Genomic DNA, 72089 nt, shown 5'->3' with positions numbered 1-72089 from the left:
TTTTTAAAAATTGGGGTCTAAAAAAAGACTTTTCTATAGAGGAAGTAAGGAAAATATTTTTGGATTTTTTTTGAAAATTATGGGCCGGAACCGATGAGGTTTGCCTACATATCTCACATCCGGTGAGAATCAGACCTGCGTAGTTCGCCCAGTTTTGACGGAACAGGAAAACATGACGCTTGATAATTTTGGCTCATTTTGAAATGACTTTTTTTTCTCTAGAATTTTGGCAGATTTTCAGAATTTTCTAAATACCTAGCTCTCACTTTTTGTTTCTTTTTTCTTCTTTCTCCTCTTTCTTGATTTTCTTTTTTTTTTTCATTTTCTTTCCCTATTGTAGAAGCCAGTCAACATGCAAGCTGAAACAGACAGATACGCAAGTAGCACGTAAGATGAATCAAGATGGTCTTTTGATTTTTGGGTACACCTGTCCTAGACGGACCCAACCCCTGAGTTGAGTCCCCAAAATTAAAATGCACATGATGCAAACTAGTGTTCCTACTAGAGATCGGCATGAGACTATGTTATACTAGGTTTAAAACCTGAGTTTATTTGTTCTAGACCTGGCTTACCCGAGCGGACAGCTCGAGCCGAGGGGAGGCAGCGTACCGGGAATACAGAAGCTTCACCGGCTTTGCAAATTGTCCAAACCTCGTTCTAAAATTTGGTATATGACTCTAACAGAAGAGAAGTCACATGAAGTGCACACTTCTCCATGATTTAGAAGACTCAGAGAGAGGAAGGGTTTCGTAGCAGTTTATATACAGTTCACAGAATATCAAAGCGGTAAAAGCAACAATTAGCCCATTAGGCCCAAACATGTAACAAAATCAGATAATGGATAAAGCCAACTATAACAATTCATCTAAGATCGAATTCTTGAACCCTGAACCAGAGATTCTAGGTTCGGTCCCCAGCAGAGTTGCCAGAGCTTTCACACGTCCTTTTTACTACACTCCCATAAAGGGGTATATAAGGGAGATTTTTCCAATTAAAGTGACAATCGAAACGGGATTATCTATTTTAAATTCAGAGTCGCCACTTAGGATATCAAGTCACCGGTTTTAAATCCCGAATCGAGGAAAGATTGACTCTATTTTACAGTCTGCAAACACAGAAATCCGGGTAAGGAATTCTGTTAACCCAGGAGAAGGTGTTAGGCATTCTTGGATTCCGTGGTTCTAGCACGGTCGCTCAAGTATTATAATTGGTCTATTATCTGATTTTAGTACATTTTTTAGCCTATGGTATAATTTTAAACTTTAAAACCGCTTTTAATTATTTTAAGAAAGATGTCAACGTCATCTAAAACACGTCTTTAGACCACGCCACATGAATGCACCCGCAGTATGAGACACATTTTATTTAACGTTGTTAAGATTTGGATTTTGGTCACATGAAATGCACACCCGAGTTTAAGAAGGTAATTTTAAATTACGCGCCTAAAGCAAGCTACCAAGTTCATAATTTAATTGTTTCTTCCTAAAACTACTTTGGGATTATTGCGAAGTCATCAATTATGAAATTATTTGGAGAAGAAGTGTAAGATTTTAGTTATTATGAATAAGTTACTAAGTATAACTCACTATTCTTTTTCAACATTAAAATTCATTCCTACGGTAGCTAAGAAAACATAAAGAAACGACTAATACACTAACCTAACAATAGTATCTAACACGTAACCTAACCCAATTTATTAATAATACTCTATCCAAAACATTTTAAGTAACATCCATCAAACACAGCAGGCCAATTTCCCAGCAGAAAATGCCAAAAATACTTGGTTCATCAACTTAATAGACCTGGTTACAAATATTAGTACCAATATCTCATACAACTCAATTTGACAGATACAAAAAAAATAATAGGGTTAAAGCAACATAATTCACACCCAAGCAATTGTAACAAACAAAAGGGTATGACAAATTTTACATAACACATTTGAACCAAATTTATGAGTTTACGTAAACCACTGAAGCTTATGTTGGAAAGTTTTAACAAAAGAAGCCATAAAAATTGTCAACTCAGCAGCAACCAAACAAAATCTTATAAACATATAAGCTAATAAAACTTGAAGAAACGAAGAAGCTAAGAATGAACCTCAAAGCGATAAACTTACTTCAATATTGCTAAGGAAAATCTTTTTGTTGAATTTGAGCCAAAGCTACAACCAACTCGAAAATTAGACAACTCGTGACCGAAACATTTTCCAACGACCTCAGCGCCTCAAACGACCTTAGAACCATCTCTCCGACAGCCTCGAAGCTCACCGAAAAACTCGAACCACGCCAAAATGACGAGGCTGAGCTCCGACTGATTTTGAGGTTATTTTCGGCTATTTTTTGAGTTGGTTTTGCTTCCTTTTTTTCAGTTGGATTTTGCTAAGCTTTGGGGCTGAGTTTTAATGGAGTTTAGGGAGTCTTTGGGTAATTAAAGGATGATGCTTCATCTGAGTTTTTCGAGCTACAAGACGCGGAGGAGCATGAGTTTTGGGGCTGAATTGCGGTTGTATTTCTTTTTTTTGGAATTGGGGGTGTCATTCTCCTCTCCTTTTGTTTAGGAATTCAAAGGGGCTACTGTTTTTGTTCTTTCCAAATGAGAAGTCAGAGATCCTTCTTCAAATCAAGGGACATGATTGCTGAAAAGGTCTCAGAAATTAGGTCCAGGTTGTTTCTCTTAGGGAAGAAGACGACGTGGGGGTGGGTGGTCTCCTAAGGTCCGATTTGTTTTGAGTTTCGGCTCCTCCTCCCAGGTGTAGGGGCTAGCTTCTTTTTATATAGGTTTAGGATTTTAGGGTTATCATTAGGTTAGGAGGTATGGGCCTAGGAATTATGAGCTAGGGAATTAGGCCAAAGACTAGAGAAATGGACTATAAGATTTATAAAGACGGGATAAACTAACCTAAAACTAATTTCTCCTTCTAAAATTATGTACAATTATAATATAAAAATATAAAACTAATTTAATTAATTGAACTAAACTATACAACATAAAACTATTTTTTGTGTTTTCAAGATTATATAAAAATAAAGATAAGGTATTATTTTTGTATATATTTTATTTAAATTTATGAAAGATACGTAAACTAAAATATACTTTTGTAATTTTCATTTTTTTGTGACGAAATAAATTAAAAGAGTCAAAATTAGTTGAAATATCGATTTTAGGCCTAAACTAAACATTTTACGCTAAAAATGGGCAAAAGTTCGGGGAGGGTCAAAATCACATGTTTACAATGCTGATAGGAAGGTTCGAGATGTGTCCCACATGGTTGGCGAGAAGGTTCTGCTGAAGGTTTCACCTATGAAGGGTGTTATGAGATTTGAGAAGAAAGGAAAATTGAGTCCTCGGTTCATTGGGCCATTTGAGGTGCTTCGGAGGATTGGGGAGGTGGCTTATGAACTTGCTTTGCCATCCAGCTTGTCGAGTGTGCATCCGGTATTTCATGTTTCTATGCTCCGAAAGTATATTTGGGATCCGTTTCATGTTTTGGACTTCAACACAGTTCAGTTGGATGATGATTTGACCTTTGATGTAGAGCCAGTAGCTATTTTTGGTCATCAGGTTCGGAAGTTGAGGTCAAAGGATATAGCTTCAGTGAAAGTGCAGTGGAGAGGTCGGCCCGTGGAGGAGGCTACCTGGGAGACGGAGCGGGATATGCGGGAATTGTGACTTAGGAGAGCGATCGGAATGAGTTTTGGAGTTGTAGAGAAGATTTAGGCTTGAATTGGCGAAGTTGATAGTTTGGTGATTTCCGGTTGATAGGCGAGATTTTGATATAGGGGTCGGAAAAGAATTCTGAGAGTGGTAGTAGCTTTGTTGTGTCATTTGGGATGTGTGTACAAAATTTCAGGTCATTCGGGTGAGATTTGATAGACTTTTGATCGAAAGCATAATTTAAGAGTTCTTGGAGTTATTAGGCTTGAATCCCATGTTAAATTGGTGATTTGATGTTGTTGTGAGCATCCCGAGGTTTTGAATAAGTTTGAACGATGTCATGGGATATGTTGGTACAATTGGTTTGAAATCCCGAGGATTCGGGCGAGTTTCAGGCAGGTTCTGGGATGTTTTAGGCCAAAAATCATAGCTGTAGCAGGTCCAGAAGGGTTGTAGGCCTCGGAACTCACCAGCGCGGTCCGCAAAAAATGAAGTGCGTCCGCAGTGAGTGTTGTGCGGACCGCACAAAATGGTGTGCGACCGCGATAAAGAACATTCCGCTTGTCCTACTTCGGAAGCTCATATCTTTTGTTCTACAAGGAAATTTGAGATAAGCGAAAAACAAAAGTTGTAGTCATTTGTGTCTAGTTTCCAGAAAGATAAAGATATCCTAATTTGGACATATGTAGCGAAAGTTATGGCCAAAATACTAAAGTCTATCACTACAAAGGAAAGAATGGGCGGCCGCAGTCATTTTTGTGCGGACCGCAATGGTTTTGTGCGGACCATGGTCGATTTTGTATGGCCCGCGGAGGTGGAAATCTGTGGGGTATTCTATAAATACGAGGTTTTGGGTTTTATTTGATATTTTGACCTAGAGAGCTCGGATTTTAACGATTTTTCGAAGGTTTTTCAAGAAATTCATTGGGGTAAGTGATTCTAACTCATATTTGGCTAGAGTACATGAATCTATCATTGAATTCATCATTTAATTCATGATTTGGGATGGAATTTGGGAAGAAAATTGTGAAATCTTTCAAAAATGTAAAAATGATGATTTGAGGGACCAAATGGTATCAGAATTGGATAATTTTTGTATGGATAGACTCGTGAGAGTATAAGGATTCTAGTTTTGTGAATTTTGTTAAATTCCAAGATGTGGGCCCGGGGGTCGGGTTTGACCAATTTCTGGAATTTTGTGGTAATTCAATTGTTCTCGCTTGGGCTTTGTTCCCTTAGCATATTGTGACGTATTCGTTCTGATTTTGGATAGATTCGATGCGCGTGGAGGCCAATTCGAGGGGCAAAGGCGTCGCGAGCTAGAGAATTAGCCAGTTCGAGGTGAGTAACGATTATAAATGATGTCTTGAGGGTTTGAAACCCCAGATTTGCACATCGTAGTGCTATATTGAGGTGAGACACGCGTTTGATGATGAGCGTGGGGTCATTTACTATTAGGGATTGTGATTTGGTTTGTCCCGATTGATGTTTTTACCGCGTATTTGATTGAAACTTGTTTGTTATCATAATGGTTTGGGGTGATTGCCATATTTGAGCTTCCTACCAACTATTTGAACCCTCCGGGGATTTTTATCACTATTTCCTCACTGTTTTGATTTATTACTTGAACTCATCCATGTGGTTTCCTACTGCTTTACAACTCAGCCACTTTTACTTAGTTTTGAGGCTTAAATGATATTTCTAAATGATGTTTTGGGCTGAGAACTACTGTTTTACTAATGCCCGAGGGGCTTGTGATGATTTTTTGGACTGAGTACGGCCGAGGGCCAGAGGTGAGGATACACTGAGTGATATGAGGCTGAGGGCCTGAGATACATTTATACGCCACGAGGTGGCTTGAGTGATGCGAGGCCGAGAGCCGAGAGTTGATGCCACGAGATGGCTTGATATTGCGCTTGGGCCGTAAGGGGCCCTCAGGAGTCTGCACACCCCCAGTGAGCGCGGGTACCCATTGTGATCTGAGAGTGAACACGAGCGGCTGATACTGTTCTGAGAATGAGCCCGAGGGGCTGATACTGTTCTGAGAGTGAGCCCGAGGGGCTAATACTGTTCTGAGAGTGAGCCTGAGGGGCTGATATTATTCTGAGAGTGAGCCTGAGGGGCTGGTACCGTTTTGAGTTGTTGCCTGAGGGGCAGATTTCTATTTGTTAATTACCTGCCAAATTACTTGTTTTACTGGTCGAAAAAGGAAGTTTACTTGATATTTCACTGATTTACTGCTTTAAGTGATTTTACTGCTTCGGTATAGATTGCTTTGTGTTTCCACGTGTTTTCTTGCTTTCAGCCATTATTTATATTTATTACTCACTGAGTTGGAGTACTCACTGTACTCCCTGCACCCCTGTGTTCAGATTCAGGCTTAGTAGGTCCCGCTCCTGAGTGCTGATGCCTCCAGTCCAGGCGGTGTTTCGGAGACTATGAGGTAGTTGTTGGCGTCCGCAGCCCCCGTGTCTCCCTTATCTTATTACTTTTATGTTCTTCAAATAGTTGTACCAAATATTGTATTTAGTAGACTCGTAACAGGATCCTTAGTTGCTCATGACTTGTGACACCCCGAGTTAGGGCTGTGTCAGGTTGTATTTCCGCCTTGTTATCTCTATTTCCGCTAATTGTGCTATTAAATCATGTTTGAATGATTCTTATGCTATTTAACCGCTTAAAAGGACAAATTGGGTTAGACTGGCTAGCCTTGTCTTCACGAGAGGCGCCATCACGACCGGGTTCGAGGTTAGGGTCATGACAGTTCACAAATGCGAACTCGCAACTGCGGCCAAGGCATCGCAATTGCGGAGGAGGTCTGCCCTGTTAACCTCGCAAATGCGAACGACCGTTCCCAAATGCGAACACTGTTGGAGTCACTTTTGTGACTGATGCTTCGCAAATGCGAAGGTCACCCCCTACCCAGTCTTCGCAAATGTGATGGTTAGTCGCAAATGCGAGCTCGCAATTGCGAAGCCTACAAACCTGCAACACACCAGCAGTTTTACTAAGTCAAATTTCACTTCGTGGCCTATCCAAAAATCACCCGCGCCCTCAGGGCTCCAAACCATATATGCACGCAAGTCCAAAAATATCATACGGACTTGCTCGTGCAATCAAATCATCAAAATAACATCAACAACTAGGAATTAAACCTTAAATTCATGAAATCACTCAAGAACATCAAAATTACTATTTTCTCAACTATAGGTCTGTTTTGTACCAAACGAATTTCGATTTTTACCAAATTTTACAGATTCGGCTTAATTATTATTTCAAACTTGTACCGGGCTCCAGAACCAAGATACAGACCCAATACCATCAAGAAAATGCATCAATTCACTTCTAAAAACTTTTATATTTTATAGAAAACAATTTCTTTAAAAAAATCATTTCTCGGGCTTGGGACCTCGGAGTTCGATTCCGGGCATACGCCCAAGTCCCAAATTTTACTGCGGACCCTACGAGACCATCGAATTACGGGTCCGGGTCTATTTACCAAGAATATTGACCAAAGTAAACTTTATTTAATTTTAAAAGCCAATTTCCTTATTTTACTTAGTTTTCACAAAAACGCTTTTCGGAAACGCGCCCAGACTGTGCATGCAAATCGAGGTGCGACAAAAAAAGGTTTTTAAGGCCCCGAAACACAGAATTTACTTTTAAAATGAGTCTCCACCTCTAAAACAATCGTTCATCCTCGAACGAATATAAGAAAAGTACCTAAGTCGGAGAAAAGATGGGGATATCGGCTCCGCATATGGGACTAAGACTCCCAGGTTGTTGCCTCAACAGGCTGACCTCTGCACCGAACACGAATAGAAGGGAAACTCTTCGATATCAACTGACGAACCTGCAAGTCTAGAATAGCTACTGACTCCTCCTCATAGGACAAATCCTTGTCCAACTGGACAGTACTGAAATCTAATACGTGGGCTGGATCGTCGTGATACTTTCGAAGCATGGACACATGAAACACTGGATGGACGACTGATAAACTCGGCGGCAACGCAAGTCTATAAGCCACATCTACCACTCAATCAATAATCTAAAATGCCAATAAATCGAGGGCTTTGCTTTCCCTTCTTTCCAAATCTCATAATGCCCTTTATAGGCGATACTCGAAGCAACACCGGCTCGCCGACCATGAATGCCACATCACGAACCTTACGGTCGGCATAACTCTTTGCCTGGACTAAGTTGTACGAAGCCCATCCTGAATGATCCTGACCTTGTTCAAGTCATCCTGTACTAGATCCGTACCCAAAAATCGAGCCTATTCCGGCTCAAACCATCCAACTGGCGATCGACATCGCCTAGCATTTAAAGCCTCATAAGGAGCCAACTGGATGCTCGACTGGTAGTTGTTGTTGTAGGAAAACTCCGATAAAGGCAAGAACTGATCCCACAAGACTCCAAAGTCAATGACACAAGCTCGGAGCATATCCTCCAAAATCTGAATAACATGCTCGGACTGCCCGTCCATCTAAGGATGAAATATTGTGATCAACTTGACCCGTGTGCCCAACTCACGCTGAACTGCCCTCCAGAAATGTGAGGTAATTTGCGTACCTCGGTCCGAAATGATAGACACGTGCATACCATGAAGACGAACAATCTCCCGGTTATAGATCTCGGCTAACTTCTCAGAAGAATAGAAAACTGCCATAGGAATGAAATGTGTTGACTTGGTCAGCCTATCAACAATAACCCACACTGCATCGAACTTCCTCTGAGTCTATGGGAGTCGAACAACAAAGTCCATAGTGATACGCTCCCACTTCCACTCAGGAATCTCAATCTTCTGGAACAAACCACCAGGTCTCTGATGCTCGTACTTCACCTGCTGACAATTCAAACACTGAGCCATATATGCAACAATATCCTTCTTTATCCCCCTCCACCAATAATGTTGCCGCAAGTCCTGATACATCTTGGCGGCACTCGGATGAATGTAATACCGGGAACTATGGGCCTCCTCTAGAATCAACTCTCAAAGTCCATCCACATTAGGCACACAAATACAACCATGCATACTCAAAACCCCATCATCTTCCAATGTAACCTGCTTGGAACCTCTTTGCTGCACCATGTCCCTAAGGACAGACAAATGAGGATCATCATATTGCCGATCTCGAATACGCTCAAATAATGAAAAACAAGTGACTGTGTAAGCTAACACACGGCTGGGCTCAGAAACATCCAACCTCAAGAACTGATTGGCCAAAGCCTGAACATCCAAAGCAAGTGGTCTCTCACCGACCGGAATATATGCAAGACTGCCTATACTGGCTGACTTTCTACTCAAAGCATCGACCACCACATTGGCCTTCCTTGGATGATATAAGATAGTGATATCATAGTCTTTCAATAGCTCCAACCACCTTCTCTGCCTCAAATTTAGCTTCTTCTGCTTGAACAAATACTGTAGACTCTTGTGATCCGTGAACACCTCACATGACATGTCATACAAATAATACCTCCAAATCTTCAATGCGTGAACAATGGATGTTAACTCCAAGTCATGAACTGGATAATTCTTCTCATGAATCTTCAACTGTCGTGAAGAATATGCAATGACATTGCCATCCTGCATCTACACTGCACCAAGTCTAATACGAGATGCGTCACAATAAATTGTATATGGCCTTGAACTTGTGGGCAAAACCAACACCAGCATCGTAGTCAATGCTGTCTTGAGCTTCTGAAAGCTTGCCTCACACTCGTCTGACCACCTGAACTGGTCACTCTTCTGGGTCAACCTGGTCATCGGGGCTGCAATAGATGAAAACCCCTCCACAAACCAACGGTAATAGCCTGCCAAACCCAAGAAACTCTAGATCTCAGTAGCTGACGTGGGTCTAGGCCAGTTCTTGACTGCCTCAATCTTCTTTGGATCTACCTGAATACCCTCTACTAAGACGACATGACCCAAGAATGCAACTAAACTCAACCAGAACTCACACTTCGAAAACTTAGCATACAACCGACTATCTCTCAAAGTCTGAAGAACAACTCTCAGATGTTGCTCATGCTCTTCCCGGCTGTGGAATAAATAAAAATATCATCAATGAGACTATCACGAATGAGTCCAAGTAAGGCTTCAACACTCGGTTCATCAAATCCATAAAAGCTTTTGGGGCATTTGTCAATCCAATTGACATCACCAAGAACTCATAATGCCAGTACCGAGTGCAGAAAGCTATCTTAGGGACATCGGATGCCCTAATCCTCAACTGATGGTAGCTAGATCTCAAGTCAATCTTCAAAAATACCTCGGCACTCTGAAGCTGATCAAACAAATTATCAATCCTCGGCAATGGATACATATTCTTGATTGTAACTTTGTTCAACTGTCTGTAATCTATACACATCCTCATCGATCCGTCCTTTCTCTTAACAAACAACACTAGCGCACCCTAAGGCGAGACACTAGGTTAATAAAGCCTTTATCAAGCAAGTCATGCAACTGCTCTTTAAATTCTTTCAACTCAGGTGGGGACATATGATACAGTGGGATAGAAATGGGCTGAGTTCCCGAAGCCAAATCAATGCAGAAGTCAATATCCCTGTAGGGTGGTATACCCGGTAGGTCTAAAGGAAATACCCCAGGAAACTCACGAACAACAGGCACAGAATCCATAGAAGGAACCTCGGCACTAGAATCACAAACATATGCCAAATAGGCCAAACACCCCTTCTCGACCATACGCCGAGCCTTCATATATGAGATAACCCTACGGGTAGAATAACCAGGAGTCCCTCTCTACTCTAAACTAGGTAAACCCAGCAATGCTAAGGTCACAGTCTTAGCATGACAGTCCAAGATAGCATGGTAGGGTGATAACCAGTCCATCCCCAATATGACATCAAAATCAACCATATTCAGAAGTAACAAATCTACTCGAGTCTCAAGACCCCCAATCATAACTATACATGAATGATGGACACCATCTAACACAATAGAATCACTCACCAGTGTAGACACATATACAGGAGCACTAAAAGAACCACTAGGCATGACCAGATACGGTGCAAAATAAGATGACACATAGGAGTATGTAGATCCTGGATCAAATAGAACTGAAGCATCTCTACTACAAACCAGAACAGTACTTGTAATAACTGTATCAGAAGCCCCAGCCTTAGGCCTGGCTGGAAGAGCATAACTTTGGAGCTGGGCCCCACCACTCTAAATTACATCTCTCAGACGGACTCCTGTTAGCTGGCCTCCACCTCTAGTGGCCTGACCTCCACCTCTAATACCTCTACCTCCACCTTTATAATCTCTACCTCCACCTCTAGCTGGCTGAGCGGACGGTGGAACACTCGGTGCTTGAACCATAGAACCGGAACCCTAATGATGAGAGCTGCTCGGTGCTCGAGGGCAAAATCTAGCAATATGCCTCGTATTTCCACAAGTATAACAAGCCCTCGGCTACTGAGACTGCTGACCCTGACGGCCTGAATAACCACTCCGAAAACTCTGTAGCGAAGGTGCACTGATAGGAGCTGGCGGTGCACTCTAAGGCAACTAATATGAATATTGTATATGAGAACCACGACCACCTGGAGCACCATGAGAAGCCTGAAGTGCTGAATGAAACAGCCTGGAAGGATGGTCCCTACCAAAAGAATCCTTGCCTCCAGATGAGGCACCACTGAACCTGCCCGAATGACGAGGCCTCTTGCCAGATCCCTGACCACCCCCCTGTGATAGAACCATCTCAACTCTTCTGTCCATATCGGCCGCATCCTGAAAAGAAATCTCGCTCCCTGTCTCCTTAGCCATCTACAATCGAATAGGCTGAATGAGTCCCTCAATCAACCTCCTCACTCTCTCTCTCTCAGTGGGAAGTATAAGAAGAGTATAACGGACCAAGTCAATGAATCTGGTCTCGTACTAAATGACAGTCATAGAACCCTGCTGGAGACGATAAAACTGCCTCTTATAGTTCTCCCTCTAAGTGATCGGAAGAAACTTCTCCAGAAATAGCTGAGAGAACTGATCCCAAGTCAACGCTGGTGACCCAACTGGTCTAGCCAAACAATAATTTCTCCACCAAGTCTTGGGTGATCCAGACAAATGGAAAGTAGCAAAGTCGACCCCATTGGTCTCCACTATCCCCATGTTTCGAAGAACCTCATGACAGCTGTCCAAATAATCCTGGGGATCCTCAAAAGATGTACTACCAAAAGTAGTGGTGAAGAGCTTGGTGAACCTGTCCTACCTCCACAAGGCATCAGTAGACATAGTTGGCCCCTCACCAGCTTGGGCCACAACTCCAGGCTGAACTACCCCAACTAACTGAGCCGATGGGGTTTGAAACTGGGGAGCCATCTGCTCCGGAGTGCGAGTAACATGAGTCTGGGCTCCTCCTCCATAAGGCCCACTAGATGTACCAGAGCATCCTGAAGTACCGGAGTGGCGATGAACCCCTTTGGGACCTGAGTTGGTCCTGCTGGAACTGTCTGCGTTGGAACCCCATCGTCAAACTCAACCTGAGGCTCCGCCACTGGTGCTGCTGCTCGAGCTCTAGGCTGAGCCCTACCTCTACCTCGGGCCCTAGCAAGGACTCGACCTCTGCCCCTCGCAAGAGCTGCTACTAGGGGCTCGGGCTGCTGATCAACTGATGAAGGGGTACGTGTTCTCACCATCTGTGAAAGAATAGAGTGGAAGTTCAATTAGCATTGAGAAATCAAGTTGCACGACAACAAAGAATAGATGTGAAGTTTGTTCCTAACTCTATAGCCTCTGGAGATAAATACAAACGTCTCCGTACCGATCCCTCATACTCTACTAAGCTTGTCCGTGAATTGTGAGACCTAAGCAACCTAGAGCTCTGATACCAACTTGTTACGACCCGAATTTTCCACCCTCGGGAGTCGTGATGGCGCCTACTAGTGAAAGCTAGGAAAGCTAATTATTCCAATTATTTAACCCTTTTCATTTTTAATACCTTAACAATTGTGAGTTAATATTTTATAAATAGCGGAAATAATAAAGTAGAAGAATGAAATGTAATAATTTAAAATAATACCGATACAAATCCATAAACACAAGCTACCCAGAACTACTGTCACAATCTCACAGACTATCTAAGAATACTACAAATAGGGTTCGAACAAAATAGATACATGTCTGTCTCTGAAATAGTAAAGAACAGAAGAAAAACTAGATAGGAAGGGGACGCCAAGGCCTGCGGACGCCTGCAGGACTACCTCGGGTCGCCTGATGAACTGAAGGTAGCAACCTCACTATAGTCCAAAAGCTGCAGCACCGGGATCTACGCACAGTGCAGAGAGTAGTATCAGCACAACCAATCCCATGTGCTGGTAAGTGCCTAGCCTAACCTTGGTGAAGTAGTGATGAGGCTCTGACAAGACTACCAAATAAACCTATGCATGTATATCATATATAGCAAGTAATAATGATAGAAACTAGCAGTTAAAGATGGGAAGGGGAAACATGCTACGGGGAATATCATGTACAAATAAAATCTCAACAAAAAAGTGAAAGGAACATGAAAATTCAACTGTAAGCAAGAATAAGGAAATCAAAGACAAGTGCAAGGCATCACCCTTCGTTCTTTTACTCTCGTCCTCACCATAAGAATCAATATAATCGGCACGGCATCACCCTTCGTGCTTTTACCTCACATAATCATGACACAGAATTATCCTTCGTGCATTATTACTCATATCATGGCACGACATTTTACATCGTGCGACACGCCATCACCCTTTGTGCTTTTGCCTTACAATATCGGCACGCCATCACCCTTCGTGCATTAACACTCTCAAATCATGCACGGTATCACCTTTCGTGCTTCACACTCTTCCCCACCCAAGAAACAATCGCAAAGCAATTTAGGCAAGGGAATCAATATTATCACTATAAAATCCTGGCAAGGGAACAATAGCAAAACAACAATATCCCGGCAAGGGAATCACTATCATGAGTAATAACATCCCGGCAAGGGAGATAATATTAAAAGCAATAACATCCCGGCAAGGGAGACAATATCATAAACCTCTTCTCTTTTTCACATTTACTTCAAAACTCAATTCCCAACTTGATCCAACGCTCTACAATGTTCAATTACCAATAATACTTCCACAAGCCTTGTTCAACAATAGAAATCATCATATAAAGCATGAACAATACGAAACGAAGTCAAATTAATCATAGTATAAGACTCACGGTCATGCTTGACACCGACGTATAGATACTCGTTACCATGTCTATACGTCGTACTCAACAATTAACACATAGCAAATAAGACACAACTCTTAATCCCTCAAGCTAAGGTTAGACCAAACACTTACCTCAATGTCAAGAATACAATTCAAGCCTCAACTATCGCTTTACCTCTTGTTTCCATTACCAATTCATTTGTATCTAGCCACAATTTACTTAACAATATCAATAAATGTTAAATGAATCAATTCTAATGCATAGAAATAAGTTTTCTAAAGATTTCCCCAAAAAGTCAAAAATCGACACCAGGCCCACATGGTCAAAACCCGAGGTTCGAACCCAAACACGATTACCCATTCACCCATGAACTCAAATATATAATTTGTTTTGAAATCGGACCTCAAATCGATGCCCAAATCTCCAAAATTTAGAAATCCTAAGTTCTACCCAAAACACCCAATTTCCCCCATGAAAATCCTTGATTTTGAATTGAAATCATGTAAAAAGATGTTATAGATTAAAGAAAATGAGTTAGAAATGACTTATAATCAATTTGGAGAAGAACTTTTCTTTAGAAAATCGGCCAAGAGAGCTTAGGGTTTGAGGGAGTTTGAAAAATGAAAAAATTTCGGCTAAGTCATAATTTACACAAGCGCAAATATCGCATTTGCGATGATATGTTAACAAATGCGAACTAGCAATTGCGACCAAGGCTTCGCAATTGCAAAGGAAGGCCTGCCCTATTAACCTCGCAAATGAGAACGATTGTTCGCAAATGCGAACACTGTTGCAGTCGCTTTTGCGAGTGGAACTTCGCAAATGCGAAGGTCACCCCCTACCCATTCATCGCAAATGCGATGGTTAGTTGCAAATGCGAGCTCGCAATTGCGAAGCCGGCAGACCTGCAACACACCAGCAGTTTTCCTAGTCAAATTTCATTCCGTGGCCTATCCAAAACTCACCCGAGTCCTCGAAGCTCCAAACTATACATGCACACAAGTCCAAAAACATCATATGGACTTGCTAGTATGGAATTAAACCTCAAATCCATGAAATCACTCAAGAACATCAAAATTACTATTTTCTCAACTATAGGCCCGTTTTATACCAAACCAATTTCAATCTTTACCAAATTTTACAAATTCAACTTAATTATTATTTCAAACTTGTACCGGGCTTCAGAACCAAGATACGGGCCCGATACTATCAAGAAAATGCATCAATTTACGTCTAAAAACCTTTATATTTTCATAAAACAATTTTCTTTAAAAAAAATCATTTCTCGAGCTTGGGACCTCGGAATTCGATTCCGTGCATACGCCCAAGTCCCAAATTTTACTACGGACCCTACGAGACCGTCAGATCACGGGTCCGTTTACCAAGAATGTTGACCAAATTCAACTTTATTCAATTTTAAAAGTCAATTTCCTTATTTTACTTAGTTTTCACATAAAAGCTTACCGGAAATGCGCCCAGACAGAGCATGCAAATCGAGGTGAGATAAAAAGTGGTTTTTAAGGCCTCAAAATACAGAATTTACTTTCAAAATGAGTGATGACCCTTTGAGTCGTCACACCTAATAGTTAGAACTCACGGGACGATGATCAAAAGTTGTAAGTTCGATTTATTCCACTTTTAGTGGACTATTTTGTAGTCCCCTCATGTTGGCCTATTGTGCTGCTGATTTATGGAGTTTAGAGGGATAAAAAAGCATTGATAAATTCCATATGTGGTAGGGTAGTAAGTTGATCGCTCGTCATTGCAGTTTAAGGCTAATTGATAATTTGTTGATTGAGTGTGTTATGGTATATTTGTGGTTTTTGTTGTATTGAAGGTCCCAAGTTGTAATTATAATAATTAAGCTTAAGAGTAAAATCCTGTAAATTAGCTAATATGAAAAATACCTCGACTCATTACACAACTCCCAAAATCCGGATGTTACTGAGTACATGAGCATCTATACAATAACATAGTCTGAAACACTGTCTAGGACAGTAGAACAACAGGTACAATCCAAATACAGAAATAACAGTACAGAGATGTAGACATGCTTTCAAGTTCAACAATTAAAGCTCAAATAGGTAAGATATGTCAAGTGTAACTGAAATGAGAAATGATACCTCTCGATATCTACATTCCAGTTATGTATGCCAACTATAATACAAAACAATGATCAAATCATATGCATACTCTCATAGTATTAATCACTCAGTCCTCCCATTCACTCCATCCTCATAGACACTCATTCCTCACAGTCACTCCATCCTCATAATAACTCAATCCTCCCAATCGCTCGGCACTCGCACTCGCACTTAATAGGTACCTGCGCTCACTGCTGATTAGTCAGACTCCGAAGGGGCGGATCCTGCCCAAGTGCTATAATAAGCTAATCATGGCATGAATTAATAAAGCATGTTGTGGCGTGCATCCCGATCCCATAAACATCCTCACAATCAAGCCCTCGACCCCACTAAGCCATCAATCTCTCCAGTCTCTCGGGCTCACAAGTATAATGATAATCAACCCAAAAATGATGATATGATGTATCAATAAATGGCAACAGAGACTAAGATATGATATGCAAATGATAGTTGTGATTGAGTACATAATTGAAAATTAAAAAAGTAAATTTAAGAGCAATACAACCTCTGTGGATCCCAACAGTACCAGCATATGACATAAGCATGATTTCTAACAAGAATCATATCTCAATTTCTCTATCACATGGAGAATATACGGATAACAACAAGATTATTTAACTACACAGTTCCACGGAATCGACCGAGTCACAATTCTTACGGTGCACACCCATACGCCTGTCACCTAGCATGTGCTTCACCTCAACATCAATCACATAACACGTAATTCAGGGATTTATACCCTCAGAACCAAGTTTAGAAGTGTTACTTACCTCAAATGGTATAAATCTCTACTCCAACAAGCCCTTGCCTCGCGAATCGGCCTTTGAACGCCTCGAATCTAGCCACAAATAATTCGATACAATCAACACGAGCCATACGAATCAATTCCATATGAAAATGTTAAGTTCTTAGTCAAAAGTCAAAAAACCAACTCCAAAAGTCAACCCCCGAGCCCACGTCTTGGAATCCGACAAAATCGAACACACATTCAACCATGAGTCCAACCATACTAAAATTACTCAAATCCGATCATAACTCGACCTTCACATCCTCAAATTAAAGCCTAGGAGGTTTCTATAATTTTTTTTAATTTTTCAATCCAAGTCACTAATTAAATGATAAAATTAATGATATATTCATGTAATTTAACCAAAACCAAGTTAGAAGCACTTACCCAAATCACTCCCTTGAGAATCTCTCCAAGAATCACCTCAATCCGAGCTCCCAAAATCAAATTATGAAATATGGCTCAAACCCTCGTTTTTGGTATATTTATCTACCAAATGTCCCTTCTTCGCGAACGCGGAATGTGCCTCGCGTTTCGAAGCACAAACTTAACTGCCCATAAATTTACTCTATGCAAACACATAAATATCCATGTGAACGCGATGCAGTGACTCATCAGACCTACGCGGTCGCGAACGACTTCACGAGTTCGCGATGAACAAATGTGCGTGAGTCCCAGCCTTCCCTTTTTCCTCTATGCGAACACGACCTTACCCACGTATTCGCGATACATCAAATGCTCAAGCTATGCGATCGCGGACCTCACCAGGCGATCGCATAGAACAATTTTCCATCAGTGATCAACAACCCTTCGTGATCGCGACATCACACTCGCGATCGCATATAAGAAAACCAGTAGCAGAAATCAGCAATTCCTCCAAGGTTCCAAATGCACCGATCATGATCTGAATCACACCCGAGGCCCTCTAGACCTCAACCAAATATACCAACAAATCCTAAAAATATCATACAAACTTGCTTGAAGCGCCAAATCACATCAAACAATACTAAAACCACGAATCGTACATCGATTCAAGCCTAATGAACTTATGAACTTCTAACTTCCATATTCGATGCTGAAACCTATCAAATCAAGTCCGATTGACCTCAAATTTTGCACACAAGTCATAAATGATACAACAAACCTATTCCAACTTTCGAAATCAAATTCCAAGTCCGGTAACGACAAACTCAACTCTCGGTCAAACGTCTCAATTTTCCAAACTTTTATTTTTTCAACTTTCACCATTTCAAGCGAAAATAACCTACGGACCTCCAAATCACTAATCAGACACACTCCTAAGTCAAGAATCACCCAACGGAGCTAACAGAACCATCAAAACGCCATTCCGGAACCATTTACACACAAGTCAACATTCGGTCAACCATTTCAACTTAAGCTTCCAACCTTGAGACTAAGTGTCTCAACTCATACTGAAACCTCTCTGGACCCGAACCAACTACCCCAACAAGTCACATAGCAACTAATAAGAATAAGATGAGCAGTAAAAATAGGAAAATGGGGCGACAACTCTTAAAATAGCCGGCCAGGTCTCTACATCCTCCCCCCTAAACAAATGTTCGTCCTCGAACGTGTCTAGAAACGTACCTGGAGTCTCAAATAGGCGTGGATATATGCTCTAAATCTCCCCTGGTCTCCCAAGTAGCCTCCTCAACTGGATGACTTCTCCGCTGCACCTTCACTGAAGCTATGTCCTTTGACCTCAACTTTTGAACATGCTGACCCAAAATGGCCACCGGCTCCACATCATAAGTCAAATCACCATCCAATTGAACCATGCTGAAATCAAATACATGAGTGATCAACAAACCTTCGTGATTGCGACATCATACTCCCGATTGCATATAAGAATACAGTAGCAGAAATCAGGAGTTTCTCCAAGGTTCCAAATGCTCCGAACATGATCCTAATCACACCTGAGGCCCCCTGGACCTCAACCAAACATACCAACAAGTCCTAAAAATATCATACAAACTCGCTTGAAGCGTCAAATCACATCAAACAACACTAAACCATGAATTGCTCATCGATTCAAGCCTAATAAACTTATGAACTTCTAACTTCTATGTTCGATGTCGAAACCTATCAAATCAAGTTCGATTGACCTCAAATTTTGCACACAAGTCATAAATGACACAAAAAACCAATTCCAACTTTTGGAATCAAATTTTGAGCTGGGTAACAACAAAGTCAACTCTTGTTCAAATCTCTCAACTCTCCAAACTTTTATTTTTCCAACTTTCACCATTTCAAGCCAAAATACCTATGGACCTCCAAATCACTATCCGAACAAACTCCTAAGTCCAAAATTATCATACAGAGTTATTGGAACCATCAAAACTCCATTCCGGAGTCGTTTACACATAAATCAATATCCGCTCAACTCTTTCAAGTTAAGCTTCCAACCTTGGGACTAAGTATCCCAATTTACTCTGAAACATTCTCGGAACCAAATCAACTACCCCGGTAAGTTACATATCAACAATTGATCATTGAATAAGCAGTAAATGGGAAAACGAGGCTATAACACTCAAAATAACCGATCGGGTCATTACATGATTAAATAGTGCAATTCTGTTATTAACTCAGAATGTGCTAGGCTTACCTAGTCTTAGGGACTAGGTGCCATCACGACATCCTAAGGTGAGAACTTGAGATCGTGACAGTTTTAAATTATTTTTATTCTAAAGAAAATTATCATTCAACTACAGGAAATTGAGGATACAACGACATTTATTTAGTGATTATTGAAATAAATGTCGGAAATTTCCTTTTTTGACATTTATGACAAAATATCGTAAAAACTACGACATTTAATATTAATTGCCATAGAAACAATGACATTTGATACTAAATATCGTAAAAAATGATATTTGATAGGAAATATCATTAAAACAACGATATTTGATACAAAATGTCGTCCAACATAATGACATTTTTTAAGAAATGTCGTAAAAAGTGCAACATCTTCTACAAAATATCGTAAAAATTAGACATTTGATACAAAATGGCATAAAAAGGACGACATTTGGTATAAAATGTCATAAAACCAATGACATTTGGTCCAAACTGTAGTAAAAATACGACACTTTAACAAATGTTGTAAAAACTTTTGATACAAATGACAAAAAAAATATGACCTTACTTTAAATGTCATATTATTTGCCGGTAATTACAAACATTAACATCTACGATTGAAAATTTCTCTATAGTTTCTAAATTTTAAATCATTCTTTGTCTTAAAAAAATATCACACCCTTTATATTTAATATTTAATTTGTTCAAATATTATGATAATTACCTACAATATAGACGATTTTGTTTCTTGTTGCATAATAATTTAAAAGGCCCGTCCAAGACTAGCTCCTGGGCGAGTCATTTGCACAATGTCTTGAGGCGGCTCAAGTGTAGGGCTTAATTTGTGAGGCTTATATGCACCCCAAACATAAAATTATGCACCCTACACGTCTATTGCTCGGCGCTCGGGCTCGCTCAATAAGTACTAGGTAAATCATCTGTTAAATTTTCTAATTAATAGTGTTGACCCTCAAAATACATTAACAAATGAATGATCTTAAGTCAAATAATGAGTCATAGTATTGTATATTTACTAAGTGAGAACATCGTGAGGGTTAATGTTATTTGATCATTTTCTCTGAATATATAGATTGTCGAACTGTATATCCTCACTCGCTATTGATTTGTAGTTCTTAGATTTATTTCTACCAAAAGAGACTTTAATACTTTGTATTTATTCCTGAAGGGGTAATATTTTGAATTATAATATTGATAAAGTTTATTGATTATTACTTTTAGGAAGGTAATTAAATGTGTAGTTCGATAATAGTTTAATTTATAACTTCGAGCCTTTTAGGGAAGCAATCAAATATATGTAGTTTGATAACAATTGTAACACTATTTCATTGTTTATACTTGTAAAATATGTTAGATATTTTATTTTTTATGAGTTTCCTTAATCCTATGATTTTCTTAAACTTTTAGTGTACTTTCTATATATATATATATATATATATATATATATATATATATATATAATGCTGGTATCTCACTAGGCGTGCCAATGCGAAAGACAATTAAAGAAAAGAAGACGTGACATAAAGAAAAGAAGATGTAACATAAAGAAGAAAAGAAATAAAGAAAAGAAGATGTGACAAAAGATAGTGTTAGTGGTGCTACAAGACAAGCTGAACTTTTGAGTGGAAGAAAAAGTTACAAGCACCAAGGAAATCTCTGCTCATATATATATAATATTTTAATTAAAAGTTTTAAATCGGCAAAAATTTTGATTTCTTGAACTAAAAAATTTAAAGATCGATGAGGCTTACGCCCCCCCCCCTCCCCCGATATTCAGTGAAATGCCCACGCCATATGCCTCGCCTTTTAATAAATTTTGCCGATTTAAAATTTTTAATTAAAATATCAATGTTTAGTTAAAATATGTATTATTATATTACTACTACTTGTTAGATGTTGGATTTAAAGATGAAATATTTAAAAAACAAAAACAAAAATATATATGAAACCAAGGAACCAAACATTTATTGACCACAATTGAGAAAGCTAATTAATAGCCCGTTTGGCCAAGCTTCCAAAAGCAGTTTATTTTGAGAAGTTCTTTTCTCAAAAGTACTTTTTAAAAAAGTGCTTTTGGTGAGAAAGAGTATGTGTTTGGCTAATTAATTTGAAAAACACTTTTGAGCAGTAATTAGTATTTGACCAAGCTTTTGAAAACTGCTTCTAATTGTATTTTTCTCAAAAGTGTTTCTCAGAAAAGTGCTTTTGGAGAGAAGCTATTTTTTTCTGCTTCTCCAAAACTGCTTCTGCTTCTCCTCAAAAGCATTTTTTTCCTTCCAAAAGCTTGGCCAAACACCTCAATTTTTGGCCAAAAGCAAAAAAAAAAAACACTATTGGCCCAAAAAAAAGGCTTGGCCAAACAGGCTATAAGTCATCCCCTCTCTTATCTCAAAATCAATTTTGGGTCAAAATCTCAAATTGGGTTTGCCAAATTTTCTCAAGTCTGCTCCCTCTTCCCCAAGACTCAAAAGGAGCTATGTATGGAAAGTATCGGAGATTTAGAAGGAAAAGATTTTGGCGATAAGAATTTTGCTTCCCTCCTCCCAATTCTTAAATTTAGTTTTTCTTCCTTAGTTAGAATTCTACGAAAAACCTAATTTAAGAATTGGGAGGAGGGAAGCAAAATTCTTATCGCCAAATCTTTTCCTTATACGAAAAACCTAATCTTTTGCATTTCACTGTACTATAATAGATACTTGGAGATGAAAATCGCTGAGGCTTTTGCTGCTGAGATCCACAAAGCTTGTTTTCTATAAATTCAAGGTACCCAATTTAGTTAACAAATATCTTTATTTTTCTTGGTTGTTCGGATTTGGGTTAACAGATTTCTTTCTTTTTCTTATTTGTTCGAATTTGGGTTAATAATTTTCTCTTTTAGGTATTGATTGGTAGATTGATTTTGATTTTTTTGGTGGTCAAACAGTGTATTTTTGGACGTTTGTTGTTTAGTACATTTATAAAGTTGGATATAAGATTTTCATTATTTAATGGTAGATTATGCTTAGATTAATTAAATTATTGGTTTCTTGGTGATTAAAGGGTTGATTATTGTATAGTAACATATTGGTTATTTATTTTGTTGTCTGCTTTGGTTGAAAAAATTGGATCTTGTATTTTTCTTTTGTGTGTGAGAGAGAGAGAAAAAGTTTGGTGTTAATCTTGTGAGGAGTACCTCATTTTGCTGTTTTTAATAAATATATTAATATTAATTTATCAAGTAAAAGTTTCTGCGGTCTATACAGTTATGTCACTTTATACAAAATATCTTTTAGATATCGATTGTTAGATTGGTTTGAAAATGAAGAGGATATTAAATGGGTTAGAGAAGGTTGCCGGGAATAGAAATTGACCCACTTACTTTGGAAAGTATTGAAACATATGATGAAGAAGATGACATATCTTAGTTACTTTTATTATTTTTGTCACTATTTTAGTAAAGATTGTTATTAAACATAGATCATCGAGTTCGAGAATTCTTATTATGCTTTTTAGTTGTTTAAATCTCACATGCGTATATGTCTTTTTGTTTGACGTGCTAGTTTGATATTATTTTATACGTCTGGATAGTAGAAAATATTTTTTAATTTTACAGGAACTATAGTTTTTGAGCAACTTTGTTGTGATGGCAAGAAAAAAACAGAGAAATTCCAGTCAAGAAATGCTTCTGCCTGATTTTTTGGAGCAACAAGAAGAACAAATGGGCGGTGCGGCAATGCCTCAACCACCTCAAAATTGGCCATAAAATGAAGGACAAGCTATCCGATCTGGTAAATCAAGAAATGATTCATATGAAACAGAAAATTTCCTAGGTACTTATTCTGTATAACTGAGTGTATAACACGCTTATTCTGTGTGTTGCGCTCCACTATTTCTGGTTGTTAATAATTGAAGTGTTGTACTTTACACTATGGATATACTACAATGTAATTTGTCCAGGATTATTTAAATGTTATTTAAGAGTGTCATGTACAATTACTTTTTTTGACCAAAAAAGGAAAAAAGAAATAAGAAAGAGATGTTAGTTGGGTGAAGATTCTAATTGTAAAGACTTTTCAGTAGTTCATTTCTTATCTAGGAAAAAGAAATTGAATGTTTCACTGTTGTTTAATGTTTTGACTATTTTTCAACAGCAAATTGTTAATTGTTTTTGGAAATTAACTTTGGTACTTAAGTATGCAATTAGCCAATTGTGTTCTTTTTCTAAATTTCTTTTGGAGCAAAAAGATCTAGTATGCCATATTTACTATAAGTCATTCTCAAATTATAGATGATATATGCCATATTTACTATAAGCTTTCTGCAATTTATATATCAATACTTATTTTCTTGAATATATTTGCTATAAAATTTTTACTATTTAAACTGATGACAAAGAAGAATGGTGTAAAACCAAGTCGTATCAAGGTATTCAAAGAAACACATATGAGAAAGAATAAACAACCAGTAAATGAGATAGCTAATGAAACTATGGTAAATTCATATTCTTTATGAATATAAACTACTTTTTTTCCAATATAAAATTTTATTAACTTTTCATTGTTTTGCCTTTTCTTTCCAAAAGAAAGAAGAGGGTGAACTTGCTAAGGTGTATCCTGAGTTAAATGTCCCTGAAAGTGCTCCCAATGATGTGTATGCACAGGTTATGGGACCAAACACTCATGAAAATGTTCAAAATTTAGGAAAAGGAGCAGCTCCAAGTTTTGTTTATGGCCCTGCATATAAGCGATCTCAGGCTTAGCAAAGAGATTTTGATAGAAGAGTTGAGATAGAAGTTGAAAAAGCTACCTCCGCTATGAGAATTGCGATGGAAGAAAAATTGGCTGAAGCAAAAGAAGAAATAGAGAAGAGGGAGAAAAAGAAGAAATAAAAGTGATGGGGCAAAAATGTTAGAAGCAACAAAGGATATGGATGCAAAAATAGACGATAAAGTAAAGCTGGGTATAAAGGCATATCTAGAATCTTTGGGTATTATTATTGGCTCAAATAGGAAATTATGTGGTGATAAGCAGGTAAAAAATATTATGCTCTTTAGCAAAAATTTATTGTATTTAAGATAATCTTGTAATTTAGTTTTCTTTTAGTTGTAATAATTTTCCTCTTTTGTGATAGGTTTCTGATAACTCAATGGACGATCACCAACAATCACTATCACCTGTTTCACTTGTTCACACAAAGATGGCGAGTTCGTAAACTCATTTAACTATATATTTTTCTGCATACTTTTGAAGAGTATAGTTTTAGCTATGTCAATTTTCGCTTCAGTTACGTAAAGCTTCAAAATAGCATTTTAAAGTATAGAGGCTATTTTCCAGTAAAAACGATTATGAGTATGTCCTCTCAAAAACGATTATGAGTATTTTCCAGTAAAAATGATTATGAGTATTTCTAATTGAGAGTGAAGCTGTTATGTCCTCTCAAAAACGATTATGAGTATTTTCCAGTAAAAACGATTATGAGTATTTCTAATTGAAAGTGAAGCTGTTTATGAAGAGTTGATCAAGATTCACAAAGTGTACAATAATGAACCAGCAGTTGAGCCAATGAGCAATAATAATGGTTGAAATTTAGTTTTTAGTGCTTTACAAACAATAGTTAGAATGATTATTTTAGCAATAAGTATTGTTGGGTTGATTGAATATTGAAGTATATCGAACCGATGAATCACAATTGAGGAGTCTGTGTGGAGAGTTGCTGAGAAATAATCTGTGTTTTTGTCCTAGTCACAAGCAACTAAATCTTATGAGCTTTCCTTGCCTTTTTTCCATTTTTGGTAGTGAAATTTTGGTGGTAGGTATTGACATACTTCCTGATATCATCTTCCTTGGAAAGGTTGAAGAGCTTTCTCATCTTTGATGCATGTTCTTATGAAAAAGCATCGCAACTCTTGAGGCTCTTCTCCAGCTTACACTTAAGGATGGAGTTCCATTTTTAAACTAATGTTTGACAATGATGGTGGCATTCTTGTTGCAGCTGTGAAGAAGTTAGCTTCTTTTTTTCTTTTTGTTAATTAATAAGATTCCCATCAAGCATGATTTTACCCTCCTACACAAGATATTTAGCCGTTTGTAGAACCTGGAAGAAAGAGTAAGTTGAAAACTCTTACCTAGATGAGGGAAATAAAGATCTATGATTGAAACGCCATCATATTAGGAAATAAAAATTATTATATGACTTTTGTCCTGTTTTTATATATCTTGTATTCACAATTTTCTAAGTTATAAATTTTGTAAACTACAGAGTAACCAATCTAATATTTCTTCTCAGATTAACATAATCAAGAAGACTGGAGTTAGTGAAGTTGGCACAAAGAAAAAGAAGCGGGTAATTTTAAAAAAATTACAAGGTTCTTGTTCCTCCTTTTCAAAGGGAGAAACCCTTCATATTATAGTTTGCAAAACTTATATAACATTCATTAGTTTTCATCTCAATATACCATTTACGGAAACTAATATTTCAGAATTTAACCCTCCCCTCTCCCACCCTGTTTTTGCCTCAGTTTCAAAGAAAATTAAAAATTAAAAGAGTAAGGAATGATTTTCTTAAGTGCAAGATGAATGGAGAATAGCTGAGCATTTGTTTTTTCCTTGGTAAAGGGTGAAATTGTGGTTTTTATTGAACACCATTTTTCTAGTACAAAATCGATGTTGAACTCTGATATGAATGTGCATTATTGACTATTAATATAGCATTTGTTACAGAAAATTCATTATTATCGTAGAGGTAAATAGATTCTCCTAAGTGAGCTATCTCATTTAGATTTTGTTTCAACCTTTCTTGGGAAAGTAGCTTTATGTGTGCTTACTTGTATTTTGCTTTTTAGGCCTGATCGTGTTTATATTTATTTAAATTTTGCAGAACCTCCATCGGGTGGAGTTATATTTTCTCCCTTCCTCTCACATCCCCCCACAACCAAAAAAAATATCATCAACTGCATTATGATATTACTACAACATTTCAATTGTTCGGTTTGGGCGATTTTTTTACTTTCTTGGATTTTTTGATTTATGTTGTATGTTTCTTTTTCTCTTCAGTTGCTAGTATTACATTCATTATCAATTTGTTTCTCTTTTAGAACTTGAATATGTTATTATTTTTTGTATTCCAATTATTTTAGAGAAGGAAAGAATTCACTTTATTATAAAGGGATAATTCTTTTTTTTTCTTGTGACCTCTTCTGCAACATTCTTGAAGGAAGTGATGTCAATTACTGGAAGTGAAAAGCTTGCCGGTGGAGAGTTGGTTTTATAAGATTTAGTCTAGAAGTTGAGGAAAATTAATTCGAATTAGGAGTGATCTTAAAGTACTTACACATTGAAATTACTATCTTTTATTATTTAGTTAGATTTAAGTTTTACATGAGAACAAATCATTTGATTTGACATTATTTATCTTGTACTAAGTACGTTTTATATTGCTACTTTATTCTTTGGTTATTGTGCTAAAAGATATTTGTTTTAAATTTATTTCATATTTGTTATATAAGTTGATATTTGTAAATGTAAATGTGTTCATGATGAAACTAAACAAAGCATTATTATTTACATTCTAAAAAATAGGATACCGATATTAATTTAAGTGTCAAACATTTAATGCGACATTTTGCTATGTTGTAAAAGATATGTCACTAAACTTTTTTAAAGACATTCACATAAAGTGGAAATGACATTTTGTATATGTTGTAAATATTCTTGTGACGACCCAAAGGGGTCATTACCTGTTTTCTTACCCATTTCATGCTTCCAAGGCCTTAAAAATCTCATTTTTAGTTGCCTCGATTTGCGTGTGTAGTCCAGGCGTATAGCCGGAAAGCTTAAATATGAAATTCTATGAAAAATGCTAAAATTTGATATTAAAACGAGTAAATTTGACTCCGGTCAATATTTTGGGTAAACGGACTTGAATCCGTGATTTGACGGTCCCGGAGGGTCCGTAGGAAAATATGGGACTTGGGCGTATGCCCGGAATCGAATTCCGAGGTCCCAAGCCCGAGATATGAATTTTTGAGTAAAATTATTTTTCTGAAATTTATAAAAAAAATTGAAATGAAAATTGGTTAGAACGTGTTGGTATCGGGCCTTTATTTTTGTTGCGGCACCCGGTACAGGTCTTATATGTGGTTTAAGATATTTCTGTGAAGTTTGGTTGAAATTGGACGTCGTTTGACGTGTTTCGGACTTACAACTCTAAATTTGAAAATTTATGAAGTTTGAAGAAAAACTAGTGATTTTGAGGTTTGATTCGTTATTTTGATGTTATTTTGGCTATTTGATCGCACGGTTAAGTTCGTAGAATGTTGTTGAGTTAGTGCATGTGTTTGGCTAGGAGCTCCGAGGGCTTGGGAGTGCTTCGTAGTGGTTTCAAACTTAGAAAAATTGCAGATTTGCTTCAGCTGTTGCAGACCCAGTTTCTTCTACGCGTTTGAATTGTTCCTCTTGCGTTCGCGATGCTCTAATTTCTCCTCCTTCGCGTTCGCGTCCCTACCCTCGCGTTCACGTAGTGTTATTTGACTCTGAGGGCTGAGTCTCCTTTTTTTCATCGCGTTCGCGTAAGCCTACTCGCTTTCGCGTAGCTTTGCAGGATTTCCTCTTCGTGTTTGCGTGCCTCTTTCCGCGTTCGCATAGACCAATTTCAGGGCCTCACCATTTTACTCTCTGCATTCGTGTGCCTCCTTCCGCGAATGCGATAGTCTGTTAAGCCCTACCCTTCGCGAACGCGAAGGGCAATTTTGCCTAGTTATATTTTTAATTTTCAGAAACAGTAGCTACGGGATTTCATTAAATTTTCACGAACTCCTTCTTCTCCAAGGTCCTTAGGCGTCCATTGAAGCTATCCTTCACCAAAGACTTCGTGGGTTAGTAATCCTTGCTTGTTTCCTTCTATTTTCTTCAACATCTCATGAATTCCTAAACCTAAAACATGTAATTTAGGGTAGAAAATTGGGGATTTGGGTAGAGTTAGGGCTTTTTGATTTTTTCTTGATTTAGACCTCATTTTGGGGTCGAATTTGAAAACAAATTATACATTTGGATTCGTGGGAAAATGGGTAATCGGGTTTTGGTCCGAACCTCGGGTTTCGACCACGTGGGTCCAGGGGTGATTTTTGACTTTTTGGGTAAAACTTTGGGAAAACTCATTTGCATGCATTGGGGTTGATTCATTTAGCACTTATTGATGTAATTAAGTAACTTGTGATTAGATTCGAGCAGATTGTGGTGGAATCAAGGGGGTGAAGCTATAATTGAGGCTTGAGTGGTGTTCAAAGCTTCGAGGTAAGTGTTTGGTCTAACATTAGCTTGAGGGATTAGGAGTTGAGTCTTATTTGCTACGTGCTAATTGTCAAGTACGACGTATAGGCATGGTGACGAGTATCTATACGTTGGTTTCTAGCATGACCGTGAGTCTTTATATTGCGGATATTTTGATCTTGTGGTATCTTTCATGCCTAAATGATGATTTCTATATGTTGTAGAAAGCATGTGAAAGAAATTGTGATCTTTGAACTTCGAGAAGCATTGGCTCAAGTGGTAATACGAATTGTGAAAGTATATGAGAAAAATGAAACCCTTTGGAGCATTGGCTCAAGTGGTAAAGTGAGTTATAAAGTAAGAAGTGAAAGAAAGATAAAGAGTTATTGAATTGTTCCCTTGCCGGGATTCTTGTTGCTTTGTTGATTATCTCCCTTGCCGAGGTGTTGAGATTTATTGATATTGTTCCCTTGCCGGTTCTTAGCTGTTTAATTGTATTCCCTTGCCGGGATTTCTATTATTATTATTTGTTTAATCCCTTGCCCCTTGTTTGTGATTGTTGTTTGGATGAGGAAGAGCGATAAAGCACGAAGGGTGATACCGTGCATTGTTTGTTATTGTGAGGAAAAAGTGTAAAGCACGAAAGGTGATGTCATACCGTACGATGTACCATTCCGTACAGATTTATTGATTATTTGGTGAGGAAAGAGTGTAAAGCATGAAGTGTGATGCCGTGCCGCATGATATACCATCCCGTGTCGATTTTATTGATTATATGGTGAGGAAAGAGAGTAAAAGCACGAAGGGTGATGTCGTGCATTTGTTGATTTCTGATTTCCTTGTTGATATCCGAGTTTTGTTGTTTCTTTCATTACCTGCTGTTATTTGATTATTTCGAGGTATTAGATTTCCTTACCCTATTTGCCTTGTGATTGTTGTTTGGGTGAGGAAGAGCGTAAAGCACAAATGGTGATGTCGTGTATTGTTTTGGTGGGAACGAGAGTAAAAGCACGAAGGGTGATGTCGTACAAATTGTTGCTTTTTGCTTTCTTGTTGATATTCTAGTTATGTTGTTTCCTTCCTTACTTGATGCCTTTCTATTCGGAACTATATTCACCCCCACATCATGTTTCCCCTACTCGCATTGACTGGTTATTCCTGTATTTTTTCCCGCTGTATATTTATATATATGAACTGCACAGGTTTATTTGGATTCTAGTCCTAGCCGTCACTACTTCGCCGAGATTAGGCTAGACACTTACCAACACATGGGGTCAGTTGTGCTGATACTACACTCTGTGCTCTTTTGCATAAATCCGGGTCTTGGATAGAAGTAGTAGTGCGGGAGCCAGCCTTCAGTCCAGTGAGACACCGAGGTAGCCTTACAGGTGTCCGCAGGCCCGGCGTCTCCTCTATCTTTTATTTCAGTATGTTATCTCATGTTTCTGAGACAAACAATTTATATTCTTTTTTCAAACGGTTGTATTTAGTACTTTTAGAAGTTCGTGAGTAATGTGACATCAGTTCTTGGGTAGAGGCATATGTTGATTTCCGCATTATTGTTCAGTTTCTTTAATTTATGTCTTCCGCATATTTATTTAATTCCATTGTTTTCATGATATTACTGATAATTGTCAAAAGAAGTAATTTTTTAATGAAGTAACAGTTAAGAATTGGCTTGCCTAGCTCACATTAGTAGGCGCCATCACGACTCCTGAGGGTGGAAAATCCGGGTCGTGACAAGTTGGTATTAGAGCTCTAGGTTACATAGGTATCAGAACTCATAGACAAACTTAGTAGAGTCTGAGGGACCTATACGGAGACCTCTGTATTTATCCCTCAGAGGCTAAGGAGTTAGGAAAACTTCACATTTGTTCTTTCCTGTCGTGCGGTTTTGTTTCTCAAATACTGATTGAATTTCTACTCTATTCTTTCGTAGATGGTAAGAACACGCGCTTTCTCATCTACCGCTCAGCAGCCCGAGCCCCCAGCAGCAGCTTCCATCAGGGGCAGAGGGCGAGCCTGAGGTCGTGCTAGAGGTCGAGGTAGGGGCATAGCTCAGCCCCGAGCAGCATCACCAGTGGCGGAGCCTCAGGTTGATTTTGAGGAGGAGGTTCCGGCCCTAGCAGTTCTGGTAGGCCCAGCTTAGGTCCCAGAGGGGTTCATTGCCACCCCAGTTATTCAGGACGCGCTAGTCTGATTGGTGGGCCTCATGGAGAGTGTCACCCGGGCGGGTTTGCTTCCCGTAACACCAGCCACTTCTCAGGCTGGAGGAGGGGCTCAGACTCCTGCTACGCGCACTCCAGAGCAGGTAGTTCCCCAAGTTCAGGTTCCAGCGGTTCAACCAACTGTGGAAGTTCATCTGGGTGTAGTAGCTCAGACTGGCGATGGAGCGGTTATGTCCGCCGATGCTTTGTAGAGGCTGGATAGGTTCACCAAGCTCTTCACTTCTACATTCAGCGGTGCATCTACTGAGGATCCCCAGGATTATCTGGATACTTGTCACGAGGTTCTTTGGAACATGGGGATCGTTGAGACCAATGTAGTTGATTTTGCTACCTTTCGTCTGTCTAGATCCGCCAAGACTTGGTGGAGGGATATTGCTTAGCTAGACCAGCCGGTTCTCCATCTTTGACTTGGGAGTAGTTCACAACGTTGTTTTTGGAGAAGTTTCTCCCTGTGACTCAAAGAGAGGCCTTTCGGAGGCAGTTTGAGCGCCTCCAGCAGGGTTCCATGATGGTCACCCAGTATGAGACCAGGTTCATCGATCTAGCACGCCATGTTCTTGTCATACTTCCCACCGAGAGAGAGAGGGTGAGGAGGTTTATTAATGGTCTTATTCAGCCGATTCATCTTCAGATGGCCAAGGAGGCCGGGAGCGAGATCACTTTCTAGGAGGCAGCCAATCTGGCCCGTAGAGTTAAGATGCTTCTGTCAAAGGGAGGTGGTCATGGGTCAGATAAGAGGCCCCGTCATTTAGGCAGATTCAGTGGTACCTCGTGTGGAGGTAGAGATTCATATGGTAGAGGCCATCCTCCTAGGCCCTTTAAGTCAGCTCTCCAGGTCTCTCAAGGTACTTCAGGTGGTCGTGGTTCTCAGACGCACTATTCTGATCAGCAACCTTACAGTGCACCACCAGCTCCCATCAGTGCATCGCCGCTTCAGAGTTTCCGAGGTGGTCATTCAGGTCGACAGGGCCAGCAGCTTCAGCAGCCGAGGGCTTGTTACACTTGTGATGATACCGGTCACATTGCCAAGTTTTGCCCTCGAGCACCAGGTAGCTCTCAGCATCAGGGTTCTCGTGCTATGGTATAGGCACCAGGCGTTCCACAGCCCGCCCAGCCAATTAGAGGTGGGGGTAGAGGTCCTAGAGGTGGAGGTAAAGGTCCTAGAGGTGGAGATCAGGCCGCCAAAGATGGAGGCCAGCCAGCAGCAGGCCATCCCAGAGAGGTGGTTCAGGGTGGTGGGGCACAGCCCCGATGTTACGCCCTTCCAGCTAGGCCCGAGGCTGAGGCTTCAGATGCAGTCATGACAGGTACCATTTTGGTTTGTGATAGAGATGCTTCAGTGCTATTTGATCTAGTGTCTACGTATTCGTATGTGTCATCTTATTTTGTACCGTACCTGGTCATGCCTAGTGATTTATTGAGTATTCTTGTTCATGTGTCTACACCGGTGGGTGATTCTATTGTGGTCGATCGAGTTCATCATTCCTGTATTGTGGTGATTGGGGGTCTTGAAACCCGTGTTGATTTGTTGTTGTTAGACATGGTCGACTTTGATGTTATATTAGGGATGGACTGGTTATCCCCGTACCACGCCATCTTGGACTCACACGCCAAGACTGTGACCTTAGCCTTACCGTATTTGCCCCGTTTAGAGTGGAGAGGGACTCCTGGTCATTCTACCCGAAGTATTATCTCATACGTGAAGGCTCGGTGTATGGTCGAGAAGGGGTGTTTGGCCTATTTTGCTTATGTTCGCGATTCTAGTGCTGAGGTTCCCTTTGTTGATTCGGTGCTCGTGGTTCGTGAGTTTCCTGATGTTCTCCCTTCAGACCTTCCAGGTATGCCACCCGATAGGGATATTGATTTCTGCATCGATTTGGTTCCGGGAACTCAGCCCATTTCTATTCCGCCATATCGCATGGCCCCGCCAGAGTTGAAAGAGTTGAAGGAGCAGTTACAAGACTTGCTTGAGAAGGGTTTCATTAGACCCAGCATTTCACCTTGGGGTGTGCCGGTGTTGTTTGTCAAGAAAAAGGATGGTTCAATGAGAATGTGCATTGATTACCGGTAGTTGAACAAGGTCACCGTCAATAATAAGTATATGCAAAGTTCTCGAAGTGTGAGTTCTGGTTGAGTTCAGTTGCATTCCTGGGTCATATCATATCAACAGAGGGTATTCAGGTTGACCTGAAGAAGATTAAGGCAGTCAAGAACTGGCCTAGACCAGCATCAGCTACAGAGATTCGGAGTTTCTTGGGGTTGGCAGGCTACTATCGTCGGTTCGCGGAGGGGTTCTCATCTATTGTAGCCCCAATGACCAGGTTGACCCAGAAGGGTGCCCAGTTCATATGGTCGGACGAGTGTGAGGGGAGCTTTCAGAGGCTCAATATATCTCTGACTACGACATCGGTATTGGCTTTGCCCACAGGTTCAAGGCCTTATACAGTCTATTGTGATGCTTCACGTATTGGGCTTAGTGCAGTGTTGATGCCGGATGGCAAGGTCATTGCTTATGCTTCGAGGCAGTTGAAGATTCATGAGAAGAACTATCCAGTGCATGATTTGGAGTTGGCAGCCATTGTTCACGCATTGAAGATTTTGAGGCACTATCTGTATGGCGTGGCGTGTGAGGTGTTCACTGATCACAAGAGTCTTCAGTACTTGTTCAAGCAAAAGGAGTTGAATTTGAGGCAGAGGAGGTGGTTGGAGTTGTTGAAGGATTATGATATCACTATTTTATATCACCCGGGGAAGGCCAATGTGGTGGTCGATGCTTTGAGTAGGGAGTCAGCTAGTATGGGCAGTCTTGCTTTTATTCCGGTCAGTTAGAGGCCGCTTGCTTTGGATGTTCAGGCCTTAGCCATTCGATTCGTTAGGTTGGATATTTCTGAGCCTAGTCGGGTATTATCTTGCACAGTCACTCGTTCTTCATTATTGGAGCGTATCCATGATCGACAATTTGATGATCTCCATTTGTGTGTCCTTAGAGACACGGTGCAGCGTGGAGGTGCCAAGCAGGTTACCTTAGATGCTGATGGAGTTTTGAGACTGCAGGGGAGAGTTTGTATGCCTAATGTGGATGGGCTTCGAGAGTTGATTTTAGAGGAGGCCCATAGTTCCCGGTACTCTATTCATCCGGGCGCCGCGAAGATGTATTAGGATTTGCGGCAGCATTATTAGTGGTGTAGAATGAAGAAGGATATTGTGGCATATGTGGCACGGTGTTTGAATTGTCAGCAGGTTAAGTACGAGCATCAGAGGCCTGGTTGACTGTTTCAGAGGATTGAGCTTCCCGAGTGGAAGTGGTAGCGGATCACTATGGACTTCGTTACTGGACTTCCGTTGACTCGGAAGAAGTTCTATGCAGTTTGGGTCATTGTTGATAGGCTGACCAAGTCAGCGCATTTCATTCTTGTGGCAGTCTCTTATTCATCCGAGAGGTTAGTTGAGATCTATATCCGGGAGATTGTTCGCCTTCATGGTGTGCCGGTATCCATCATTTCGAACCGACGTACGTAGTTTACTTTGCATTTCTGGAGAGCAATTCAGCGAGAGTTGGGAACCCAAGTTGAGTTGAGTACAACATTTCATCCTCAGACGGACGGGCAGTCCGAGCGGACTATTCAGATATTGGAGGATATGCTCCGAGCTTGTGTTATTGACTTTGGAGGTTCGTGGGATCAGTTCTTGCCTTTAGCAGAGTTTGCCAACAACAACAGCTACCAGTCGAGTATCCAGATGGCTCCTTATGAGGCTTTATATGGTAGGCGGTGTCGATCTTCGGTTGGATGGTTTGAGCCGGGAGAGGCTCGGTTGTTGGGTACAGATTTGGTTCAGGAGGCCTTGGACAAGGTCAGGATCATTCAGGATAGGCTTCGTATAACCCAGTCTAGGCAAAAGAGTTATGCAGACCGCAAGGTTCGAGATGTGGCATTCATGGTTGGTGAGCGGGTATTGCTCCGAGTGTCGCCTATGAAGGGCATGATGAGATTCGGGAAGAAGGGCAAGCTTAACCCTAGGTTCATTGGTCCGTTTGAGATTCTTGATCGAGTGGGAGAGGTGGCTTATAGACTTGCATTGCCGCCTAGCTTATCAGTCGTGCATCCAGTTTTTCATGCGTCCATGCTCCGAAAATATCACGGCGATCCATCCCACGTGTTAGATTTCAGCACTATCCAGTTAGACAAGGATTTGTCTTATGAGGAGGAGCTGGAAGCTATTCTAGGCCGGCATGTTCGTCAGTTGAGATCCAAGAGTTTCCCTTTTGTTCGTGTTCAGTGGAGAGGTCAGTCTCCTAAGGCATCAACCTGAGTGTCTTAGTCCGATATGCGGAGCCGTTATCCCCATCTATTCCTCGCCATGTACTTCTTTCTTTTGTCCGTTCGAGGACAAACGGTTGTTTTAGAGGTGGAGAATGTGACGACCCAAAGGGGTCATCACCTGTTTTCTTACCTATTTTGTGCTTCTGAGGCCTTGAAACCCTCATTTTTAGTCGCCTTGATTTGCGTGCGCAGTCCGGGCGTGTAGCCGGAAAGCTTAAATATGAAATTCTGTGAAAAATGTTAAAATTTAATATTAAAATGAGTAAATTTGACTCCGGTCAACATTTTGGTTAAACTGACTCGGACCTGTGATTTGACGGTCCTAGAGGGTCCATAGGAAAATATGGGACTTGGGCGTATGCCCGGAATCGAATTCCGAGGTCCCAAGCCCGAGAAATGAATTTTTGAGTAAAATTGTTTTTCTGAAATTTATAAAGAAAATTGAAATGAAAATTGGTTAAAACGTGTTGGTATCGGGCCCGTATTTTGGTTCTGGCGCCCGGTACAGGTCTTATATGTGGTTTAAGATATGTCTGTGAAGTTTGGTTGAATTGGACGTCGTTTGACGTGTTTCGGACTTAAAACTCTAAATTTGAAAGTTTATGAAGTTTGAAGATAAACTAGTGATTTTGAGGTTTGATTCATTGTTTTGATGTTATTTTGGTGATTTGATCGCACGGTTAAGTTCGTAGAATATTGTTGAGTTAGTGCATGTATTTGGCTAGGAGCCCCGAGGGCTCGGGAGTGTTTCAGAGTGATTTCAAACTTTGAAAAATTGCAGATTTGCTGCAGTTGTTGCAAACCCAGTTTCTTCTACGCGTTCGCATTGTTCCTCTCGCGTTCGCGATGCTCTAATTTTTCCTCCTTCGCGTTCGCGTCCCTACCCTCGCGTTCGCGTAGGGTTATTTAACTCTGAGAGCTGAGTCTCCTTTTCTTCATCGTGTTCGGGTAAGCCTACTCGTGTTCGTATAGCTTTGCAGGATTTCCTCTTCGCGTTCACGTGCCTCTTTCCGCGTTCGCATAGACCAATTTCAGGGCCTCACCATTTTGCTCTCCGTGTTCACGTGCCTTCTTCCGCGAACGCGATGTTCTTTTAAGCCCTACCCTTCGCGAACGCAACCAGCCTAGCACGAACGCGAAGGGCAATTTCGCCAAGTTATATTTTAATTTTCAGAAACAGTAGCTACGGGATTTCATTAAGTTTTCAAGAACTCCTTCTTCTCCAAGGTCCTTAGGTGTCCATTGAAGCTATCTTTCACCAAAGACTTCGTTGGTTAGTAATCCTTGCTTGTTTCCTTCCATTTCCTTCAGCATCTCATGAATTCCTAATCCTAAAACATGTAATTTAGGGTAGAAAATTGGGGATTTGGGTAGAGTTAGAGCTTTTTGATTTTTTTCTTGATTTAGACCTCATTTTGGGGTCGAATTTGAAAACAAATTATACATTTGGATTCGTGGGGAAATGAGTAATCGGATTTTGGTCCGAACCTCGGGTTTCGACCACGTGGGCCCGGGGGTGATTTTTGACTTTTTGGGTAAAACTTTGGGAAAACTCATTTGCATGCATTGGGGTTGATTCATTTAGCACTTATTGATGTAATTAAGTAACTTTTGACTAGATTCGAGCAGATTTGTGGTGGAATCAAGGGGGTAAAGCTATAATTGAGGCTTGAGTGGTGTTCAAAGCTTCGAGGTAAGTGTTTGGTCTAACCTTAGATTGAGGGATTGAGAGTTGAGTCTTATTTGCTATGTGCTAATTGTCGAGTACGACGTATAGGTATGGTGACGAGTATCTATACGTTGGTGTCTAGCATGACCGTGAGTCTTTATATTGCGAATATTGTGATCTTGTGGTATCTTTCTTGCCTAAATGATGATTTCTATATGTTTTAGAAAGCATGTGAAAGAAATTGTGATCTTTGAACTTCGAGAAGCATTGGCTCAAGTGGTAATACGAATTGTGAAAGTATATGAGAAAAATGAAACCCTTTGGAGCATTGGCTCAAGTGGTAAAGTGAGTTATAAAGTAAGAAGTGAAAGAAAGAGAAAGAGTTATTGAATTGTTCTCTTGCCGGGATGTTTGTTGCTTTGTTGATTATCTCCCTTGCCGGGGTGTTAGAGATTTATTGATATTGTTCCAGTGCCGGGACTTAGCTGTTTAATTGTATTCCCTTGCCGGAATTTCTATTATTATTATTTGTTTAATCCCTTGCCCCTTGTTTGTGATTGTTGTTTGGGTGAGGAAGAGCGATAAAGCACGGAGGGTGATACTGTGCATTGTTTGTTATTGTGAGGAAAGAGTGTAAAGCACGAAAGGTGATGTCGTACCGTACGATGTACCATTCCGTATAGATATTTAATGATTATTTGGTGAGGAAAGAGTGTAAAGCACTAAGTTTGATGTCATGCCGCACGATATACCATTCCGTGCCGATTTTATTGATTATATGGTGAGGAAAGAGAGTAAAAGCACGAAGGGTGATGCCGTGGATTTGTTGATTTCTGATTTCCTTGTTGATATCCGAGTTATGTTGTTTCTTTCATTACCTGCTGTTATTTGAATATTTCGAGGTATTAGATTTCCTTACCCTATTTGCCTTGTGATTATTGTTTGGGTGAGGAAGAGCGTAAAACACGAAGGGTGATGCCGTGTATTGTTTTGGTGAGAACGAGAGTAAAAGCACGAAGGGTGATGCCGTGCAAATTGTTGATTTCTGCTTCCTTGTTGATATTCTAATTATGTTATTTCCTTACTTACTTGATGCCTTTCTATTCGGAACTATATTCACCCCCACAGCATGTTTCCCCTACCCGCATTGATTGGTTATTCCTGTATCTTTTCCCGCTGTATATATATATATATATATATATATATATATATATGAACTACACAGGTTTATTTGGAGTCTGGTCCTAGCCTCGTCACTACTTCGCCGAGGTTAGGTTGGACACTTACCAGCACATGGGGTCGGTTGTGCTGATACTACACTTTGTGCTCTTTTGCACAGATCCAGGTCTTGGATAGCAGCAGTAGCGCGGGAGCCAACCTTCAGTCCAGTGAGACACCGAGGTAGCCTTGCAGGCGTCCGCAGGCCCGACGTCTCCTCTATCTTTTATTTCAGTCTGTTATCTCATGTTTCCGAGACAAACAGTTTATATTCTTCTTTTAAACGGTTGTATTTAGTACTCTTAGAAGTTCGTGAGTAATGTGACACCAGTTCTTGGGTAGAGACATATGTTGATTTCCGCATTATTGTTCAGTTTCTTTAATTTACGTCTTCCGCATATTTATTTAATTCCGTTGTTTTCATGATATTACTGATAATTGTCAAAAGAAGTAATTTGTTAATGAAGTAGCAGTTAAAAATTGGCTTGCCTAGCTCACATTAGTAGGCGCCATCACGACTCCCGAGGGTGGGAAATCCGGGTCGTGACAATTCTTAGTGACATTTACCAAAATGTTAGAAATTTCAATACGACATTTTGTAAAGATCATACGTAAATGTCGTATTTTTTTAGTAACATTAATCTAATTGTCGAAAATTTTAAGTGACATTTCTTATATGTTGTAAACTAAATATCGTAACATTCTTACTGATATTTACCTAAATGTCATAAATTAATTGTCATAAATTTCTTATTGACATTTACATAAATGTTGCAAAGTAAGTGTCGTAAATTTCTTATCAACATTTACCTAAATGTTATAAAATAAGTGTCATAATTTCTTACCGATATTTACCTAAATGTTGGAAAATTACCGACATTGAAATTAACGACATTCGATCTAAATATAAATTAAATATCGGTAAATAAATTTGTGACATTTAAACAGCTTAATACGACATTTATTAAATGTCGTCATATCTCCACTTTCTTGTAGTGTTCTGTTTTGTATAAAGTAAATAAAAAAGAGTATGACATAAAAGGGAATGTGAGTAAACTTTTTCAGTTTTTTGGTATGCTTAATTTGGATTGAGCTTTGCTTCAACACAATTAACATGGAAATTTATTATATGGGGGAGTATTTTGATGTTGTCTTGTATTCTTATCAAACATATAAATTAGATATCTTACCAAAATAAACGCTTAATAAAATAAAATATGTAAGTAAAGAAATTTGTGTCAAAACATATTATATATATACATATTTGTGTGGATATAAATAATCATATTAAAGTTAAATTGAGAAGTTTAAAATTAGTTTTTTTTTTCTAAAGAAAAATGCCATTTTATTTGGTACAAAGTAAATAAAAAAAGAGTATCGCATAAAAAGAAGACCTGAGAAACTTTTTCAATTCATTGGTATTCAATTTTGAATAAATATCTACAAACATTAGTATAGAATTCCTCATTATTCTATTTTATATAATGTCGTTAATTACGAGAATCTTTATGTCTTATACTATAATACAGGTGTAGCCAATATGATATAATTGAAATTTCTTAATAGTTTTTTTCTTTTAAATAAAGGTGGCCTGGAAAAGACAAAGATACGCTACTAAGTTAAATTTTGTCTTTGCACTTCTAACTAACTTATTTATCTATGATCATGGATTCATATTTTAGGTAATTTAATTTAAGGGTCTTAAAAGATGACATTGCGTGGCCGTAAATGTTCGACGAAAAGACCATTAAAGTCACATTTTAAATACATTACAATAAAGTTTATTTATGAAATGAAAATATTGTTGCAATGTGCAAAGATCTATCCAATACCATTTACCTAATATAATTGCTCGGTAAAGTTTTATATATTTACGTTTTTGTTTGTGCGTTAGTCACCTCGTTAATAAAAGTAAAATAGAAGTCAGAAGTAAGAAATAATTATTTCGTCGAGTTTCAAATACTCTTGCAACCTTCAATTTCTGGAATTGGGTCTAGCTTTGCACGGACTAAAAATGACAAGTATACGTATAGAGAGCGAAACAGTAAATAAGCGGTTAACAGAAAAGGCACACAAATTACTACATTCATAGAGTAGAAGTGTATATGTAAAACACCCACAAGCATACAAATATGATGATACAGACACATTTTTGAGCTAAAAGCTCCTAAAAACAAGACTTCTAGAAAACAAGACACTGTACACTTCCGAAAGTACAAGTAGATCAGCAGCCACCGAGCGCGCGCCCTCTGTTATTTAACCAGAGATGTCAATGGCCTTCACCTCAGGTTTCTTTTCCTCCATTTTTGGGACAGTCACAGTGAGCACCCCATTCTCCATAGTTGCCTTAATCTCTTCCATTTTGATATTCTCCGGCAACCTAAACCTCCTAAGGAACTTTCCGCTGCTCCTCTCCATGCTGTGCCATTTATCGTTCTTCTCCTCTTGCTCTCTGCTTCTCTCGCCACTAATTTGTAGAACTCTTCCTTCTTCTACCTCCACCTTCACCTCCTCTTTCTTAATTCCAGGAAGATCCACCTTAAAGACATGGGATTCTGGGGTCTCTTTCCAATCAATTCGAGCACTCGCGAAAGCAGCGGTTTCACGAGTAGAGGTTGGAATGTTGGCGACCGTGCCGGAGAAAGGGAAGCCCTCGAAAGGATCCCATATGTTGAGGGAGAATGGATCGAAGATGTTGCTCCTGCGGCCATCAAAGAAGCTTGGAATCAGAGACATTTTTTTATCTGAACGAGGACTTGACTGATGATAATCGGATGATGCTTAAGGCTGGAAATTATAAGGTACTTGATTGTTGTATTCGAATTGTTTGACGACAACCAAAACGTTGCCCAGTGTTATTTATAGGTGGGAGTTTTGGAAGGAAAAAGAAATGGACCAAGGAACTTATCGAGTTTCGAGCGCAATCTAGGATATTCTCGATATAACTATTGATATTGGAACAAGTGAGATCTCTCTAGACTTCCAGAGCGTTCTATGTTCTTCCTATTAAGGGATTACAATTTATAGTTAATGGATATAGGAGGGGGAATATAAAAAGGAAAAATCCATATGAGTGAAAGACCAAGAATGGGCGGAATATTGATAGGGACGAGTGTTCGGGCAATTCTAATTAGATATAAAAATTTCGATTTGAATTTTTGGTTCTCAAATGGAAGAAATGACGATCCAAATCCAATTCAAATAAACTTGAATTGGATCGAATTTTTTAAATTTGGATTCGAATTAATCAGTTTGGATAATTTGAATTTTCGGTTTTGAGCTTATAAGTTGTAATGTTTCTTGTTTCTACTATAATGAATATCCAAATGAGGTATTCATATTAAATTGCCTAAAAAATCTTTATTTCCATCGCAATCTTCAAAATAAAGTATTCAAATAAAATCAACATCAAGGAAAAATAACAAAGATATTACTAAGGCCGATAAGAAGTACCAATAGTAAAATCATGTCCAGATAGAAAGTATTGTGATAGTAACTTAGTAATCAATATACGAGATTGTGTCTCATGGTTAGGATATTGGACTTGTTCCTATTGGCATATGAATAATGAATTAAATATAAACTATAAAATTTCAGATTTTCGGATATCCAAAAATCTGCAGTACCAAATCCAATATCCTATCCAAAATCCAATTTTTTTATAAATTAAATCCGAAAATCCAAAAAATTCAGATTTCGGGTTTGCCCAAACTATGCCCACCCCTACTATTTGAACCTAAATTTTTAAAGGAATTTTTACCTCCTATAGCAAAGGTTGATACCTTATTTATTTTAAATAAATACCCTTTTAAAAAATTATATTCCATAGCTACCTTTTACTTTTTATAGGCAAATATCTATTTAAGATTACCTCCTACCCTTAAGCCATAAAATACTTTTTGTATTATTTTTCTCTCTAATTCTTTCAGATTTTTCTCCACCCTCTCTCTCAACGCCAGTCTTTCTCTATGAATACAACCACGATTCTCCACTGATTCATCTCCATTGTCTCGCAAAATTTTCATTGTCAGTGGGCTGGGGTTCTGAATCAATGTCGAAATCAAGCCCTAGAGAGAAATATGGAAGTTTGAAATCTGCTATTGAAAGGTAAATTGAGGGAAATCTGAAAGGAAATCACGAAGATCCACCCCATTTTGATTGTCGTTGCTCAGTAGAAAATACCTTCCAGATCTTTTGTGTTGACATCAATCTTCAACTCTTCTACCAAGAACTCGCAGAACTCAGTCTGGCCTTCTCTAGCAGCAAAAACAATGCCCCTCTTTTGTTAGCATCCTTCACATCTGCCACTGTCCCGGCCAAGCCTTTTCCATTATCCAGTTGCTTTGCCAAATCTGTTTCCACAATCATCATTACAATATGAACAAAGAGGACAGAGTTTGGGGATGAGCAACTTGAAGAGTCTGTTACCTTTTTTTTCATTGCATTTCAATGTATCTCGTTGTATTCTATGTATTTCATTGTATTCGTTATCTTTTTTTCATTGTATTTCAATGTATCTCGCTGTATTCCATGTATTTTATTGTATTCACTGTCTCGCTATATTCCATGAATATATTCATATATATTTTTTAATTAATATAGTTTATGTATTCAGATGTATATATGTATTCAAATGTATCTGCAGTATGTATTCATATGTTTTTGCACTATAGATGACCTGCTATACTTCATGTATTCAATGTATTTTTATATATTTAACTGTATTCAATGTAATTATATAATTTCTTTGAAGATTGCTATATTTTTGAGGTGTTTTTCGGTTGAGAATCTTTTTTATAACTGGAAATACAAATTTTGTGTGTTATAATTGTGTTTGTTGAGTTATATTAGGAGTCTATTATGTTAATTGATTCACTATCTGTTTAAAAACAGCTGAATAGACCATGAATTGCGTCATTTACGTTATTGTATTCACAAATACATATCGCGAATATAGTCGAATACAATAATCTGTCTAGTTGTAATCCCCTATTTCACGCCAAGAAATACTACTGTATTCATGAATACATTAGCTTAAATACATCAAATACACTCTAAAAATCCTGAAAACATAGCTATAGAAAGTAATATAGTAAATGGTAGCTACAACTAGCTAATAACCACTAAATAATAGTGGTTTGTGAAAATTTCTCATTTTTAAATGATGGAAATAGTTCCTATTTCACAAGAGAAAAATAAAACAAATTTGCAATTTCCCTAATAACTTTTTGCTTTCTTAAGAGTCCTTTTTTTTTTTTTTTTTTTTTTTTTTTTTTTTACAATTCTAATACTCGCAAGAGATAAGGGAAAAAATTAGAGAGACGGCGAAAATTGAACACCAATTGTATGTCCCCCAAAAAATGAAGTAACATATTATTATATATAATATATATTTTAATTATTATTAATAAAAGATCATAACTTTTTGATATTTAAAAAGTGAGTAAATAAATAAATTTTCTTTCTCGTTAAAGTAATACTTACCGTTCTTTTTAATTCTAATTTTTCCTCTTCTATTTATGTACTCATTTCATTTTAATGATTTTATGAAAGAATTTGAGTGCCTAATCCACACAATATGCACTTGTTTTTACCACTAGACCAAAGTCACAAGGTTTCTTATGTGTCATATTATTGTATAAATTTTACAATATAAGTTTAAGGATTTTTTAATAATTTTAATTTTTATTGAGCCGAATATACAAGACATTCCCTGTCAAAATAAAGATATTCAAATAATCACTACCAAAATTAATGAAGTATGTAACTTATAAATTGTATCAAATTTGAAAAGCTACTGATGTAATTATTTACCTAGAAAATTCAAAATTGCTATCCAGAAGAGTACATCCTTTCAGAGTCTTTGGTGGATACTGTATGTCGACTTAAAAGAATTATACATTGTTAAGTGAAAACAATGGGATATCAAGTTCAAATTCCAATGAAGGCAAAATACTAGGTGATTTCTTCCTATCTAGTATTTAAGTTTTGGTGGATAAAATTTTCTGCCACCTATTGATAGTGGTTGGTGGGAGGTAATATATGTCCCATAGAATTAATCGAGAGGCACACAAGCTGGTCTGAACATAATCGTACTGAAAATAAATAAAAAATGATAGCGCTAGCAATTCATTGGTAAAGCGGACGTCAGAATTGGGACTAGTGAAGTGCCAATCCTCCACGTTTGAGTGAGAGTTATGCATAAATCACAATGCACAACATGATAGCATTAAAATGTTCAGTTTTTCTGATTGTGGCTATAATCTGGAGTAAAGAATGTTTGCTAATTGTCTTGAATCTTAATCGTTTGTCTTCGAAGGCTATAATCATATTAATTCTTTGGAAATTGGTAATAATAATACAGCTAAGATCCCTGGATGGCGCAAGGATTTAGTTACCTAATTATTCAAGGAATTTTCAATATGCAAATCAGCTACAAAGAGGAAGGTGCGAACCTTGGCTTGGGTGATTGTGCAGATCGCTTAGAGGTTTTATAATGCAGACTAGACAGATTATGGCCCGCATATTATAATAGCTGGAATACTTATTCTTATTTTGATTGTTTATATAACAGAGTTAATTAATCTTGATAACTTTTGTACTGATATTGGGCAGACAAATTTGCAGAACGACAAAAGAAGAAACAGAAAGATGTACATTTAATAATTCATATATAAATAATATTGCACAGTCATTGCTTCAGACTATATAGCACATACATTTAGGAAACGGAAAAAGTTATCCAAGTTGTACAAAATTTAACAAAACATCGATTCAGTGGGTGTTGTGTGCTCGCAAAATGACATAAAGTAATCTTTTTACATATATACGATTTATACAATGACAAGATAAGATGTGTTCCTTGTACTGTAATTTAATTTTTTTTAGTCTACAATAAAACTATTGGCACATGAAGAAATTATATGTTAAAACTATAATTGGTAAGCATGTTCTATGTTACAAGCTCTTCATGCAAATTCTCTGCATCTAACACAATTCACCCATAAATATTTTGTCCCGCAAAATGAATTTCCAACAAAAATAATAATATAGCCGGTGATACTTTCTCCTCTCAAATGTGAATACTTCACCCACAACACCATACAATCTCAACATCATTGTTGTGTCCCTGCCAAAGAAACCTATGTTAGCTGATTCCAAATTTGATTTTTTAGTAAAAAGATGTTCATATTAAATATTGGTAAGTAACACGTGATAGAAAGACCACACTATAGCTCTACTGCAATAGCAAGTAAGAATAAAACCATACAATTAAGTACTGCACTTGGAATTCTTGTTAATTAATCTTTTGCTGCTTGCCTGAAGCTGGTAACCATGAAAATTAATACTACAATACACATCTTGAATTATTAGCTTAGCATGAATAACCTGATGTATAACGGAGGTCTAATAATGATTACCCACTTGAGTTGTTCAAAATTGCTCAAATAACATTTCAATCAAGAAAAAGCAATCATCTTATATATTCAATTTACCTGATACACTAATACCAACCAAACTACTTCAGCCATTTCTCGTTTTCATTTCCAACTCAAAGAAACCAAATAAATAATTCAGCATGATACTTATTATAGCAGCATTTGTTTCTCTTCTTTTATTAGTATATTCAAGAAACAACATAAACAAATCCACGACATGCAATCATTTTCTACTACTCATATAATGCTCCAAACATCTAAAATTTTACCAAATTAACGATCAATTCATCGCTCAACTTCTGCGCACCGAATCTATTTCAAGATTTTTTGTTTTTTTGACCTAAGGTAAATCACCAATAGCTATAAGACACTATCAACCACATTTGAGCACCCCATAATGGTTGATTTACAATTTTTTGGGAGTCCTAAATTGTTTATCAGCTTTGTATCGAGGTACTTAGAATATCAATACCCACCTTAAGCATAATAGATAGAACTTAATATTGTTGCGTGCTTAGTGTCTTGATTAATACATGTATATCATTTATGCGGGGGCTATGTTATATCTCTAACATATCCCTCATTTTGATTCATTGGTCAGTGCCATCCATTCTACTATTTAGTCTTTTTCCTCATACAACAAATCTTACTTGGTCTTTCCTAAAGTTAAGGTCATTATTTCACAGCTGGTCAGGTAGTTCAATAATGTTAAAAGGCTTAAACAATTCCATAAGTTCGTGCAGAAAATACTAAAATGGCTACACATTAGAAAATTCACAAAAAGGCAACAATAAAAATTCAAATAAGCAAAGTAAGAAGCGGGAAGCAACATCTATATGGAATGTTTAATATTTTATTTTTTGGGTTTCCACCTTATTAGTTATCTTCAGATTAAGTTATCGTGTCATCTTTTAGAATGTCTCCAAGTTTCAACTTCTTATCTTAAAAATATGCTTCCTCAAGAATGAGAAATAAGATGAGGAAAAATGACTACAGGAACACGAAAAAAAGTACCTTGTACTGGACAAAAAGAGACCATATACCTAATACAGAAAACAACAGTGGCAACCTTTGCATCGCATAGAACGGAAGGTCCCCAACTTCTTCAAAAAATCCAACAAGCTTCTTCTAGAGTCTGCCTTTCATCCAACTTTCCTGCAATTCACATTCTCTGTCAATATTCACCAAAAGCCAACTTTATTCTCTGGATAAAAAGAACTCTACAACGATGCCTTCTCTAATGTTCTTATTAAACAGAAAGTGCATAAACGATGGGGCAAAATAAGGGGCAAGGACAGGGAGAAACACAGGAAGAATGCAGATAATGAGAGAAATCTGGTAGCTAATGCTGCATGTAATAGAGCACCATATTGCTACCTCCTAGGCATGTGGAGGACTATTCATATGTGCAATGTTTGTACAGAAAATAGATTAATCAATCGCTAATTTGACTGTGAGGCAATGTTACAGCCTCATCCTCACATAAAATGAAACACAAAACAGAAATCGATAGACAATACAAATAAATTCTTTGTATTAGGAGACACAATCTAAAAATGCCAAGATAATATATGTTGTTGCACGACTATCCGACATCAAAAGTATGAGATGGTACTGAAAATACATTCTACCATTTACGATATATAATGCATGGTCCTAAAGTGAATTTGAATATTTAAAAAATCAAACGCTTATAACTGAATCTGATCTAAAAGAGAATAAAACCCAAAAGCATACACGTAGTACCTAATGCATCTCTGCCCCTTATATGAAGAGCAATTTGAAGGAGTTTAAAAATATATACTTTGATGACCACATCATTAAGGAAAAATAGTTCCAATTCTTTTTCTTGTAGCGCTAAAGCAGAAAACATACTTTGTTTATTTAATACAAAGAGAACAATAAACCTCAAAAGACAACATTAATAGAACAAAAAGATCACATAATTTAATTACCGTGACAAAAAGTATAGACTATACTGAATCTCAAAACTTGGAGCAGCTTCAACTTTAGTATATCTTTCAGCACGAGCCTACGCAGAAAAAAAAAGAGCATCCAAATACCTCGCAATATAGCGTTTGTGAGTATTGCTCAATTGGGGAAATTCAATCTGAGAGTGAAGTATAGTATAAAATTGACGAAAAAAATATTCACATGTATGTAAAAAATCCAATGTAAACATTCAGTTAGCAAAAAATGAATTGGAGAAAAACCCACCAAAATAAAGAGCTTACACTTTGAAAGATGAACGCCATAGGAAGAAGCTAGAATTTGAGATTGAAGAAAGAAACATACAGATATAGGAATAGAGAAAGAGAAGGCAAAAGAGAGAAATAGATAAAATATCTAAAATACTATCTATTTGAAATTAAATGACAAATAACAAACCCAGACACGATGGACGGAAAAACTGTAGAAGATTTAGAGCCACAAAAAAAAGAGAGGGGTATGTGGCAATTCAATTTGGGGGCAAAAGCCACACAGTTTATACATAAAAATAAATGGCAAAGTAAAATAACATTTATGCCCGTGACCGACCAACAAGCCTTTTATGACATGTCAGTACTTGATGCTCAAAGGGTTCGTTCAGAAAGAAGTAGCAGATGAAGTTTATCCCAAATTGGGAAACACAGAGTTGTATTCCAAGTCTAATTGGAGATAAGGAAATGCGAATTCCTAAAAGAGGATACGAAGGATAAGAAAAGGCTAGAAATGTCTAATGCTGATGGAGGATGATTGCATCAAGAACTGATTAGCAATGGTGGATGATTAACAAAGTACAATTGAAAGAAGCTTGCAGTGAGGAAGGACACGACTATTATCAGATCAATAAAAATTAAAATTAAAATTAGCAATGTAAAATTACCACTTTGTCCTTGGCCGACCATCAAGGCTTTTCTATATAGTAGAAAAATCACTAGCTTCATGTACGATTTGTAATGGTGCTTCTGTTTCAGACTCGACAAACTCGAATTGTAGTTTGCAATCGATGCTGCAGCGCATTTGATGATGATGATTCAGGCGCAGCCACGAAGCACAACTCACGAAGCAATCTCATATGTGAATGATAGACAAATTAATTGATACAACAATAAAATAAGAAGTGTTATTATAGTAACATTACAACCATCTTTCACAAACAAACTTGACACCCGATCACCAACCAGATTACATTATAAGGAGCATAGCTCACAGAGACACAGATTATACATTATGAATCTATAACAGAGGAGAGACACTTGCAATGTGTAAGGAAAGAAAGATTTAACCAGATATCTCAATGGCTTTGACCTCAGGCTTCTTCACTTCCTCTTTGGGAACTGTAACGGTGAGCACACCATTTTCCATACTAGCCTTCACCTGATCCATCTTGACATTCTCCGGCAACCTAAATCGCCTAAGGAATTTGCCGCTGCTCCTTTCAACACGGTTCCACTGGTCATTCTTCTCTTCTTGCTCTTTGCTTCTCTCTCCGCTAATCTGCAGCACTTTGCCTTCTTCCACCTCCACCTTCACCTCTTCCTTCTTCAACCCCGGAAGATCAGCTTTGAAAACGTGCGCTTCTGGAGTTTCTTTCCAATCAATCCTAGCGTTGGCGAAGGCAGAGGTTTCGCGAGCCGAGCTGGGGACATTGGCCAAATTGCTGGAAAGGGGGAAACCTTCAAAGGGATCCCACATGTCAAAAGAGAATGGATCAAAGACGTTGCTTCGTCGACCGCCTAAAATGCTTGGGATAAGAGACATTCTTGACTGAGAGAGCTTTTGAGAGTCGGAGATTGCTTCGATTGTTATTAGATGTTTGCTGATTTGGAACGCAAGAGAAGTGAGTTATATATAGGAGGAAATAAAAGAGTCCGGCAACTTCAAGATTTTTCTGATCTTTTCTTGAATATCAAATTTTGTGGAAGAATGTTTGGTTCTGTAACTTTCTCGAACATAATTCATAATCTTCTAGAAATGAAGACTGTAACGACAATCAAGTCCATATCTTCTTACTTGGGCCTTTATGCATGCTGGGTTGGCCCATACAATTAATTCCATCAGTTGAAAGTTTATAGAACTAATCTTAGGTTACCCGTGTTGCGGGTGTACCCTATATTAATGACAATAATTATACAAAAATATATAAATAACACTCAAAGCATGATTTTACTCACAAAATAAATATTAAGTAAAACTTTGACTTCTCAAAAATAATAAATATTGATCATGAAATTGACACTCATATAATGAATTATATTCATTTATTCATGATCGTGTCTCATAATATTTATTGAAGTAACAAATTAAATTAATGTATACAAAAGAAAATATGTTAGTAATTTGAAATTAGAATATCTTATGAATATTGCTTTTGTCTTAATAACCATGTATATAATGATTCGTTATGTAGTAATCAATAAAAATGGACAATTAAGTTAATACTTCAATCATTTAATATTGAGAAAAATAATTAAATGTTAATTTTATCCTATTTGAAATTTATTTTTAAATGCTAAAGGTGTTACTAATATGTAGCTCTGAGGCATATGCTTTTATAATAGTTCATATATATTTTTATTGATTAAATAAATATAACAACATGTACTTTGCGCGCAAGAAAGAAAGAAGATTGTCTTTTGTCTATTAAAATGAATTTGAAAATCGCTTTTCATTTTTTTTTTGTTGAAAAACTCTTAGATCTTCAAAAGCTATGTATTCTTGCTAAAATTGAAAAGTTAAACATATAGAATTGGAACTAAGTTTAATTTGAACATATTGAATGATGGTTGTGGAAATTTATGGGGTACAATTTCTTCCTTTATTGAGTTAGCTATATACATGATCAACATTCATCAAATTCAAAAATTTAAACTTTTTATTTTATAATTAAATATAACTTGTAGTAAGTATATTTACATATTGAGATTAGGTACACGCGTATAAGAGGTACTGTGAATTTCATCAAATAATAAAGACTCCTAACCTAAAAGAAAAGGAAATTGCGTGTGAGATTTAAGCAAAAAAATTTAACAACAATAAAATCTCATAAAACTAAAAGGTACTCCCTCCGGTCCAAAATAAGTGATTTTTTGACTTTTTTTTGTGGTCCAAAATAAGTGATTTTTCCAGATTTCAAGAATAAATTAATTATTTTTTTCCTATATTGTCCTTGGAGTAAATAGCGTTGGAATATGTGTTAGGAGTATTTATGTGAGATAGTAAAGGTTAATATGGTCAATTCCATTGTTAATTAATGTTAAAAGATGGATTTCTTAATCAGTGTGAAAACATCCAAAAAATCACTTATTTTGGACCGGAGGGAGTATTAACTACAAATAAAGTCATTTAATAATCCAACATAAGGAGTTGAACAGGAGGCGAAAATTTAGGTTAGGCAAAAAAAATTTAACTACAAAAAAGAGTCTCCTAAGCATAAAAGGTATTAACTACGAAATAAACACATTTAATGCTCCAACATAGGGAGTTGAACGTAAAGGCAAAAATTTAGGCTAGGCAGAATTTTTTTAACTACAAAAATGGTCTCCAAAAACTAAAAGTTATTAACTACTCCACCGTAGGGAGTAAAATGAATAGGCAAAAATTTAGGCAAAATTTTATTAACTTTCCTAGACCGTTAATAATAGGAAAATATTTAAATAACTATTCCTAAATTATAAGAGAATTAATTAAATAATTATTTCTAAATATTAATGAAATACTTAAATTATTATTTTGTCTAATATGAACTCTATATTTTAAAGGGTAAAAATGGTGAACGATATTTCGTTAAGGGCCTTCATGCTTTTAATATAGTATAGATAGATAAGACGTCATTATGCTTGGGATTAATGTGCATTCTCTCCTTTAATTTTTTATTTATTTCGCCTTTTTTTGGCCACTCTTTAGATTCTTTTTCCTGTAATCCAGGGGCTAAATTTATCGTTCAAAAGTAATTGAATGAAATTTTCATATTGTAGACAAATCTATTCTAGTTAAAGATGTTTACCCATGAATTTGGAAGAAAATCTTCTTCAAAATTGCCTCTATAGAGTTTGGGGTTGAAAAATTGTATAAAATAAACTAAGTCCCGATTTAGAATCTTTTATCTAGCCGCAAGTGTCACATTTGTGAACACCAGTAACTGGAATACACCAGTAAATCTAAAACCATCCAAACTCATCTGATACACACCTGAAACTCACCCGAGCCCCTTGGGCTCCAGACCGATCATGCATACAAGTACTCAGGTACTCACACTCTTAGAGTACTCAATCTCAATGTCTCGTATTCTCACTCACTATGCTCAATACTCAGCACACTCAGTCACTCAGTATTGTAAAGGGCAGATCCAGCCCAAACATAAATGAATCAAGGACAGATCCAGCCCAATGCAAATGAATCCAGGGCAGATCCAGCCCAAAAATCCATAGCAACTGCACCCACTGTAGATGTGCAGACTCCGGAGGGGCCGATCCATCCCAAGCGTTATATTAAACCAAATCCTAGTATGAATCAATAAAGCATGTTGTAGCGTGCAACCCGATCCCATAAATATCACTCACAACAGGCCATTAACCTCATTCAGTCATCAATCTCTCCAGTCTCTCGGGCTCACAACACTCATGCTAAGCAACCCTAATTAATGTGATGACCTAAAAGGTCATCATCTGTTTTAAAAATGAATTCTGTGTTTCGAGGCCTTAATAAACCTCTTTCAGTCTCGCCTCGATTTGTGTGCGCAGTCCGGGCGCGTAGCCGAAAAGCCATTATGTGAAAATTTGTGAAAAATGATGAATTTTGACTTTAAAATGGATTTAAGTTGACTTCGGTCAACATTTTAGGTAAACGGACCGGGACCCATGATTTGATGGTCCCGGAGGGTCCGTAGGAAAATATGGGACTTGGGCGTATGCCCGGAATCGAATTCTGAGGTCCCAAGCCCGAGAAATAAATTTTAAAGAAAATTATTTATGAGTTTTGGAAATGAAACGTGTTCAAAACTTGATGGTATCGGGCCTGTATTTTGGTTTCGGAGCTCGGTACAGGTCTTATATGTGATTTAAGTTGAGTCTGTGAAATTTGATACGTAACGGAAGTCGTTTGAGGTGATTCGGACCCGTAGTTGTGAAAATTGATACTTTGGAAGTTTCGAGATTTTTCTTAGATTTTTATGCTAAATTGGTTGTTTAAGAGGTTATTTTGGCGATTTGATCGTACGGATAAGTTCATATGATATTTTTGAGTTAGTATGCATGTTTGGTTTGGAGCCCCGAGGGCTTGGGTGAGTTTTGGATAGGACCCGGAGTGGATTTTGGACTTGGAAAGTTGCAGACTTCAGCTGTTGCATTGCAGGCCTACAGGCTTCGCATTTGCGAAGCCGGGCTCGCAAATGCAAAGGCTATGTCACAAATGCGAAAATAGCCCAGGCCAGCCTTCCTCGCAATTGCGAGGAATTTATTGCAAATGCGATGTTTCCCCCTTTTGGTCAGTCGTCGCAAATGTGACATGTGGTTCGCAAAAGTGACTTCGCAAATGTGAAGGTCACCTCGCAAATGCGAGCTTAGCAGAAGTCTGGGTTCGCAATTGCGAACCCTGGTCGCAATTGCGACATCTGCAACCTGCAATTTTATAACTTAGCCGAAAATCTTTTATTTTTCACACTCTTTCAAAACCAAAACACTCTTGGGCAATTTTTCAAAGACAACTCTTTTTCCAAATCGATTGTAAGTCAATTTTAACTCGTTTTCTTCAATCATTAACATATTTTCACATGATTTCAACTAAAATTTAATGATTTCCATAGGGGAAATCAGGTATTTTGGTTAGAACATAGATTTTTCAAAAATTGGGATTTGGACCTCGATTTGAGGTCCGATTTCAAAACAAATTATACATTTAGGTTCGTGGGGGAATGGGTAATCGAGGTTTTTGGTTCGAACCTCGGGTTTTGACCATGTAGGCCCGGGGTCAATTTTTGACTTTTGGGAAAAACTTTAGAAAATCTATTTTTCATGCATTGGAATCGATTCATTTAGCATTTATTAATGTAATTAAGTAACTTGTGGCTAGATACGAGCGAATTGGTGGTGGAATCAAGCGGTAAAGCGATAGTTGAGATTTCAATTGTGTTCGTGGTATTGAGGTAAGTATTTGGTCTAACCTTAGCTTGAGGGATTAGGGATTGTGTCCTATTTGCTACGTGTTACTTGTTGGGTACGACGTATAGGCATGGTGACGAGTATCTATACGTCGGTGTCAAGCATGCCCGTGAGTCTTGTATTGTACTTGTTATGACTCCGTTGTGGTTTATTGCGCTTCATACAAGGATTATCATTATTGTTCCCTTGCCGGGATGTTATTATCATTATTGTTCCCTTGCCGGGATATTATTATCATTATTGTTCCCTTGTCGGGATGTTATTATCATTATTGTTCCCTTGCTGAGATGTTATTCTCATATTATTGTTCCCTTGCGGGGATGTTTGTTTTGATATTATTATTCCCTTGCTGGGATGTTGTTGAAGTATTATTGTTCCCTTGCCGGGATGTTGTTATATTGCTCGTGTTCCCGTTGTCGAGACTCTTTTGTGATTGTTGTTGATTTATGAAATGGGAGCGGGTTGCACGGCTGCAACAAGATATATGAAATGGGAGCGGGTTGCACGGCTGCAACAAGATATATGAAATGGGAGCAGGTTGCACGCCTACAACGTGATATGTGAAATAGGAGCGGGTTGCACGCCTGCAACGAGATATATGAAATGGGAGCGGGTTGCACGCCTGCAACAAGATATATGAAATGAGAGAGGGTTGCACGCCTGCAACAAGATATAGGAAATGGGAGCGGGTTGCACGCCTGCAACAAGATATATGAAATGGGAGCGAGTTGCACGCCTGCAACGAGATACAGGAAATGGGATCGGGTTGCACGCCTGCATCAAGATGTGAAATGAAAGTGAATTCTGCATTTGTTTTCCTTATCCTTGTTAGTAATTGGGTTTTGGTTTCTTTATGTTCCTCTTGATATTCTGTTGTTATATGTTATTCCCTGAAATATGTTTTCCCCCTCCCATCTTTAACTGTAATTATCTGCTTTTATTTTTCCGCTGTATATGATTTAACTGCATAGGTTTATTTGGTAGTCTGTTCCTAGCCTCGTCACTACTTCGCCGAGGTTAGGCTAGGCACTTACCAACACATGGGGCCGGTTGTGCTAATACTACACTCTGCACTGTGTGCAGATACTGGTACCGAAGCGTTTGGACCGTAGTGAGGTTGCTTCCTTCAGTCCAACAGGCGGCCTGAGGTAGTCCTGCAGGCGTCCGTGGGCCTTGGCGTCTCCTTCTATCTTTCCTCTTTCTATTTTTTTACTTATTCAGAGATAGATTCGTGTACTTTTATTCGGACTTTATTTGTAGTAATCTTAGACAGTCTGTGAACTTGTGACATCAAATTCTGGGTAGAGCTGTATTTAGACTTCCACAGCTTGTATTAAGATAAATTATCAAATTTTGTCTTCTGCTTAATTATTTTTGCTATTTGTATGATATCTACTCATCACTGATAATGGTTTAAAACTAGAAAAGGTTAAGTAATTAGAATAATTTAGCTTGCTTAGCTTTCACCAATAGGTGCCATCACGACTCTCGTAGGTGGGAAATCCGGGTCATGACAAGTTGGTATCAGAGCTCTAGGTTACATGGGTCTCACAGTTCACAGACAAGCTTAGTAGAGTCTGAGGGATTGGTACGGAGACGTCTGTATTTATCCCCCAGAGGCTACAGAGTTAGGAAAACCTTCACATTTATTCTTACCTGTCGTGCGATTTGGTTTCTCAATGTTAATTGGATTTTTACTTTGTTCTTTTGCAGATGGCGAGAACACGTGCTTCCTCATCCACTGACCAGCAGCCCGAGCCCCCAGCATCAGCTCTCACGAGGGGCAGAGGACGAGGCCGAGGTAGGGGTAGAGCTAAGCCCAGAGAAGCGACACCATTGACGGAGCCTCAAGTTGAATTTGATGACGAGGCCCAGCTTAGGTCCCCAAGGGGTTTATTGCTACCCCATACTCCAGGATGCTCTGGTCTGTCTAGTGGGCCTTATGGAGAGTGTCACCCGGGCAGGCTTGCTTCCTGTAGTACCAGCCGTCTCTCAGGCTAAAGGAGGAGCCCAAACTCTTGCTACTCGCACTCCGGAGCAGATGGCTCTCCAGTTTCAGACTCCAACAACTCAGCCAGTTAGAGCAGTTCAGCCGGGTATGGTAGCTCAGATCGGTGATGGAGCAACTATGTCTGCCGATGCTTTGTGGAGGTTGGACAGGTTCACCATGCTTTTCACTACTACTTTCAGCGGTGCATCTTCTGAGGATCTCCAGGATTATCTAGACAGATATCATGAGGTTCTCAGGAACATGGGGATAGTGGAGACCAATGGGGTCAATTTTGCTACTTTTCGCTTGTCTGGTTCCGCTAAAACTTGATGGAGGGATTATTGTTTGGCTAGACCAGGCAGATCACTAACTTTGACTTGGGAGCAGTTTACTCAGCTGTTTCTGGAGAAGTTTCTCCCCATCACTCAGAGAGAGATCTATGAGAGGTAGTTTGAGCGTCTCCAACAGGGTTCTATAACCGTTACTAAATATGAGACCAGATTCATCGACTTAGTCCGTCATGCTCTTATCATACTTCCCACCGAGAGAGAGAGGGTGGGGAGGTTTATTGAGGGACTTAACTAGCCTATTCGACTTCAGATGGCTAGGGAGACAGGGAGTGAGATTTCTTTTCAGGAGGCGGCCAATGTGGCCAGGAGAGTGGAGATGGTTTTGTCGCAGGAAGGTGGTCAGGGCTCTGATAAGAGGCCTCGTCATTCAGGCAGATTCAGTGGCGCCTCATCTGGAGGTAGGGATTTGTATGGTAGAGGCCATCCTCCTAGGCCTTTTTAGTCAGCACTTCAGGTTTCTCACGGTGCTTCAAGTGGTCATGGTTCTCATATGTAGTATTCTGATCAGCAGTCCTACATTGCACCATCGGCTCCTATCAGTGCACCTCCGCTTTAGAGTTTTCAGGGTCGTCAGCCCCAGTAGCCGAGGGCTTGTATTACTTGTGGCAACACGAGGCACATTGCTAGATATTGCCCTCGAGCACCGAGCAGTTCTCAACAGCAGGGTTCCCGTGCCATGGTTCAGGAACCGAGTGTTCCATAGCCCACCCAGCCAGCGAGAGGTGGGGGTAGACGTGCTAGAGGTGGAGGTAGAGGTATTAGAGGTGGAGCTCAAGCCACTAGAGGTGGAGGCCACCCTAGGGATGTAGTTCAAGGTGGAGGGGCCTAGTCCCGATGTTATTCTCTTCCAGCCAGGACCGAGGCTAAGGCTTCCGATGCAGTTATCATAGGGACTATTCTAGTTTGTAGCAGAGATGCTTCAGTTTTATTTGATCCAGGATCTACATACTCCTATGTGTCATCTAATTTGGCATCGTATCTGGTCATGCCTAGTAATTCTTTGAGTGCTCCTGTTTATGTGTCCACACCAGTGGATGATTCTATTGTGGTAGATCAAGTCCATCGTTCATGTATAGTTGTGATTGGTTGTCTTGAGACTCGTGTAGATTTGCTTCTGCTAGACATGGCTAATTTTGATGTCATATTGGGGATGGACTGGTTATCACATTTCCATGCTATCTTGGACTTTCATGCCAAGACTGTGACCCTAGCCTTGCTGGGTTTACCTCGTTTGGAGTAGAGAGGGACTCCTAGTCATTTTACCCATATTGTCATCTCTTATGTGAAGGCTCGACGTATGGTCGAGAAGGGGTGTTTGGCCTATTTAGCCTATGTTCGTGATTCTAGTGCTGAGGTTCCTTCTATTGATTCTGTGCCTGTTGTTCGTGAGTTTCGTGAGGTATTTCCTTCAGACCTTCCAGGTATGCCACCCGACAAGGATATTGACTTCTGCATTGATTTGGCTCCGGGCACTCAGCCCATTTCTATTCCACCGTATCGTATGGCCCCGCCTGAGTTGAAAGAGTTGAAGGAGCAGTTGCAAGACTTTCTTGAAAAAGGTTTCATTAGACCTAGTGTTTCGCCTTGGGGTGCGCCAGTGTTGTTTGTCAAAAAGAAGGACGGATCGATGTGAATGTGTATAGATTACCGGCAGTTGAACAAGGTTACAATCAAGAATAAGTATCCATTGTCAAGGATTGATGATTTGTTTGATCAGCTTCAGGGTGCTAAGATATTTTCGAAGATTGACTTGAGATCGGGCTACCATCAGTTGAAGATTAGGCCATCCGATGTCCCTAAGACAGCTTCCGCACTCGGTACGAGCATTATGAGTTCTTGGTGATGTCATTTGGGTTGACAAATGCCCCAGCAGTTTTATGGATTTAATGAACCTAATGTTCAGGCCTTACTTGGATTCATTCGTTATAGTCTTCATTGATGATATTTTGATTTATTACCGCAGCCGGGAGGAGCACGAGCAACATCTTAGAGTGGTAATTCAACTTTGAGAGATAGTCAGTTGTATGCCAAATTTTCGAAATGTGAGTTCTGGTTGAGTTCAGTTACATTCCTGGGTCATATGGTATCATCGAAGGGTATTCAGGTTGATCCGAAGAAGATTGAGGCAGTTAAGAACTGGCCTAGACCAGCATCAGCTACAAAGATCTAGAGTATCTTGGGATTGGCAGGCTATTATCGTCGGTTTGTGGATGGGTTCTCATCTATTGCAGCCCCGATGACTAGGTTGACCCAGAAGGGTGCCCGGTTTAGATGGTCTGATGAGTGTGAGTTGAGATTTCAGAAGCTCAAGACAGCTTTGACTACGACACCGGTGTTGGTTTTGCCCACAGGTTCAGGGCCTTATACAGTTTATTGTGATGCATCTCTTATTGGACTTGGTGTGGTGTTGATGCAGGATGGCAAGGTCATTGCATATGCTTTGTGGCAGTTGAAGATTCATGAGAAGAACTATTTGGTTCATGATTTGGAGTTGGCAGCCATTGTTCACGCGTTGAAGATTTGGAGGGCTTATCTGTATGGCATGGCATGTGAGGTGTTCACGGATCACAAGAGTCTGCAGTACTTGTTCAAGCAGAAGGAGCTAAATTTGAGGCAGAGAAGGTGGTTGGAGCTATTGAAAGACTATGATATCACCATCTTATATCATCCGGGAAAGGTCAATGTGGTGGCTGATGCTTTGGGTAGGAAGTCAGCCAGTATAGGTAGTCTTGCTTACATTCCGGTCGGTGAGAGGCCGCTTTCTTTGGATGTTCAGGCTTTGGCCAATCAGTTCGTGAGGTTGGATATTTCTAAGCCCAGCCACGTGTTAGCTTGCATAGTCGCTCGTTCTTCTTTATTGGAGCGTATCTGAGATCAGCAGTATGATGATCACTATTTGTGTGTCCTTAGAGACATGGTGCAACACGGAGGTGCCAAGAAGGTTACCGTAGGAGATGATGGAGTTCTGAGATTGTAGGGTCGAGTTTGTGTTCTTAATGTTGATGGACTCCGAGAGTTGATTTTAGAGGAGGCCCATAGTTCCCGGTACTTTATTCATCCGGGCTCCGCTAAGATGTATCAGGATTTGCGGCAGCATTATTGGTGGAGGAGAATGAAGAAGGACATTCTTGCATATGTGGCTCGGTGTTTGAACGGTCAGCAGGTTAAGTACGAGCATCAGAGGCCTGATGGTTTGTTTTAGAGGATTGAGCTTCCCGAGTAGAAGTGGAGAGGATCACTATGAATTTCATTGTTGGACTCCCACAGACTCAGAGGAAGTTTGATGCAGTGTGGTCATTGTTGATAGGCTGACCAAGTCAGCGCATTTCATTCCTGTGGCAGTCTCCTATTCATCTGAGAGGTTAGCTGAGATCTATATTTGGGAGATTATTCGTCTTTATGGTGTGCCCCATGTCTATCATTTCAGACCGAGGTACGCAGTTTACCTCACATTTCTAGAGGGCAGTTCAACGAGAGTTGGGCACCCAAGTTGAGTTGAGCACAGCATTTCATCCTCAGATGGACGGGCAGTCCGAACGTACTATTCAGATTTTGGAGGATATGCTCCGAGCTTGTGTCATTGACTTTGGAGGCTCGTGGGATCAGTTTTTGCCTTTAACAGAGTTTGCCTACAATAACAGCTACCAGTCGAGTATCCAGATGGCTTCTTATGAGGCTTTATATGGTAGGCGGTGTCGGTCATCGGTTGGATAGTTCGAGTAGGGGAGTCTCGATTGTTGGGTATAGATCTAGTTCAGGATGCCTTGGACAAGGTCAGGATTATTCAGGATAGGCTTCGTACAACCCAGTCCAGGCAAAAGCGTTATACCGACCGTAAGGTTTGTGATTAGGCTTTCATGGTGGGTGAGCGGGTATTGCTTCGAGTGTCGCCTATGAAGGGCGTGATGAGATTTGGGAAGAAGGGCAAGCTTAGCCCTAGGTTCATTAGCCCGTTTGAAATTCTTGATCGAGTGGGAGAGGTGTCTTATAGACTTGCGTTGTCACCGAGCTTATCAGCCGTGTATCCAGTGTTTCATGTATCCATGCTTCAAAAGTATCATGGCGATCCATCCCACGTGTTATATTTCGGCACTGTCCAGTTGGACAAGGACTTGTCTTATGAGGAAGAGCCGGTAGCTATCCTAGACATGCAGGTTCGTTAGTTGAGATCGAAGAGTTTTCCCTTTGTTCGTGTTCAGTGGAGAGGTCAGCCTGCTGAGGCATCGACTTGGGAGTCCGAGTCCGATATGCGGAGCCGTTATCCCCGTCCTTTCCCTGACTTAGGTACTTGCTTCTTATGTCCGTTCGAGGACGAACAGTTGTTTTAGAGGTGGAAAATGTGACGACCCAAAAGGTCACCACTTGTTTTAAAAAAGAATTCTGTGTTTCGAGTCCTTAAAAACCCTCTTTCTGTCTCGCCTCGATTGCGTTTGCAGTCCAAGCGCATAGCCGGAAGGCCATTATGTAAAAATCTTGAATTTTGACTTTAAGATGGATTTAAGTTGACTTCGGTCAATATTTTGGGTAAACGGACCCGGACCTGTGATTTGACAGTGCCGGAGGGTCCATAGAAAAATATGGGACTTGGGCGTATGCCCGGAATCGAATTCCGAGGTCCCAAGCCCGAGAAATGAATTTTTAAAGAAACTTATTTTCTAGAAATATTTATGAGTTTTGGAAATGAAACGTGTTCAAAACTTGATTGTATCGGGCCCATATTTTGGTTTCGGAGCCCGGTACAGATCTTATATGTGATTTAAGATGAGTCTGTGAAATTTGGTAAGAAAAGGAAATCGTTTGAGGTGATTCGGACCCGTAGTTGTGAAAATTGATACTTTGGAAGTTTCGAGATTATTTTTGGATTTCTATGCTAAATTCGTTATTTAAGAGGTTATTTTGGCGATTTGATCGCACGGATAAGTTCATATGATGTTTTGAGTTAGTATGCATGTTTGGTTTGGAGCTCTGAGGGCTCGGGTGAGTTTTGGATAGGCCACGGGATTTTGGACTTGGAAAATTGCAGACTTCAGCTGTTGCATTGCAGGCCTGTGGCTTCGCATTTGCGAAGCCTGGCTCGTAAATACGAAGGCTATGTCGCAAATGCTAAAATAGCCCATGCCAGCCTTCCTCGCAATTGCGAGGAATTTATCGTAAATGCGATGTTTCCCCCTTTTGGTCAGTGGTCGAAAATGCGACATGTGGTTCGCAAAAGTGACTTCGCAAATGCGAAGCAGAAGTATGGGTTCGCAATTGCAAACCCTGGTCACAATTGCGACATCTGCAACCTACAATTTTATAACTTAGCCGAAAATCTTTCATTTTTCACACTCTTTCAAAACCAAAACACTCTTGGGAGACTTTTCAAAGACAACTCTTCTTCCAAATCGATTGTAAATCAATTTTAACTCATTTTCTTCAATCATTAACATATTTTCACATGACTTCAACTTAAATTCAATGATTTTCATGGGGTAAATTGGGTGTTTTGAGTAGAACTTAGGTTTTTCAAAAATTGGGGATTTGGACCTCGATTTGAGGTCCGATTTAAAAACAAGTTATATATTTGGGTTCGTGGGGGAATGGGTAATCAGGGTTTGGTTTGAACCTCGGGTTTTGACCATGTAGGTCCGGGGTCGATTTTTGACTTTTGGGTAAAACTTTATAAAATCTATTTTTCATGCAGTTGAATCAATTCATTTAGCATTTATTAATGTAATTAAGTAACTTGTGGCTAGATACGAGCAAATTGGTGGTGGAATCAAGTGGTAAAGCGATAGTTGAGACTTGAATTGTGTTCGTGGCATTGAGGTAAGTGTTTGGTCTAACCTTAGCTTCAGGGATTAGGAGTTTTTTCCTATTTTCTACGTGTTACTTGTTGGGTACGACGTATAGGCATGGTGACGAGTATCTATACGTCGGTGTCAATCATGCCCACGAGTCTTGTATTGTACTTGTTATGACTCCGTTGTGGTTTATTGCGCTTCATATGAGGATTATCATTATTGTTCCCTTGCGGGGATGTTATTATCATTATTGTTCCCTTGCCGGGATGTTATTATAATTATTGTTCCCTTGCCGGGATGTTATTATCATTATTGTTCCCTTACCGGGATGTTATTGTCATATATTGTTCCCTTGCCGGGATGTTTGTTTTGATATTATTGTTCCCTTGCCGGGATGTTATTGAAATATTATTGTTCCCTTGCCGAGACGTTGTTATATTGCTCTTGTTCCCTTGCCGGGATTCTTTTGTGATTGTTGTTGATTTATGAAATGGGAGCGGGTTGCACGCCTGCAACAAGATATATGAAATGGGAGCGGGTTGCACGCCTGCAACGAGATACATGAAATGGGATCGGGTTGCACGCCTGCAACAAGATGTGAAATGAAAGTGAATTCTGCATTTGTTTTCCTTATCCTTGTTAGTAATTGGATTTTGATTTCTTTATATTCCTCTTGATATTCTGTTGTTATCTGTTATTCCCCGAAGCATGTTTTTCCCCTCCGACTGTAATTATCTGCTTTTATTTTTCCGCTGTATATGATTTAACTGCATATGTTTATTTGGTAGTCTGGTTCTAGCCTCGTCACTACTTCGCCAGCACTTACCAGCACATGGGGTCGGTTGTGCTGATACAACACTCTGCACTGTGTGCAGATACTGGTACCGGAGCGTTTGGACCGCAATGAGGTTGCTACCTTCAGTCCAACAGGCGACCCGAGGTAGTCCTGCAGGCTCCGCGGGCCTTGGCGTCTCCTTCTATCTTTCCCCTTTCTGTTTTTTTTACTTATTTAGAGACAGATTCATGTACTTTTATTCAGACTTTATTTGTAGTAATCTTAGACGGTCTGTGAACTTGTGACACTAAATTCTGGGTAGAGTTGTATTTAGACTTCCACAACTTGTATTAAGATAAATTATCAGATTTGTCTTCCGCTTAATTATTTTCGCTATTTGTATGATATCTACTCATCACTGATAATGGTTTAAAACTGAAAAAGGTTAAGTAATTAGAATAATTTGACTTGCCTAGCTTTCATCAGTAGGCGCCATCACGACTTTCGAGGGTGGAAAATCCGGGTCGTGACAATCAATGATACGAGATGTGACAATATATGATAATAGAGACTAAGATATGATATGTAATGATGAATGCAACTGAGCACATAACTGCAATTAAGCAAATAACTCAATAGCTAAGAACGACCAATGTGAGTCCTAATAGCACCAACATATAGCCTAAACATGATGTTTAGCATAAATTACAGCTCAAGTGCTCTAACACATAGAGTATAGTAAAAATGTTCAGATATGATAGCTATACAGTTCCATAGAATCGACTAGATCACCATTCACATGGTGTACGCCCACACGCCCATCACCTAACATGCACGTCACCTCAACATCAATCACATAATACATAATTCGGGACTTCATACCCTCATCACCAAATTTAGAAGTGTTACTTACCTCAAATCGTCCCAAACTCTACTCCAACAAACCCTTGCCTTGTGAAACGACCTCCAAATGCCTCGAATCTAGCCACAAACAATTTGTTACGATCAACTCAAGCTATAGGAATCAATTCCATATGAAAATGCTAAGTTCTTAATCAAAAGTAAAAAAAGTCAACCCCCGGGCCCACGTATCGAAATCCGCTAAAAGTTACAAAATTCAAACACCACTCAACCACGAGTCTAACCATACCAAAATTACCTAAATTCGATACCAAAATCTCGCTCAAATCCCCAAAATTCGGCCTAAGATGTTTTCTCCATTATTCCAAAATTTTCAACCCAGATCACTATTTCAATGATCAAATCATGGATATATTCATGAAATTTAACCAAATCCGAGTTAGAATCACTTACCCCAATCAATTCCTTAAAAAATCCATGAAAAATCACCACAAACCGAGCTCTCTAGGTCCACCAATGAAAAATGAGATGAAACCATCATTTCTATAGTACCACACATGATCTCCCAAAGTGCTGACCACACAATTTTTTGAGTGGTCTGCACATTCCATGTTCCGCAGCCGCGATCCAAATTGTGCGGTCGAACTTCAGTAGTGACTGCACTACCAGTCTTTAGTAAATTGGCCATAATTCTTTGTACAAATATCCAAATGATATGGAAACTAGACTCAAAGGTATACAACTTTCATTTTTTGATCATCTCAAATTCCATATATATTAAAAGATATAAGCTTCCGAAGTCAAACCATCAACCTGTAGATTTTCCCCTCCTGCGGTCAGCATATTTTCCTTTGCTCCCGCACTCTGGGAGTTTGTGGCCGCATATGAGGCTTTGCCTCAGCACTCCAAAATGTGCCCTCCGCACTTCACTCGCTCCAGAACATCATCAAAGTGATGAAATGCCCAAACTTGTTCAAAACTCACCCCGAAACACACCCAGAATCACCGGGACCCCATCCAAACATACCAACAAGTCCTAAAACATAATACGAACTTACTCGAAGCCTCAAATCACACATAACAACACCAAAACGACGAATCACACCTCAAATAAAACATAATGAACTTTGAATCTTCAACTTCTAAAACTCGTGTCGAAACATATCAAATTGAATCGGAATTCACTCAAGTTTTGCACACAAGTCCCAAATGACATAACAAAGCTATTCTGAATTCCTGGAACCACAATCAGAATCCGATATCATCAACGTCAACGCTCGATCAAGCTTATGAACTTTCCAAACCTTCAAATTTCCAACTTTTGCCAATTAGCGTCGAAACCTTCTAGAAACATCCAAATGCAAATCCGGGCATATGCCTGAATCCAAAATCACCATCCGGACCTAACGGAACCATCAACACTCCGATCCGAGGTTGAATACTAAAAAGTCAAACTTGGTCGACTCTTCCAACTTAAAGCTTCAATCATAAAATTCATCCTTCCAAATCAATTCTGAATAACCTGAAACCAAAACCAATGATTCACACAAGTCATAATACATCATACGGAGCTACTCATGCCCCCAAACTACCGAGCGAAGTACAAATGCTCAAAACGACCGGTCGAGTCATTATATCTTCCCCTACTTAAATATATGTTCGTCCTCGAACGTGTCGAAATTCGTTCCAAAGACATCAAACCGCTGTGTAACCTTACCATGAACGTACCCGGGGGTGATCCTACATCACCCTAATCAATATCAGCCTGATGACACAGCATAACTGAATATTCGTAATTCAACCTTGGCCTGTAAGCTTTAGAATCCAATTTCCAACATCCAAAATTTCCTATAAGACCCGCATCTCGCATCTACACACTATATAATCTTGAACAAGTTGCACCAAGCTGTAACCATAACCCAAGAAACAATCAGATGATATACCACATATCTCAAATACTAATAGCAATAACTTCCGACCGCAATAGCTGCTCGATAACCAACTCGACATCGGTAACAAACCTCATATCAACAAAATCTTGTTCTGAACCTTTGTACACTACCAATGATGAAAGATACATGCTAAAACTCTTAACCACTCATCAGATCAACAAGTCATGGAGCTCTCTCTCGTCCGTCCGGAACCAAAGCTATGTCCTAAGCTGACTTCCGATATTATTCCTCCATACCTACTGTAATCTAGTTTGATAGTATCCATTCTAGGTCCAATCACCTTACCTCATCAAGCACAACTATTATATTGACATGCCACCCAATACTACCTAGAATCACAAACCATGCAATTCGTGCACCAATAAGCAACAATTCAAATGTACCCAAAATGGAAAATGACTCAAATGAGAAAACCGTCCTGCAAGCTCAACAAGCACCACCACAACCACAATGCTACGAACCCATCATACCTAATGGAACCAAGACACACGAATCTAACACAAAGGATTATATCCTGACATAACCTAGTTGCAATGCATGATCCCATCCAAACACTGGTCCATATGAAATACCTCAAGCCACAATACTCCAAATCCACAACCACACGCTATTTGACATCAAGTAAATAAGGTGCATGACCATAACCACAGAGAAGTAAATAAAAGAATACCAAAAACCCGAAATGACCATAAACAAGGCGCAATCAACCATTCCATACCCCAATCACCAAATCACACAAAGTTCGCTATAAATCCTAAACAAGTCCACACCGTGTGCGCATATAGCCAACAAATCACAACCCCTCGTAGCATAGAAGAGTATCAAATAGATCATATCAAAATACAAATAAGCTCAACTCTAACTAAACAACACACTCCTCATCACTAACAAATCTGGCCCGATGTAGAATACACATCCTTATTAGGCCTACCATGAGCTCCCAATTCAACCCCGATCATCCCCAAGTAGATAATTAACCCTCTGAAGGTCCACAATAACCTAACCATAACACATACCATCATCTGGCTATTTTTGGCCACATCTTCACAGTCTGCAACCACGAAACAATCTGCTTCTGAGAACTCCTGGTCTCCAAATCTATAGAACACACGAATCACCATATTTGATCCTAACTTTACCGCCCGAATGTATAACACATCTCTCATACATGATCATCCCCATGAGAGGTATTTTTATAATTCATCCATGCCACATAGCAAAATCTGAGTATCAGTAGTCGATCAACCATGTGAGTACCACAATACCAATGAAACATCTGTAAGTAAAAACACAATACGCAATCTTAAATGTGCACCCTTCTCAAGCAATACCAAGTAGTTATAGAATTCATCTAGACATCTGAAACCGTCCATTTTGTCTAAGAATTCGTGACCTTCCCTTCAAAACGGAACTGTGACCTTGCACATGCCAATCTCAATCACACACAATATATCGCATCAATCATGACATCATATGAAAAGTATGAGAATGTCATAATCAACTCTAAGTCACAAGCAGAATATATATTGAATTAGTCATAAACCATTAATTTGATCTCACTCAGGAGAAAATCACAATACGCAACATGCACATCTCGCCAGTCGGAAATATCCATCTCAAACTGTGGTAGAAACCAACGAGAACTCTCCGAAACCCATTTGCACATAACCAACCATTAAAACTGAATCTCACTAACTCAACCAAGCCACACAGGTTGCCAAATCCAAGAGTATTGCAAAAACAAACACCTATAGAATATCACCACATCATAAGTACCCAAAGGACCGATCGTATCAATTGCCGTGCTGATCCAACCTACTACTAAGTTGTCTTATCTCTCCGAGTTCCTTCAAAATTACCCTCAATTCGACATTTCTCCTTGCCAGAACATCACGATCCCTACCCCAATCTCACCACGAGAGATACTATCATAAACCATATTGCCATGAGGCCTATAAGCCATTGTATTCCCTATTAAGCATCCCAAATGTGCCACAACTGAGACACCTACTCTAAAGAGACCTTTCGTGAATCAAAATCCGTTAACTTCACCTTCCAAATACTAGAACGAGAATTCATAGTGATATGGAATATATCACGAGCCTTGACACCATCCAATGTAAATTTCAGATTCTAGCCATATTGTAACACCCCGTAAATTTGAATCAGTTGTGAATGCATTAAATGAGTATTAATGTGATGGTTATCAATTGGTTATGATAATAAGTGTACGAGGCATATCATAAGTGATTTGGGGTCCAAGGAAAGACAAAAGTCTAAGCCAAGTTCGAAAATTACAGGATAGACTAAAATTCCAAATGAGTACGAACAAGACCACACATTGGACAAGCATACCTATAGCTATATAAGGTATTATGTGATTTACATCCTATAAAATTAAAGATATTCTAGTCTAGTTTCTAATGATTCAGACCATTTGCCATTTGGACACTCCTATCAGGAGTTATGACCAAAATATCAAAAGCTCGCAGAATTTTACACTACCGCGCCGCCCCATGCGACGCGGCTGTGTAGATTATTAGAGCACCTCAAAATTATGTTCCTAGACACATATTTCATTACCAAGCCGCCTCACGTGGAGCCCCATGCACCGTGGCTGTGCAAATCTTCATTTATTTCCCAACCCGACCATATTTTGATATAAAACCTTCGGGGGTTATTTCCCCCACTTCATTTGGACGAATTTTAGGGTTTTCCTCCACACTCTCAAGACCTCCAATCCCTCCCATATTCAAGGTAAGAAATCCCCATTATCTTGGTGTGAATTTCATCATTTATACACTAGTATTGATGAAATCTGCACATAAAATACTTAAATCTTCAAGGGATTTCTTCAAGAACTCAAAGGAGGGTTTTGCAAGATTTCTTCAAAAATAGTAATCCTACACCATTAGACTTACATCTATGGATTTATTAAGGGAATATGAGTATGAATAAGTATTGGAACTCTTGGTATGGTGATTGGAAACTATAAGTTTCCAATTTAATTACACAACTATTATAGAGATTGAAAGATGTTTATTTAATGGAACTTTATTGGTTGGGTGTGGATGGATGGTCATATATGTGATTTTGGAAGTTATAAATTGGTTAATCATAATGGTGGGATAAATTTTTGATTAATGGTGGTAGTTAGATGAACTAATTATATGGTGATGAGATGTAGATATTTATGCCTACAAGGTGTTTGATAATATGCCTAAATGACTTATGTTATGGAATTTGTTACTAATATTGTGTTCCATTAGATGTTGCTATTGTAGATTGAAGGTTCTTAGTACTGTGGATCATTGTAGTATCACTAATGGCTGAAATTGAGGTATGTGAGGCTAACTCTTTACGTTTGGGAATGTCTATGATTCTCCCTATGTCACATTCATTGTGACTATTACTAGTTTCCTCAGAAAGTGATTATACCCTAGTTCCCTAAATAGTTGTAAAACTTCTATTCTCTAGCTTATACTTCATTCATGACTTTCATTCTAAACGTTGTGAAATCAGTGCATAATCAATATAGACTTGGGTTTGATGCCCATGAGCCTCAGTCTAGATTACTCAGCATGTCATAAACAGTTGAAGTTTTAGTTAATCAGTTCATGAATACATATCTCAGTCTAGCTCTATTCAGCATTCAAGTATCATGTAACTCAGTATGGTAAGTATTTCAGCATCATGTATTTCAGTATGATTCTCAGTTCCTGAATGTTGAACACTTGTATTTGGGCCTGAGGCCGTAGTTTATATGCTTTATTCATACTTGGTCCTGAGGCCATAGTTTATGCTTTAAGCATTTTGGGCCTGAGGTCGTAGTTATGTATACGTATACTTGGGCCTGAGGCCGTAGCTTGTGCACATATATATTGGGCCCAAGGTCGTAGCTTATTTAGATAAACAGGTTGTTCATCATTCAGAAGAGGGAGTATTCATATCCTTACTTCCTTTGTTTAGTTCAATTATCAGTTATCATTTCAGTTGCCAGTTATCAGTTCAGTTATCAATTATCAGTTTTTATTTCAGTTTCAGTTTCAATAGTTATCATTTCAGTTATCAATTATCAAATCTCAGTTTATCAGCTTAGTTTCATTTTTAGCATTTATAATTCTTTCTTTCAATTGCTTTACATACCAGTGCAATTCAAATGTACTGACGTCCCTTTTGTCGGGGCATGCATCTCATGATGCATGTAATGATTTACAGGTTGATGATTCAGAGCGCTAGGATTCTTGTACCAGCTACTGGGTGATCCCCAGTTCTTTCGGGAAATTACCATTACCTTAGAGTCTTTCAGAATTTACAGATAGACAGTATTTTTAGTACTTCAATAGAGGCTTCATAGACTAGAGTAACAGCTAGACAGAGTCACAGGCTTTTCATATTAAGCTATTTTGGCAACAAATATGTTTCAGAATTGTATTAGTATTTCCGCACTTTGATTTTTATCATTCAGACATTTATTATATCAGCATGTGTTATTTTATCTTTCACATTTAGTATGTTATGATATCACATGTTGATTCAGCCAGCCAGTTGGTTCGCTCGGTCACATGTAGTCAGGCACCGAGTGCCGTGTTACGTCCAGGACTAGGTTTGGGGCATGAAAAAGCTTGGTATCAGAGCCCTAGGTTCAAGAGCCCTAGGGAGTCTATGAAGCCTTGTCCAGTGGAGTTTCCTTTATATGTGTGTGTAGGCCACTCATATAAATGGTTAACTGCCAAGACATTCAGGATTGTCTTACTTCTTTCTACTCTAAATAGTGCCATGAAACTTAGAGAAATAGGTAATCTTCTCTTACTATCAAATTCCATACGTATCGAATGCCCAAGCGACATGCAAGAAAAGTCTAAGGTTCTAGAAAGGATGATTTGCCTATTGTGGTATTACTATAGAGTACATGTTGCCTATTGAAAGTGGGATGCAATGAATAGTAGTACATATTAGAGTATAACCTTATCAGAAAGTACAAAAACAGTCATTATGTTTTATGGTTATCAGTTTAACTCAGTGACCAGTTATACAATCCTTCAGTTAGCAGGTTTATGGTTATTCAGTTACCAGATCTCCAATTTTTAGTGTATCTAACGTCTGCTGACTTGAAAGTATACAGTGATGCATATGGATGCTCAAAGAAAATGTAAGTAATAGTGATTATAGCGAAATCTTCGCATGTTTTAGGGATTAAGACCCAAGACTCACAGGATGGTACATAAAGTGATTTATCAGATGTGTATGGCAGTGTATCCGTATGTCAGACCCACAGTGTAGCAGGTTAAGAATTTGACCACAAATGGCCTAGAATTGATCATTATAGTTTTAAAAAAAAAGGAGAATAAGGGAAAAATTCCTAACAGTCAGGAATGTTTGATATTACCAGAGATGTATTTTTCATACGACTCATGCATATGACTAAGAAGACATGATGTATGAAATGAGAATCAACGACAACCGATATTGAATTTCAGGGAATGATTTTAAGTTGTTAAGATTTATTCAAATCAGAACTAGAAAGTACCATGTTAGTGAATTTATATACGAAGTGGCTATTATTGTGAGGTAAAAGATATGACAGTTCCCCTTCACATGATGTGACTATGTGTTTATGCTGGGGATTTATAGTCCGTAGAGATTTTGAAGTGTATAGGATGTTTTATGTTAGGTAATCCAATTTTGTTTAAGACAGATGGAATTTCCCTAAGTGTGATCCATGTGCATAGTTCAAAAAGAATGATAGAGTATGGCAAAAGGATATGGTCAGATGATGAGGGAAGTTAGAAATAACCTTATGTTTCACTTTAGTTATTCAAAGCAGAGAAAGAAAACATGATGCTAGCAGGTGGTTAGTAAAAGAATAGTAAATAAGTTTCGAGTAAATACAGTGAATTAGCAATTTCAACAGAGCTAGTAGAGGTAAGATTTGATTCACTTAGCCAGGTTAACTCTAGTGAGTGGATGATAGTTTGAAATACCGAACATATGTTAGAACCCAAAGAGTTTAAGTTAAACCCGAAGTTCAGTGACAATGGGGAAAATAATCAACTAGCAGTGAGAGAGCAAGCTATAGAAGAATAGCCTTTAGGACTTATCGAAATGTGATTTCTTCAAGACTGACAGTGTGAGCAGAGTTAAATTATTAAGATTGTGTATGATAGTTGTGAATACATTAGTTTTCCTTTATGTGAGTAATTTAGTTTTTCCTAGCTCAGAAGTAAGTTGGAAGATGAGTCGTCATTGACATAGAGTGCAAAGAATTGCAGAAAATAAGGAAAGTTATTGGGATCCAACAAAAAGAGAAGGATCTGCAAGTATAAGACCTTTGGTCTAAGGGGTGAAGCAAAAAATTTCAGTAAGTCTAGTTAGAGATTTGAAACCCAAATAGTTAGCACGGATATGAAAAGGAAATCAGTTCGGTAATGAGGGAAAATTGTATAATTACCATAAGGAATATGTCTAGCATATGTAAGAAACATAAAGTGAGTAGACTGATCACCGAGCTTAGTTATTGATGATAAAGTGATCATAGAAAAGCTATAAAATCATGCCCATTTATGTGTTACGAGGGTAGTGCCATTGCACGGGATTCTAAAATTTAGAGTACTTGTCAAAGACTAGTTCACAATAATACCATAAGTATTTTTAGGAAGTGCTTAAGAAGATAATCAAGTGTGGGAATTATAGCTCATGAATAAGGTAGACATG

General features: G+C 38.7%; 2 protein-coding genes and 2 long non-coding RNA genes across 5 annotated transcripts; 1 reads left to right on the top strand and 3 right to left on the bottom strand.

Moving 5' to 3' along the window:
* Positions 1-22022: 22022 nt before the first annotated feature.
* On the top strand, positions 22023-24632 carry LOC138886404 (uncharacterized). The gene is made up of 4 exons (XR_011405125.1): positions 22023-22165; positions 22995-23211; positions 24042-24411; positions 24512-24632. It is a non-coding gene; the product is annotated as an uncharacterized lncRNA (long non-coding RNA).
* A 15529-nt stretch (positions 24633-40161) lies between these two features.
* On the bottom strand, positions 40162-41082 carry LOC104229251 (17.8 kDa class I heat shock protein-like). The gene has a single exon (XM_009781855.2). The coding sequence runs from the start codon at positions 40818-40820 to the stop codon at positions 40341-40343; it is 480 nt and encodes a 159-aa protein (XP_009780157.1). The 5' UTR covers positions 40821-41082; the 3' UTR covers positions 40162-40340.
* Positions 41083-44884: 3802 nt separating this feature from the next.
* Positions 44885-47878, bottom strand: LOC138886538 (uncharacterized). 2 transcript variants are annotated; one of them, XR_011405496.1, is made up of 3 exons: positions 47479-47878; positions 46567-46678; positions 44885-45213 (listed from the first exon to the last, which is right to left on the bottom strand). It is a non-coding gene; the product is annotated as an uncharacterized lncRNA (long non-coding RNA). The 2 variants fall into 2 exon arrangements; XR_011405495.1 differs by having other exon boundaries at positions 46538-46678; positions 47479-47858.
* A 725-nt stretch (positions 47879-48603) lies between these two features.
* On the bottom strand, positions 48604-49480 carry LOC104241491 (18.2 kDa class I heat shock protein-like). Its single transcript, XM_009796430.2, has one exon. It carries the CDS (start codon positions 49265-49267, stop codon positions 48788-48790), a length of 480 nt encoding a protein of 159 aa, XP_009794732.2. The 5' UTR covers positions 49268-49480; the 3' UTR covers positions 48604-48787.
* Between the last annotated feature and the right edge of the window lie 22609 nt (positions 49481-72089).

This window comes from Nicotiana sylvestris, chromosome 2, assembly GCF_000393655.2.
Source record: "Nicotiana sylvestris chromosome 2, ASM39365v2, whole genome shotgun sequence".
In the NCBI taxonomy this organism is placed as follows: domain Eukaryota; kingdom Viridiplantae; phylum Streptophyta; class Magnoliopsida; order Solanales; family Solanaceae; genus Nicotiana; species Nicotiana sylvestris.
This window is presented reverse-complemented; position numbering and strand designations above follow the sequence as displayed.

Coding starts and splice junctions, on each gene's coding strand:
- LOC104229251 (XM_009781855.2), bottom strand. CDS start 40,820: ATGTCTCTGATTCCAAGCTTCTTTGATGGCCGCAGGAGCAACATCTTC.
- LOC104241491 (XM_009796430.2), bottom strand. CDS start 49,267: ATGTCTCTTATCCCAAGCATTTTAGGCGGTCGACGAAGCAACGTCTTT.